Raw genomic sequence first — 72,089 nt, 5'->3', positions numbered from 1 at the left:
GCACTCGCTGTAAGCCCTGTTCCTGTCCAGGTGTAAAAGGCATTTCCATGCAGTTTGGTTCAGGTATAACATACATGCATAACAATTATTTCCAAGGCACTAAACATACAGGAGTGTAATGAAATATAAAGTAATACATTGCTCAGTTTGATTGAGTGAAAAAAAACAAAAAAAGGACATGGTACCTCATTGACCCTAACTGTTCCTACTGACATGAGGATGTGAGCCTAACCTACAGTAATATCACAACCACAGAGGACGACTCCTCCCATCCTGCACATCTGCTACCTCTGACACAGCTTCCCTATCACACACACACACACGTTATGTTTTCTATCCTCGTGGGGACCTAAAATTAGTTTCCATTCAAAATCCTATTTTCCCTAACCATAACCCTTAACCCATAACCCTAAACCTAACCACTAACCCCTTACCCAAACCTAACTCCTAACCCTAACCACTAACCCCTTACCCAAACCTAACTCCTAAACCTAACCACTAACCCCTTACCCAAACCTAACTCCTAAACCTAACCACTAACCCCTTACCCAAACCCTAAACCTAACTCCTAAGCTTAAAATAGCCTTTGTCCTCATGGGGACATGGGAAATGTCCCCATAAGGGAGACTTTTCCTTGTTTTACTGTCCTTGTGGGGGATTTTAGATCCCCATAAGAAGAACCAACACACACACACACACCTTTTGACCCCGCCCTCCAGCGTCATAGTTATCGTGCTCTCGGGTGTGTTTTACAGCTGGTACAGGGAGGCGTTGTACACCTTATTAGTTCATTGTTCTGTTATCACCAATGTGCTCTTTGCTGTCTGTCACACACTAGGACTAGGTAGTTGTATTCTCTTTTAGCCCACAACAGGGCTAATCTTCCAAGAATCCAGTGTGACAAGTCACCAAGCAACACTTTAACTTGTGTTATTTTATATAGTAGTATGTGGTGGGATGATAATGTATGCTGTTGTGTTATACATTGTAGTGTTCTGTTGTGTTGTAAAGTGTTGTGTTGTGTAACCCACCACTCTTAGGGCTAATCCATGAACCAGAGGGTGTGGTCATGGGGATCCTTGGGGTGTGGTCATGGGATTGCCTATTGTCCCTTATGGAAACTTTCCAGGCCCTCCCCACTTCCATTAGGAAAATAATGCAGTGTTTCCATACATAGAGTTCCACCAGTGCAGTCCTGAGAAATCTGTCCCTCCCAGCTCCCAGAGTATCAATAGATGGTCATGTCAGAAAGAAGCACATGAGCAATTTGATTGTTATCTAAGGTTATGGACGGGTCATGAAATCCTGTTTGTTGTTATACACTGCTAGCCATACTCTCCAGCATGGCTAGATAGAGACATCCTGGTCTCATGTGTAGTTTTGTTTTTCTTACCATGTGACCTGACCAGGAACAATTCCTATTGCCTGAATGTAGGCCCCAGTTTCTCTAGGTCAGAAATATCTCTGGGCTTACAAGGAGGTTGTAGTTGGAGTCAGGCAGTGGTAGGGCAGCTGTAGGGTCCTGCAGCCTGCATGGAGGTGAGGCTAAAACCACAGAAGAGTGTCAGAATCACAGCCAGACAGGCTGGAATGTCGCCAAACCCCGGAATGAACAGTCCGCCCTCTCCCCCTCCTGTTTTCTCTCTCTCTTCCCTTCTTTTTCTCATACTCGTTCTTTCCTTCTCCCTCTCTCATTCAATTATTACTTCTTTTCCCGAATCTCTATATTCTACCACTTAGTTTCTTTCTTTCTTCCTCCTTCAATCACTCCTTCTCTCTTCCCCACCTTCTCTCTCCCTCTACCTCTCTCTCTGCTCCTCCCTCTCTCCCTCCCTCTGTTACAGTGAGTCATTACCTGTTCCTATCTTGGTGCAGAGTTAATATCCTGATCCTGCTCTGCATCCAGGGCTGATTCATGAGGTGATGAAAGAGGCACACACACACACACACACACACACACTGAATTGAGTGAGGGAGCCAAAATTCTATATTACTCAAACACTGTATTTCTACCTCCCTGGCACAAACACAGACCATCCCAAATTTACCATAAGTCTACAAAGCCATTTCTACACAATGTTCACTGAACTCTCTGTGATTTCAAAACATCTATAGTATATGCACTACCATTCTAAAGTTTGGGGTCACTTAGAAATGTCCTTGTTTTTGAAATAAAGGCACATTTTTTGGTCCATTAAATAGCATCAAATTGATCAGAAATACAGTGTAGACATTGTTAATGTTGTAAATGACTATTGCAAACTAGACACTCTAATGTACTTGTCCTCTTGCTCAGTTGTGCACCGGGGCCTCCCACTCCTCTTTCTATTCTGGTTAGAGCCAGTTTGTGCTGTTGTGTGAAGGGAGTAGTACACAGCGTTGTACGAGATCTTCAGTTTCTAGAGAGGGAGGGAGAGAGAATGTAGGGTAAGAGCAGAGAGGGAGAATGTAGGGTAAGAGTAGAGGGAGAGAATGTAGGGTAAGAGTAGAGGGAGAGAGATAATGAGGGTAAGAGTAGAGAGGGAGAGATAGAATGAGGGTAAGAGTAAAGAGAGAGAGAATAAGGGTAAGAGTAGAGAGGGAGAGAGAATGAGGGTAAGAGTAAAGAGAGAGAGATAATGAGGGTAAGAGTAGAGAGGGAGAGATAGAATGAGGGTAAGAGTAAAGAGAGAGAGAGAATGAGGATAAGAGTAGAGAGAGAGAGATGAGGGTAAGAGTAAAGAGAGAGCGAATAAGGGTAAGAGTAGAGAGTGAGAGAGAGAATGAGGGTAAGTGTAGAGGGAGAGAGATAATGGGGGTAAGAGTAGAGAGGGAGAGATAGAATGAGGGTAAGAGTAAAGAGAGAGAGAGAATGAGGATAAGAGTAGAGAGAGAGAGAGATGAGGGTAAGAGTAAAGAGAGAGAGAATAAGGGTAAGAGTAGAGAGAGAGAGAATAAGGGTAAGAGTAGAGAGGGAGAGATAGAATGAGGGTAAGAGTAGAGAGAGAGAAATGAGGGTAAGAGTAGAGAGTGAGAGAGAGAATGAGGATAAGAGTAGAGAGAGAGAGATGAGGGTAAGAGTAGAGGGAGAGAGATAATGAGGGTAAGAGTAGAGAGGGAGAGATAGAATGAGGGTAAGAGTAAAGAGAGAGAGAGAATGAGGATAAGAGTAGAGAGAGAGAGATGAGGGTAAGAGTAGAGAGTGAGAGAGAGAATGAGGGTAAGTGTAGAGAGTGAGAGAGAGAATGAGGGTAAGAGTAGAAGGAGAGAGAGAGAGAGAGAATAAGGATAAGAGTAGAGAGTGAGAGAGAGAATGAGGGTAAGTGTAGAGAGTGAGAGAGATGAGGGTAAGAGTAAAGGGAGAGAGAGAATGAGGGTAAGAGTAGAAGGAGAGAGAGATGAGGGTAAGAGTAAAGAAGGAGAGAGATGAGGGTAAGAGTAGAGAGAGAGAGAATGAGGGTAAGAGTAGAGAGAGAGAGAGATGAGGGTAAGAGTAGAGAGAGAGAGAATGAGGGTAAGAGTAGAGAGAGAGAGATGAGGGTAAGAGTAAAGAGGGAGAGAGAGAGAGAATAATACTGAATTATAGAAGAGAACTGGGATCTCCTAACACACACACACAGTGCACAAACACACACAGAGACCTTGAGACTTACTCACGTGACATGAGTTATGTGTGCTTTCCGCCCACTGCCATTTGTGCTGTCTATTACAGCTGTCTGGTGTGGGCCAGCCTGTTAAATATCTCTCCCCGAAGATCTTTACACACATCACACATACTGCATGCCCACATTGACATTTACATGAATCACAATCATCACACTCAAACATTGCACATTTACGAGGTGAAAACCAACCTCAAATATTACACATACCAGTACATGATAGAAATTCTAGAAACATGACATAGATTACATTGCACCCAGACTCATACAATCATATTTCCATTAGCATGGCCAGGCAAAACAGAACAGCTTATCAGACATAAACGGCCTCTTTCCCCAATAACACAACAACTTCCCCTCTTTCTCTCGCTGTCCTCCTTCCTCTCTCTCACCTTCCCCTCTGCCCCTACTACAAGTTCTCCTTCCCCTCCCATCTTCCTTTCTCCCTCCCACGGGCTGTTTTCATCCTTCTTTTCCCTCTCCAAATGGTGGTGTGAGGTTAAATCCAGAGGAGGCTGGTGGGAGGAGCTTTAGAGTGATGGGCTCATTGTATTGGCTGTAATGGAATCGATGGAGCGGTATCAAACACACCAAACATTTAGAAACCACACGTCTGACTTGGTTCCATTTATTCCTTTCCAGCCATTACAACGAGCCCATCCTCCTATAGTTCCTCCCACCAGCCTCCTCTGGCTACATCAGTGCCTAACAACAGACCTCCCTCCTCCCAGCACCACATCTCTATCACCATACCTTACTCTCTCTATCACCATCCCTTACTCTCTCTATCACCATCCCTTACTCTCTCTATCACCATCCCTTACTCTCTCTCTATCACCATCCCTTACTCTCTCTATCACCATACCTTACTCTCTCTCTATCACCATCCCTTACTCTCTCTATCACCATCCCTTACTCTCTCTCTATCACCATCCCTTACTCTCTCTATCACCATCCCTTACTCTCTCTCTATCACCATACCTTACTCTCTCTCTATCACCATCCCTTACTCTCTCTATCACCATCCCTTACTCTCTCTCTATCACCATCCCTTACTCTCTCTATCACCATCCCTTACACTCTCTATCACCATCCCTTACTCTCTCTATCACCATCCCTTACTCTCTCTATCACCATCCCTTACTCTCTCTATCACCATACCTTACTCTCTCTATCACCATCCCTTACTCTCTCTATCACCATCCCTTACTTTCTCTATCACCATCCCTTACTCTCTCTATCACCATCCCTTACTCTCTCTCTATCACCATCCCTTACTCTCTCTATCACCATCCCTTACTCTCTCTATCACCATCCCTTACTCTCTCTATCACCATCCCTTACTCTCTCTATCACCATCCCTTACTCTCTCTATCACCATACCTTACTCTCTCTATCACCATCCCTTACTCTCTCTATCACCATCCCTTACTCTCTCTATCACCATCCCTTACTCTCTCTCTATCACCATCCCTTACTCTCTCTCTATCACCATACCTTACTCTCTCTATCACCATCCCTTACTCTCTCTATCACCATCCCTTACTCTCTCTCTATCACCATACCTTACTCTCTCTATCACCATCCCTTACTCTCTCTATCACCATCCCTTACTCTCTCTCTATCACCATCCCTTACTCTCTCTATCACCATCCCTTACTCTCTCTCTATCACCATCCCTTACACTCTCTATCACCATCCCTTACTCTCTCTATCACCATCCCTTACTCTCTCTATCACCATCCCTTACTCTCTCTATCACCATCCCTTACTCTCTCTATCACTATCCCTTACTCTCTCTATCACCGTCCCTTACTCTCTCTATCACCATCCCTTACTCTCTCTATCACCATCCCTTACTCTCTCTATCACCATCCCTTACTCTCTCTATCACTATCCCTTACTCTCTCTATCACCGTCCCTTACTCTCTCTATCACCATCCCTTACACTCTCTATCACCATCCCTTACACTCTCTATCACCATCCCTTACTCTCTCTCTATCACCATCCCTTACACTCTCTATCACCATCCCTTACTCTCTCTATCAACATCCCTTACTCTCTCTATCACCATCCCTTACACTCTCTATCACCATCCCTTACTCTCTATCACCATCCCTTACTCTCTCTATCACCATCCCTTACTCTCTCTATCACCATCCCTTACACTCTCTCTATCACCATCCCTTCCTCTCTCTATCACCATCCCTTACTCTCTCTCTATCACCATCCCTTACTCTCTCTATCACCATCCCTTACTCTCTCTCTATCACCATCCCTTACTCTCTCTATCACCATCCCTTACTCTCTCTATCACCATCCCTTACTCTCTCTATCACCATCCCTTACTCTCTCTATCACCATCCCTTCCTCTCTCTATCACCATCCCTTACACTCTCTATCACCATCCCTTACTCTCTCTCTATCACCATCCCTTACTCTCTCTATCACCATCCCTTACTCTCTCTATCACCATCCCTTACTCTCTCTATCACCATCCCTTACACTCTCTCTATCACCATCCCTTCCTCTCTCTATCACCATCCCTTACTCTCTCTCTATCACCATCCCTTACTCTCTCTATCACCATCCCTTACTCTCTCTATCACCATCCCTTACTCTCTCTCTATCACCATCCCTTACTCTCTCTCTATCACCATCCCTTACTCTCTCTATCACCATCCCTTACTCTCTCTATCACCATCCCTTACTCTCTCTATCACCATCCCTTACTCTCTCTCTATCCATCCATCCCTTACTCTCTCTCTATCACCATCCCTTACTCTCTCTATCACCATCCCTTACTCTCTCTCTATCACCATCCCTTACTCTCTCTATCACCATCCCTTACTCTCTCTATCACCATCCCTTACTCTCTCTATCACCATCCCTTACTCTCTCTCTATCACCATCCCTTACTCTCTCTATCACCATCCCTTACTCTCTCTATCACCATCCCTTACTCTCTCTATCACCATCCCTTACTCTCTCTATCACCATCCCTTACTCTCTCTATCACCATCCCTTACTCTCTCTATCACCATCCCTTACTCTCTCTATCACCATCCCTTACTCTCTCTATCACCATCCCTTACTCTCTCTATCACCATCCCTTACTCTCTCTATCACCATCCCTTACTCTCTCTATCACCATCCCTTACTCTCTCTATCACCATCCCTTACTCTCTCTATCACCATCCCTTACTCTCTCTCTATCACCATCCCTTACTCTCTCTACCATCCTTTTACACTCTCTCTATCACCATCCCTTACTCTCTCTATCACCATCCCTTACACTCTCTCTATCACCATCCTACACTCTCTATCACCATCCCTTACCATCTCTCTATCACCATCCCTTACTCTCTCTATCACCATCCCTTACTCTCTCTATCACCATCCCTTACTCTCTCTATCACCATCCCTTACTCTCTCTATCACCATCCCTTACCCCTCTATCACCATCCCTTACTCTCTCTATCACCATCCCTTACTCTTTCTATCACCGTCCCTTACTCTCTCTCTATCACCATCCCTTACTCTCTCTATCACCATCCCTTACTCTCTCTATCACCATCCCTTACTCTCTCTATCACCATCCCTTACACTCTCTCTATCACCATCCCTTACTCTCTCTATCACCATCCCTTACTCTCTCTATCACCATCCCTTACTCTCTCTATCACCATCCCTTACTCTCTCTATCACCATCCCTTACTCTCTCTCTATCACCATCCCTTACTCTCTCTATCACCATCCCTTACTCTCTCTATCACCATCCCTTACTCTCTCTATCACCATCCCTTACACTCTCTATCACCATCCCTTACTCTCTCTATCACCATCCCTTACTCTCTCTATCACCATCCCTTACTCTCTCTATCACCATCCCTTACTCTCTCTCTATCACCATCCCTTACACTCTCTCTATCACCATCCCTTACACTCTCTCTATCACCATCCCTTACACTCTCTATCACACCATCCCTTACTCTCTCTATCACCATCCCTTACTCTCTCTATCACCATCCCTTACACTCTCTCTATCACCATCCCTTACACTCTCTATCACCATCCCTTACTCTCTCTATCACCATCCCTTACTCTCTCTATCACCATCCCTTACTCTCTCTATCACCATCCCTTACTCTCTCTCTATCACCATCCCTTACTCTCTCTATCACCATCCCTTACTCTCTCTATCACCATCTCTCTCTATCACCATCCCTTACTCTCTCTATCACCATCCCTTACTCTCTCTCTATCACCATCCCTTACTCTCTCTCTATCACCATCCCTTCCACTCTCTATCACCATCCCTTACTCTCTCTATCACCATCCCTTACTCTCTCTCTATCACCATCCCTTACTCTCTCTATCACCATCCCTTACTCTCTCTCTATCACCATACCTTACTCTCTCTCTATCACCATCCCTTACTCTCTCTATCACCATCCCTTACTCTCTCTATCACCATCCCTTACTCTCTCTATCACCATCCCTTACTCTCTCTATCACCATCCCTTACTCTCTCTATCACCATCCCTTACTCTCTCTATCACCATCCCTTACTCTCTCTATCACCATCCCTTACTCTCTCTATCACCATCCCTTACACTCTCTCTATCACCATCCCTTACACTCTCTATCACCATCCCTTACTCTCTCTATCACCATCCCTTACTCTCTCTATCACCATCCCTTACTATCTCTATCACCATCCCTTACTCTCTCTATCACCATCCCTTACTCTCTCTATCACCATCCCTTACTCTCTCTCTATCACCATACCTTACTCTCTCTCTATCACCATCCCTTACTCTCTCTATCACCATCCCTTACTCTCTCTATCACCATCCCTTACTCTCTCTATCACCATCCCTTACTCTCTCTCTATCACCATCCCTTACTCTCTCTATCACCATCCCTTACTCTCTATATCACCATCCCTTACTCTCTCTATCACCATCCCTTACTCTCTCTATCACCATACCTTACTCTCTCTATCACCATACCTTACTCTCTCTCTATCACCATCCCTTACTCTCTCTATCACCATCCCTTACTCTCTCTATCACCATCCCTTACTCTCTCTATCACCATACCTTACTCTCTCTCTATCACCATCCCTTACTCTCTCTATCACCATCCCTTACTCTCTATATCACCATCCCTTACTATCTCTATCACCATCCCTTACTCTCTCTATCACCATCCCTTACACTCTCTATCACCATCCCTTACTCTCTCTTTCACCATCCCTTACTCTCTCTATCACCATCCCTTACTCTCTCTATCACCATCCCTTACTCTCTCTATCACCATCCCTTACTCTCTCTATCACCATCCCTTACTCTCTCTATCACCATCCCTTACTCTCTCTATCACCATCCCTTACTCTCTCTATCAACATCCCTTACTCTCTCTATCACCATCCCTTACACTCTCTATCACCATCCCTTACTCTCTCTATCACCATCCCTTACTCTCTCTATCACCATCCCTTACTCTCTCTATCACCATCCCTTACTCTCTATCTATCACCATCCCTTACTCTCTCTATCACCATCCCTTACTCTCTCTATCACCATCCCTTACTCTCTCTATCACCATCCCTTACTCTCTCTATCACCATCCCTTACTCTCTCTATCACCATCCCTTACCTCTCTCTATCACCATCCCTTACTCTCTCTCTATCACCATCTCTCTCTCTATCACCATCCCTTACTCTCTCTATCACCATCCCTTACTCTCTCTCTATCACCATCCCTTACTCTCTCTCTATCACCATCCCTTACTCTCTCTCTATCACCATCCCTTACTCTCTCTATCACCATCCCTTACTCTCTCTATCACCATCCCTTACTCTCTCTATCACCATCCCTTACACTCTCTCTATCACCATCCCTTACTCTCTCTATCACCATCCCTTACTCTCTCTCTATCACCATCCCTTACTCTCTCTATCACCATCCCTTACTCTCTCTCTATCACCATCCCTTACTCTCTCTCTATCACCATCCCTTACTCTCTCTATCACCATCCCTTACACTCTCTCTATCACCATCCCTTACTCTCTCTATCACCATCCCTTACACTCTCTCTATCACCATCCCTTACTCTCTCTCTATCACCATCCCTTACTCTCTCTATCACCATCCCTTACACTCTCTATCACCATCCCTTACACTCTCTCTATCACCATCCTTACTCTCTCTATCACCATCCCTTACACTCTCTCTATCACCATCCCTTACTCTCTCTCTATCACCATCCCTTACTCTCTCTATCACCATCCCTTACTCTCTCTATCACCATCCCTTACTCTCTCTCTATCACCATCCCTTACTCTCTCTATCACCATCCCTTACTCTCTCTATCACCATCCCTTACTCTCTCTATCAACATCCCTTACTCTCTCTATCACCATCCCTTACTCTCTCTCTATCACCATCCCTTACTCTCTCTATCACCATCCCTTACTCTCTCTATCACCATCCCTTTCCTCTCTCTATCACCATCCCTTACTCTCTCTATCACCATCCCTTACTCTCTCTATCACCATCCCTTACTCTCTCTATCACCATCCCTTACTCTCTCTATCACCATCCCTTACTCTCTCTATCACCATCCCTTACTCTCTCTATCACCATCCCTTCACTCTCTCTATCACCATCCCTTACACTCTCTCTATCACCATCCCTTACTCTCTCTATCACCATCTCCCTCACTCTCTCTATCACCATCCCTTACTCTCTCTATCACCATCCCTTACCTCTCTATCACCATCCCGTACTCTTCCTCTATCACCATCCCTTACACTCTCTACTCTATCACCATCCCTTACTCTCTCTATCACCATCCCTACTCTCTCTATAACCATCCCTTACTACTCTCTCTATCACCATCCCCGTACCTCTCCTATCACCATCCCCTTACTCTCTCTATCACCATCCCTTACACTCTCCTATCACCATCCCTTACTCTCTCTATCACCATCCCTTACCTCTCTCTATCAACATCCCTTACTCTCTCCTCTATCACCCCATCCCTTCTCCTCTCTATCACCATCCCTTACTCTCTCTATCACCATCCCTTACTCTCTCTATCACCATCCCTTACTCTCTCTATCCACCATCCCCTTACTACTCCTCTATCACCATCCCTTCACTCCTCTATCACCATCCCTGTATCCTCTCTATCACCTCCCTTACTCTCTCTCTATCACCATCCCGTACTCTCTCTATCACCATCCCCTTACTCTCTTCATCAACCATCCCTTACTCTCTCTATCACCATCCCTTACTTCCCTCTCTATCACCATCCCTTACTCTCTCTATCACCATCCCTTACTCTCTCTATCACCATCCCTTACTCTCTCTATCACCATCCCTACTCTCTCTATCCTCTCTCTATCACCATCCCTTACTCTCTCTATCACCATCCCTTACTCTCTCTATCACCATCCCTTACTCTCTCTATCACCATCCCTTACTCTCTCTATCACCATCCCTTACTCTCTCTATCACCCTCCCTTACCTCTCTATCACCATCCCTTACTCTCTCTATCACCATCCCTTACACTCTCTCTATCACCATCCCTTACTCTCTCTATCACCATCCCTTACTCTCTCTATCACCATCCCTTACATCTCCTATCACCATCCCTACTCTCCTATCACCATCCCTTACTCTCTCTGTCACCATCCTTACTCTCTCTATCACCATCCCTTACACTCTCTATCACCATCCCTTACTCTCTCTATCACCATCCCTTACATCTCTCTATCACCATCCCTTACTCTCTCTCTATCACCATCCCTTACTCTCTCTATCACCATCCCTTACACTCTCTATCACCATCCCTTACTCTCTCTCTATCACCATCCCTTACTCTCTCTATCACCATCCCTTACACTCTCTCTATCACCATCCCTTACACTCTCTATCACCATCCCTTACTCTCTCTATCACCATCCCTTACTCTCTCTATCACCATCCCTTACTCTCTCTATCCCTTACTCTCTCTATCACCATCCCTTACTCTCTCTATCACCATCCCTTACTCTCTCTATCACCATCCCTTACTCTCTCTATCACCATCCCTTACTCTCTCTCTATCACCATCCCTTACTCTCTCTATCAACATCCCTTACTCTCTCTATCACCATCCCTTACTCTCTCTCTATCACCATCCCTTACTCTCTCTCTATCACCATCCCTACTCTCTCTATCACCATCCCTTACTCTCTCTATCACCATCCCTTACCTCTCTCTATCACCATCCCTTACTCTCTCTATCACCATCCCTTACTCTCTCTATCACCATCCCTTACTCTCTCTATCACCATCCCTTACTCTCTCTATCACCATCCCTTACTCTCTCTATCACCATCCCTTAACTCTCTCTATCACCATCCCTTACTCTCTCTATCACCATCCCTTACTCTCTCTATCACCATCCCTTACTCTCTCTATCACCATCCCTTACTCTCTCTATCACCATCCCTTACTCTCTCTATCACCATCCCTTACTCTCTCTATCACCATCCCTTACTCTCTCTATCACCATCCCTTACTCTCTCTATCACCATCCCTTACACTCTCTATACCATCCCTTACTCTCTCTATCACCATCCCTTACACTCTCTATCACCATCCCTTACACTCTCTCTATCACCATCCCTTACACTCTCTCTCTATCACCATCCCTTACTCTCTCTATCACCATCCCTTACTCTCTCTATCACCATCCCTTACTCTCTCTATCACCATCCCTTACTCTCTCTCTATCACCATCCCTTACACTCTCTATCACCATCCCTTACTCTCTCTATCACCATCCCTTACTCTCTCTATCACCATCCCTTACACTCTCTATCACCATCCCTTACTCTCTCTATCACCATCCCTTACTCTCTCTATCACCATCCCTTACACTCTCTCTATCACCATCCCTTACACTCTCTCTATCACCATCCCTTACTCTCTCTCTATCACCATCCCTTACTCTCTCTATCACCATCCCTTACTCTCTCTCTATCACCATCCCTTACTCTCTCTATCACCATATCTTACTCTCTCTATCACCATCCCTTACTCTCTCTATCACCATCCCTTACACTCTCTATCACCATCCCTTACTCTCTCTATCACCATACCTTACTCTCTCTATCACCATCCCTTACTCTCTCTATCACCATCCCTTACACTCTCTATCACCATCCCTTACTCTCTCTCTATCACCATCCCTTACTCTCTCTATCACCATCCCTTACTCTCTCTATCACCATCCCTTACACTCTATCACCATCCCTTATTCTCTCTATCACCATCCCTTACTCTCTCTATCACCATCCCTTACTCTCTCTATCACCATCCCTTACTCTCTCTCTATCACCATCCCTTACTCTCTCTATCACCATCCCTTACTCTCTCTATCACCATCCCTTACTCTCTCTATCACCATCCCTTACTCTCTCTATCACCATCCCTTACTCTCTCTATCACCATCCCTTACTCTCTCTATCACCATCCCTTACTCTCTCTATCACCATCCCTTACTCTCTCTATCACCATCCCTTACTCTCTCTATCACCATCCCTTACACTCTCTCTATCACCATCCCTTACTCTCTCTCTATCACCATACCTTACTCTCTCTATCACCATCCCTTACTCTCTCTATCACCATCCCTTACTCTCTCTATCACCATCCTTACTCTCTCTATCACCATCCCTTACTCTCTCTATCACCATCCCTTACTCTCTCTATCACCATCCCTTACTCTCTCTATCACCATCCCTTACTCTCTCTATCACCATCCCTTACACTCTCTATCACCATCCCTTACTCTCTCTATCACCATCCCTTACTCTCTCTATCACCATCCCTTACTCTCTCTCTATCACCATCCCTTACTCTCTCTATCACCATCCCTTACTCTCTCTATCACCATCCCTTACTCTCTCTCTATCACCATCCCTTACTCTCTCTATCACCATCCCTTACTCTCTCTATCACCATACCTTACTCTCTCTCTATCACCATCCCTTACTCTCTCTATCACCATCCCTTACACTCTCTCTATCACCATCCCTTACTCTCTCTATCACCATCCCTTACTCTCTCTATCACCATCCCTTACTCTCTCTATCACCATCCCTTCCACTCTCTCTATCACCATCCCTTCCACTCTCTCTATCACCATCCCTTACTCTCTCTCTATCACCATCCCTTACTCTCTCTCTCCTTCCCTCTATCACCATCCCTTACTCTCTCTATCACCATCCCTTCCACTCTCTCTATCACCATCCCTTACTCTCTCTATCACCATCCCTTACTTTTCTCTCCATCTTATCTCCCTTTTCTCGCTCACTGTGTGTGTGTGTGTGTGTGTCTGCGTGCGTGCGTGCGTGTGTGTGATGGCCCTTTTTGCGTGGGCAAATGCGTCACAGGTGAGATTAGTGTCAAGTCTTTGTTCCCTCTGTGGCTGACCTTGCCTCACAATGACAGCAGCCATGCCATACTGTAGATCACAGCACTGTCACAGCAATGTTTGTGTGCATGTTCCGCCACCTGCAGGGTTAACACATGATATATCCTACATTCAGAGAGAACAAGATGGAGGGATAAAGGAGGAGGAAAAGAGTCACACGCACTCATCGACAAGGAGAGACAGACTGATGGAGAGATAGCGGGAGATTAAGAGAGGAGAAAGAGAGGATGAAGGTCTCAGAGGTGTGGCCTGGAGGGAAAAGGAAAGAGACTGACAGAGAGGAAGAATCAGAAACACTATCTTACAAACAAAGAGAGACAGAGTGATGGACAGACACAGACAGAGAGAGAGAGAGAGAGACAAACACTATGGTAAAACATTAAAACAATCGAGATATACACTAAGAAAAAGAAGGAACAGCAGTTCAGAAAACAGCTCATTGAAAAATCCATGGAATCAAATCACTTCTGGAAAAATTGGAACACACTAAACAAATAACAACATGAAGAGCTATCTATCCAAAATGGAGATGTATGGATAAACCACTTCTCCAACCTTTTCAGTCGTTTAAAACTTCTTTGGGCTAGGGGGCAGTATTTTGAGGTTTGGATGACAAACGTGTCCAAAGTAAACTGCCTGTTACTCAGGCCCAGAAGCTAATGATATGTATATATGATATATGGTAGATTTGGATAGAAAACACTGAAATTTCTAAAACTGTTAAAATAATGTCTGTGAGTGTAACAGAACTGATATGGCAGGCAAAAACCCAAGGAAAATCCATCCAGGAAATTAGATTTTTTTGATGTGAGTGGTTTTCCATTGAAAGCCTATTGACTATGTAAGTGGTTAGGGCCCAGATTGCAGTTCCTATGGCTTCCACTAGATGTCAACAGTCTTTAGACATGGTTTCAGGCTTGTTTTCTGAAAAATGAAGGAGAATGAGACCTTTTGGTCGGGGGACTATGGAATCATGCAGTACTCGTTTACGAGAGTGACTGTGTGCGCGCTCTTCGTTGTTTTTCCTTTCTATTGAATACGTTATTGATTATTTAGATAATTGACAACCTGAGGATTAATTCTAAACATCGTTTGACATGTTTTGACGAACTTTACCGGTACTATTAGAATGTATTCGTCTGCATGTTTTGACCGCTTTTGAGCCAGTGGATTACTGAACAAAATGCGCCAACAAAACAGAATTTTTGGGATATAAAGAGGGACTTTATATGTAGCTGGGACCCTTGTGATTGCAACCAGATGGAGATCTTCAAAGGTAAGTGATTTATTTTATCGCTATTTCTGACTTTCGTGACTCCTTTACTTGGTTGGAAAATGTTTGTATGCTTTTGTAAGCGGGGCGCTGTCCTCAGATAATCGCATGGTATGCTTTCGCCGTAAAGTCTTTTTGAAATATGACAAAGCAGCTGGATTAACAAGAAGTTAATCTTTTAACCGATGTATAACACTTGTATTTTCATGAATGTTTATTATTACTATTTCTGTAATTTGAATTTGGCACTCTGCAATTTCACCAGATGTTGTCGAGGTGGGTCCCCTCCTTGGCCAAAGAGGATAACAAAGAACCAAGAGCAAAAACATATACATGATAATTTACTAAACTTAGAATCAGCTATTAAAGACTACCAGAACCCACTGGATTCCAACATTTCCTCAGTGACAACAATGTCCTGAGCAAATGTCTAATTGGCTTCTACTGTCCACTGTTTGCAGATGATCTGGTGCTTCTGTCCACAACCAAGGAGGGCCTACAGCAGCACCTAGATCTTCTGCACAGATTCTGTCAGACTTGGGCCCTGAAAGTGAGTCTCAGTAAGGCTAAAATAATGGTGTTCCAAAAAAGGTGCAGAAGCCATGACAACAAATACAAATTCTATCTAGATAGTGTTGCCCTAGAGCACACAAAGAGCTATACCTACCTCGGCCTAAACATCAGCACCATAGCTAACTACCACAAGGCTGTGAACAATCTGAGAAACAAGGCAAGAAGGACCTTCTACCCCATCAAAAAGAACATAAACCTTGACATCCCAATCAGTTATCGAACCCATTGCCCTCTATGGTTGTGAGGTCTGGGGTCCACTCACCAACCAAGAATTCACAAAACGTGACGAACACCCAATTGATATTCTGCATGCAGAATTCTGAAAGAATATACTTTGTGTACAACGCAAAACACCAAACAATGTATACAGAGCAGAATGAGGACTATACCCACTAGTTATCAAAGTGCAGAAAAGAGCTGTTAAATTCTACAAACACCTAAAAGGAAACGATGCCCACACATTCCACCACAGAGTCATCACCTACAGAGAGATGAACTTAGAGAAGAGTCCCCTCAGCCATCTGGTTCTGGGTCTCTGTTCACAAACACACCCCACAGAGTCATCACCTACAGAGAGATGAACTTAGAGAAGAGTCCCCTCAGCCATCTGGTTCTGGGGCTCTGTTCACAAACACACCCCACAGAGTCATCACCTACAGAGAGATGAACTTAGAGAAGAGTCCCCTCAGCCATCTGGTTCTGGGGCTCTGTTCACAAACACACCCCACAGAGTCATCACCTACAGAGAGATGAACTTAGAGAAGAGTCCCCTCAGCCATCTGGTTCTGGGTCTCTGTTCACAAACACACCCCACAGAGTCATCACCTACAGAGAGATGAACTTAGAGAAGAGTCCCCTCAGCCATCTGGTTCTGGGTCTCTATTCACAAACACAAACCGACCTCGCAGAGCTCAAGGACAGAAACACATTTAGACCCAATAATTATGAGAAAGCAAAAAGAAATAAAAAATAATCAACCAAAAAATGAGAAAATTGGAATGCTATCTGGCCCTAAACAGAGAGTACACTGGCAGAATACCTGACCACTGTGACTGATCCCCTTGACTATGTACAGATTCAGTGAGCATAGCCTTGCTATTGAGAGAGGCCGCCATAGGCAGACCTGACTTTCAAGAGAAGACAGGCTATGTGCCCATGACCCACAAAATGAGGTGCTTACTGAGCTACACTTCCTAACCTCATGCCAAATGTATGACCACATTAGAGACACATATTTCCCACAGATCAAACAGACCCGTAAAGAATTTGAAAACAAATCAAACATTAATAAACTCCCATATGTTAGGTGAAATACCACAGTGTGCCATCACAGCAGCAAGATTTGTGGCCCGTTGCCATAAGAAAGGGGCAACCAGAGGATCACAAACACCTTTTGGAAATACAACCTATATTTATCTGTTTAATTGTTTATTTCACTTTTGTTTATTATTTATTTCACTTGCTTTGGCAATGTAAGCATATGTTTCCCATGCCAATGAAACCCTTTGAATTGAATTAAATTGAATTGAGGACGAGAGAGACATCACGTCTAACTCCTACCTTATTCAGATGTGATGTCACAAGGTGACCACTAGGGGGTGAATAAGGTAGTGGTTAAATGTGATGTCACATCTAACCCCAAACTTCCTCCATCTAGCAGCTCACATTACCCTCTTCTGTAAATTGGTTTTGTCCTCACTGTACACAAACACTCTTAACAAAATAAATGTCTCCATTATACACTGAGTGTACAAAACATTAGACATAATGTCTTTCCATGACATGGACTGACCAGGTGAATCTTCCATATTTAACTATGATCCCTATTGATGTCACCTGTTAAATCCACTTCAATCAGTGTAGATGAAGGGGAGAAGACAGGATAAAGAAGGGTTTTTAAGACTTGAGACATGGACTGTGTATGTGTGTCATTCAGAGGGTGAATGACAAGACAAAATATCTAAGTGCCTTTCAATGGGTATGGTAGTAGGTGCCAGGCGGACCGGTTTGAGTTTGTCAAGAACTGCAATGCTAGTGGGTTTTTCACACTCAACAGTTTCCCGTATGTATCAAGAATGGTCAACCACCCAAAGGACATCCAGCCAACTTGACACAACTGTGGGAAACATTGGAGTCAGCATGGGCCAGCATCCCTGTCGAATGCTTTCGACACCTTGTATAGTCCATGCCTCGACGAATTTAGGCTGTTCTGAGGGCAAAAGGGGGTGCAACTCAATATTAGGAAGGTGTTCCTAATGTTTTGTACACTCAGTGTATATGCACACTCACAGATATACACACACACACACACACACACACACATAACGTGCTGAGAGGGGGAGCCAATGGTCTATATATAGCAACAATACCAGGATTGGACAGAGTATAACTGAAGTGAAATGTCTGGCCAGTTATTGTATACAGATTTAACTACCCCCCTCCATCTCTCTCTCCTCCTCTAAAATCTCTCCCTTCCAATTCCCTGTCCTCTCTTCCTCCATCTTTCTTTCTCTTTCCCTCCCTCACCCGTTCCTTCCCTCTCTCCGTCCCTCCTGGAATACTAATTTGAGCATCTCGTCGTCACCTCTGCTCAGCCTTCCATGATTCAAAGCATCCCCCGCTCTTTTTCACTACCTCCCCCATCTGCCTCCCTCATGCTCTCTGTCTCCATCTGTCCCTCCCACTCTCTCTCCCCCCTCTGTCTTCCTTCCCCAGTTTGTGTGAACTCAAGGAAACATGATTGACCATGCCTGCTGCTTGTGCCAGCCCTGCATCATTTGGCAGACAAACTCTTATAGAAACAGAAACAGCCCATCAGAAATATATAATCCCTCTAGAGAGGGACAGGAGGTTAGCCTGGGTAGATAGAAATAAAGAGAGAGAGGGAGGGATGGAGAGATGGAGAGGGAGAGGTGAGAGGGAGAGAGAGAGGGAAAGGGAGAGAGAGGTGGAGGGTGGGAGAGAAAGAAATGGCGGGAGGGAGAGAGTAGGTACACCTATAGCTCATCTCTTGTCAGTAGTACTGTAGACTACTTTATTACTGACCTCAACCCAGAGTCTCTCAGAGCGTTCACAGTCAGCCTACTGACACCCCTATCAGATCACAGCAAAATCACAGTCTACTTGAACAGAGAAATACTCAAGCATGAGGCAACAAAGCCAAAGGAACTGAATAATATTAAGAAATGCTATAGATGGAAGGAATGTAGTGTGGAAACATACCAAAAAACAATTAGGCAACAACAAATTAAATTCCTTATAGACAATTTCCTGGACAAAGCATTCCACTGTAATAGTGAAGGTATAAACTTGGCAGTAGAAAACCTAAGCAGTATATTTGACTTTTCAGTTTCCCTATCACATCTAAAAATGTCAAACATAAAACCAGAAGAAAATGAACAACAATGCCAAATGGTTTGATGAAGAATGCAAAAACCTTAGAAAGAAATTGAGAAACCTATCCAACCAAAAACATAGAGACCCAGAAAACCTGAGTCTACGCCTTCACTATGGTGAATCACTAAAACAATGTATTTTTTATATTTTATTTCACCTTTATTTAACCAGGTAGGCTAGTTGAGAACAAGTTCTCATTTACAACTGCGACCTGGCCAAGATAAAGCAAAGCAGTGCGACACAAGAGATAAGGCGGAGCTTTACCTAGCATAGACTTATAGATGACCTGGAGTCAGTGGGTCTGGCAATGAATATGTAGCGAGGGCCAGCCGACTAGAGCATACAGGTTGCAGTGGTGGGTGGTATAAGGTGCTTTGGTAACAAAACGGATGGCACTGTGATAGACTACATCCAATTTGCTGAGTAGAGTATTGGAAGCTATTTTGTAGATGACATCGCCAAAGTCGAGGATTGGTAGGATAGTCAGTTTTACTACTTTAGCGGCGTGAGTGAAGGAGGCTTTGTTGCGAAATAGAAAGCCGATTCTAGATTTGATTTTGGATTGGAGATGTTTGATGTGAGTCTGGAAGGAGAGTTTACAGTCTAGCCAGACACCTAGGTATTTGTAGTTGTCCACGTATTCTAGGTCAGAACCGTCCAGAGTAGTGATGCTAGTCGGGCGGGCGGGTGCGGGCAGCGAACGGTTGAAAAGCATACATTTGGTTTTGCTAGTGTTTAAGAGCAATTGGAGGCCACGGAAGGAGTGTTGTATGGCATTGAAGCTCGTTTGGAGGTTAGTTAACACAGTGTCCAAAGAAGTGCCAGATGTATACAGAATGGTGTCGTCTGCGTACAGGTGGATCAGGGAATCACCCGCAGCAAGAACGACATCGTTGATATATACAGAGAAAAGAGTCGGTCCAAGAATTTAACCCTGTGGCACCCCCATAGAGACTGCCAGAGGTCCGGACAACAGGCCCTCCGATTTGACACACTGAACTCTGTCTGCAAAGTAGTTGGTGAACCAGGCGAGGCAGTCATTTGAGAATCCAAGGCTATTGAGTCTGTCGATAAGAATACGGTGATTGACAGAGTCGAAAGCCTTGGCCAGGTCGATGAAGACGGCTGCACAGTACTGTCTTTTCTCGATGGCGGTTATGATATCGTTTAGTACCTTGAGCGTGGCTGAGGTGCACCCATGACCAGCTCGGAAACCGGATTGCACATCGGAGAAGGTACGGTGGGATTCGAAATGGTCAGTGATCTGTTTATTAACTTGGCTTACAAAGACTTTAGAAAGGCAGGGCAGGATGGATATAGGTCTGTAACAGTTTGGGTCTAGAGTGTCACCCCCTTTGAAGAGGGGGATGACCGCGGCAGCTTTCCAATCTTTAGGGATCTTGGACGATACGAAAGAGAGGTTGAACAGACTGGTAATAGGGGTTGCAACAATGGCGGCGGATCATTTTAGAAAGAGAGGGTCCAGATTGTCTAGCCCAGCTGATTTGTACGGGTCCAGGTTTTACAGCTCTTTCAGAACATCTGCGATCTGGATTTGGGTGAAGGAGAAGCTGGGGAGGCTCGGGTAAGTAGCTGCGGGGGGTGCAGAGCTGTTGGGGTAGCCAGGAGGAAAGCATGGCCAGCCGTAGAGAACTGCTTATTGAAATTTTCGATTATCATGGATTTATCGGTGGTGACCGTGTCGCCTAGCCTCAGTGAAGTAGGCAGCTGGGAGGAGGTGCTCTTGTTCTCCATGGACTTTACAGTGTCCCAAAACTTTTTGGAGTTAGAGATACAGGATGCAAATTTCTGTTTGAAAAAGCTAGCCTTTGCTTTCCTGACTGACTGTGTGTATTGGTTCCTGACTTCCCTGAACAGTTGCATATCGCGGGGACTATTCGATGCTATTGCAGTCCGCCACAGGATGTTTTTGTGCTGCTCAAGGGCAGTCAGGTCTGGAGTGAACCAAGGGCTATATCTGTTCTTAGTTCTACATTTTTTGAAAGGGGCATGCTCATTTAAGATGGTGAGGAAATTACTTTTAAAGAACGACCAGGCATCCTCGACTGACGGGATGAGGTCAATATCCTTCCAGGATACCCGGGCCAGGTCGATTAGAAAGGCCTGCTCGCAGAAGTGTTTTAGGGAGCGTTTGACAGGGATGAGGGGTGGTCGTTTGACCACGGACCCATAGCGGATGCAGGCAATGAGGCAGTGATCGCTGAGATCCTGATTGAAAACAGCAGAGGTGTATTTGGAGGGCAAGTTGGTCAGGATAATATCTATGAGGGTGCCCATGTTACGGATTTAGGGTTGTACCTGGTGGTTTCCTTGATAATTTGTGTGAGATTGAGGGCTTCTAGTTTAGATTGTAGGACTGCTGGGGTGTTAAGCATATCCCAGTTTAGGTCACCTAACAGAACGAACTCTGAAGATAGATGGGGGGCAATCAAATCACATATGGTGTCTAGGGCACAGCTGGGAGCTGAGGGGGGTCTATAACAGGCGGAAACAGTGAGAGACTTATTTCCGGAGAGATTAATTCTAAAAATTAGAAGCTCGAACTGTTTGGGTATAGACCTGGAAAGTATGACAGAAAGTAGGACAGTCAATAATACAATAGAAAAAAGTCTATATGAGGTAAGATAAGGTAGGTTAGGCAATAAATAGGCCATAGTGGCGAAATAATTACAATTTAGCAATTAAACACTGGAGTGATAGATGTGCAGAAGATGAATGTGCAAGTAGAGATACTGGGGTGCAAAGGAGCAAAAAATAATAATAACTGTGGGGATGAGGTAGTTAGATGGGCAACTTACAGATGACCTATGTACAGGTGCAGTGATCTGTAAGCTGCTCTGACAGCTGGTGCTTAAAGTTAGTGAGGGAGATATGAGTCTCCAGCTTCAGTGATTTTTGCAATTCGTTCCAGTCATTGGCAGCAGAGAACTGGAAGGAAAGGCGGCTAAAGGAGGAACAACATGTCAGTGCAAGAGGTGACACTATAGTACCTGGTTTGAATCCAGGCTGAATCACATGATTGGGAGTCCCATAGGGCGACGCAAAATTGGCCCAGCGTCGTCCGGGTTTGGCCGGCGTAGGCCATCATTGTAAATAAGAATTTGTTCTTAACTGACTTGCCTAGTTAAATAAAGGTTAAATAAAAACAAAAACAAAGGCAAAGTCTTCTCATGCTTTGTTGATTTCAAAAAAGCCTTTCACTTAATTTGGCATGAGGGTCTGCTTTACAAATTGATGGAAATTGGTGTTGAGGGAAAAACATACAACTTTATAAAATCCATTTACACAAACAACAAGTGTTCGGTTAAAATTGGCAAAAAACACAAATTTCTTGCCACAGGGCTGTGGGGTGAGACAGGGATGCAGCTTAAGCCACACCCTCTTTAACATATATATCAACAAATTGGCAGGGCACTCGAACAGTCTGCAGCACCCGGCCTCACCCTACTAGAATCTGAACTCAAATGTCTACTGTTTGCTGATGATCTGGTGCTTCTGTCACCAACCAAGGAGGGCCTACAGCAGCACCTAGATCTTCTGCATAGATTCTGTCAGACCTGGGCCCCGACAGTATTTTATTTTATTTAACTAGGCAAGTCAGTTAAGAACAAATTCTTATTTACAATGACGGCCTACCCCGGCCAAACCCTAACCAGGACGACCCTGGGCCAATTGTGTGCAGGCCCTACTGCCAATCACAGCCAGTTGTGATACAGCCGGGAATTGAACCAGGTCTGTAGTGATGCCTCTAGCACTGAGATGCAGTGCCTTATACCGCTGCACCACTCAGGAGCACAGTAAATCTCAGTAAGACAAAAATAATGGTGTTCAAAAAAGGTCAATTTGCCAGGACCACAAACACAAATTCCATCTAGACACTGTTGCCCTAGAGCACACAAAAAACGATACATACCTCTGCCTAAACATCAGCGCCACAGCTAACTTCCACAAAGCTGTGAACGAGCTGAGAGACAAGGCAAGAAGGACCTTCTGTGCCATCAAAAATAATGCATGCAGAGCAGAATTAGGCCGATACCCGCTAATTATCAAAATCCAGAAAAGAGACGTTAAATTCTACAACCACCAAAAAGGAAGTGATTCCCAAACCTTCCGTATCAAAGCCATCAGCTACAGAGAGATGAACCTGGAGAAGAGTCCCCTAAGCAAGCTGGTCCTGGGGCTCTGTTCACGAACTGTCACATCTGCTCCTGCCACGCCAACTAGTGCTCATCCGGTGTCTCCTTGACCTGCCGCCACTGCCCCAGTGCTCTCTCCCTCTCCCTCTCTCTCTCTCTCTCTCTGTGTGTGGGCGGAGACAGGTGGGCTGGAGTCAGAGCAAATTCCCACCAGCTGCAACCTGTTCCATAATCAAGACCTCTACAAATACTCAGTCCTGCCACTTCCACACTGCCAGATCGTAATCTCTGCCCAGTCAGTCCATGTTTCTAGCCGTTTGTTCCTGGTTTCCCTTGCCTGACACTGTTTTCCTCTCCACTACAGTTCTGCCCACTCTGACTCTGGTCCCTGTCTCCAGTCCGACTTCTCGTCAGTCCTGCTACTCTGTCCTGGATTCCCCTCCGGACCTGCTTACTCTGTCCCCACACCTCTCGCTCTAGCCTCAGCAACCCGAACAAGCTTCCCCTGGCCTGCACTCGATCTTCCCCCTGTTTCAATAAATACCTTGGTTACCTCATCCCAGTCTCCTCGTCTGAGTCTGCTCTTGGGTTCACCTGTTCCGCTCCGCATGACACAAACCGTAACAGAACCCACAGAGCCCCAGGACAGCAACACAATTAGACCCAACCAAATCATGAGAAAACAAAAATATAATTACTTGACAAATTGGAAAGAATTAACAAAACAGAGCGAACTAGAATGCTATTTGGCCCTAAGCAGAATACCTGACCACTGTGACTGACCCAAACTTAAGGAAAACTTTGACTATGTACAGACTCAGTGAGCATAGCCTTGCTATTGAGAGAGGCCACCGTAGGCAGACCTGGCTCCCAAGAGAAGACCGGCTATGTGCACACTGACCACAAAATGAGGTGGAAACTGAGCTGCACTTCCTAACCTCCTGCCAAATACATGACCATACTAGAGACACGCATTTCCCTCAGACTACACAGATCCACAAAGAATTAGAAAACAAACCCAATTTTGATAAACTCCCATATCTACTGGGTGAAATACCACAGTGTGCCATCACAGCAGTAAGATTTGTGACCTGTTGCCACAAGAAAAGGGCAACCAGTGAAGAACAAACACCATTGTAAATACAACCCATATTTATGTTTATTTATTTTCCATTCTGTACTTTAACTATTCACACATCGTTACAACACTGTATGTAGACATATGACATTTGAAATGTCTTTTGGAACTTCTGTGAGTTACTGTTACTGTTCATTTGTATTGTTTATTTCACTTTTGTTTATTATCTACTTCACTTGCTTTGGCAATGTTAACATACAGTTGAAGTCGGAAGTTTACATACACCTTAGCCAAATACATTTAAACTCAGCTTTTCACAACTCCTGAAATTTAATCCTAGTAAAAATTCCCTGTCCTAGGTCAGTTAGGATCACCACTTTATTTTAAGAATGTGTAATGTCAGAATAATAGTAGAGAGAATGATTTATTTCAGCTTTTATTTCTTTCATCACATTCCCAGTGGGTCAGAAGTTCACATACACTCAATTAGTATTTTGTAGCATTGCCTTTAAATTGTTGAACTTGGGTCAAACATTTCGGGTAGCCTTCCACAAGCTTCCCACAATAAGTTGGGTGAATTTTTGCCCATTCCTCCTGACAGAGCTGGTGTAAATGAGTCAGGTTTGTAGGCCTCCTTGCTCGTACACGCTTTTTCAGTTCTGCCCGCAAATTTTCTATAGGATTGAGGTCAGGGCTTTGTGATGGCCACTCCAATACCTTGACTTTGTTGTCCTTAAGCCATTTTGCCATAACTTTGGAAGTATGCTTAGGGTCATTGTCCATTTGGAAGATCCATTTGCCACCAAGCTTTAACTTCTTGACTGATGTCTTGAGATGTTGCTTCAATATATCCACATCATTTTCCATCCTCATGATGCCATCTATTTTGTGAAGTGCACCAGTCCCTCCTGCAGCAAAGCACTCCCACAACATGATGCTGCCACCCCTGTGCTTCATGGTTGGTATGGTGTTCTTCGGCTTGCAAGCCTCCTCCTTTTTCCTCCAAACATAACAATGGTCATTATGGCCAAACAGTTCTATTTTTGTTTCATCAGACCAGAGGACATTTCTCCAAAAAGTACGATCTTTGTCCCCATGTGCAGTTGCAAACCGTAGTCTGTCTTTTTTATGACGGTTTTGGAGCAGTGGCTTCTTCCTTGCTGAGCAACCTTTCAGGTTATGTCGATATAGGACTCGTTTTACTGAGGATATTGATACTTTTGTACCTGGTTCCTCCAGCAACTTCACAAGGTCCTTTGCTGTTGTTCTGGGATTGATTTGCACTTATCGCACCAAAGTACGTTCATCTCTAGGAGACAGAACGCGTCTCCTTCCTGAGTGTTATGATGGCTGCGTGGTCCCATGGTGTTTATACTTGCGTACTATTGTTTGTACAGATGAATGTGGTACCTTCAGGCATTTGGAAATTGCTCCCAAGAATGAACTTGGCTTGTGGAGGTCTACAATTTTTGTTCTGAGGTCTTGACTGATTTCTTTTGATTTTCCCATTTTGTCAAGGAAAGACGCACTGAGTTTGAAGGTAGGCCTTGAAATACATCCACAGGTAAACCTCCAATTGACTCAAATGATGTCAATTAGCCTATCAGAAGCTTCTAAAGCCATGACATAATTTTCTGGAATTTCCAAGCTGTTTAAAGGCACAGCCAACTTAGTGTATGTAAACTTCTGACCCACTGGAATTGTGATACAGTGAATTATAAGTGAAATAATCTGTCTGTAAACAATTGTTGGAAAAATTACTTGTGTCATGCACAAAGTAGATCTCCTAACTGACTTGCCACAACTATAGTTTGTTAACAACAAATTTGTGGAGTGGTTGAAAAACGAGTTTTAATTACTACAACATAAGTGTATGTAAACTTCCGACTTCAACTGTATGTTTCCCATGCCAATAAAGCCCTTAAATTGAAATTGAATTGATAGGGGCATTAGATTTGGTGGGAGGTGTATGCAGGTCAGATGAGATGAGAGAGATAGATGGGTGCAGATAATGAGGCCACTCCTCTCATTGTTTTTGTCACCAGGAAAGAGGGGGAGGGAGGGGAAGAGGGAGAGAGAGGGGTATGGTAAGAGGAGGAGAGGGAGTGAAAAAAAGAATGAGAGAGAGGGGGAGTGAGAGAGAATAAATGGAGAGAATACAGAGAGCGCTAAATCAAGAGAGAGAAGGAGGGAGATGAGAGAGAGAGATGACAGAGAATTGGATCGATGGAGAGAGGGATGACACAGAGCAAAGGCTTTGGAGATCTTTGATGCTCAAGGAATACCCTCCTGTGTTTTGTCATGATTCTTCAATATTGGGCCTGTGTGTGTGTGTGTGTGTGTGTGTGCTTGCATTATTTGAGAGCTCAGTGTGAGCGTGACAGAGAGAGGGGGAGAGAAGGATGGGTAGAGGGGCTGGGAAACCGCTGCAGTGCATTGCTAGGCAGCTCGCGCACAGGAGAGGGAGACAGAGAGAACCCCATTTTAGAGCTCCAATATTACAGCAGTGCAGTTATATCCACAACAATGACAACAATGGCAAAGCCCACCACTCAGTCCACTGCTGTTGAACCTCTAATGGTATGGCTACAAGCCACAGCATTCAACACACTGCCATTAACAGGCTAATGGACAAGAGTACTGCCTGTCAATAATATGATGCTTCCCTTTCCTATTAGCCTGATTTCCCAATCACCATATCTCTTGGATTTCACTACAGATATAATACAGATATATTACAATTATGGTAATAATAATAATGTTAACAATGTCAACACAGGTTGATGATGGTAACAGTAATAATACAAGTTATAGTTATAGCAATAATAATAATAATAATAATGATAATAATATCACTCTTCCATATTTAACTAAAAGCTGTCTCCCTCAGTCATACTAACTTATTAACTGGATCGTATAAGACTCTCACTGCACTGGTAAAGAGAGAGGGAGAGAGACTGAGCGAGCAAGCGCAGAAGAGAGAGAGAGACAGAGAGGGAGGGAGAGACAGTGTGCAGGAGAGCGAGTGAGAGCAAAGCGAGCAAGAGAGAGAAGCGTGAGAGAGAGAATGTATGGTGTCAGGGTAACGCTTCCTTGCTTGTATCCAGGGCCTTTGTGAATACACCATGGGATGCATCGGCTCACGGAGACTCAGTAAGACCTGCTATTCTTCCCTTATGGCTGGGGGCTGTGGGCTGGGGGCTGTGGCTGGGGGCTGGGGCTGTGGCTGGGGGCTGGGGCTGGGGCTGGGGTTGGGGCTGCGGCTTGGGTGGGAGAACAGGGGTCCTGCTTGCTGCTGTTCCGTACGGTGTGTATGTGTGTGTGTGTGTGTGCGTGTGTGTGTGTGTGTATGTGTGTGTGTGTGTGTGTGTGTGTGTGTGTGTGTGCGTGTGTGTTTGTGAATAGGCTGTGAGGACCGGGGGATGAAGAAGGGGTGGATGGTAACCACATCACTGTTTAGATGGGGCTTGACAATTCACGTTTGGCCAAGATGTCAGCGACAATATGTGTTAAAATGTGCTGCTGTGTGTGTACATTCCCCTTCCCTCCCTCCCTCCCTCCCTCCCTCCCTCCCTCTTCTCCTGCCTTGATTTAGGATGATGCCTGGCAGAGTGTATGTGTGTGTGGGAGGGAAAGAGAGAGAAGGATGGAGAGGAAGAGACGGGGGGAGGCAGATTGAAAATGCTATGATAGTTGCTGTTCACAGAGAGGGAGAGATAGATAAATGAAGAGAAGGAGAGGGAGAAAAGAGGGGAATATTCTATTGTGTAGTATAGTATTACATGTATAAATAGAGAGAGAGAGAAAGAGAGATGAGGTGGGCTGGAAGGAGAGAGGCAGGCAGAGAGAGGGAAGACATGCTGAATTGTATTGCAGGCAAAGAGGAGGGGAGAAGGAGGGAGGGGTTGAGATGGAGAGGGAGGAGAATACGTGAGGGAAAGAGTGTATGGGATTGCATGGAGGGCTATTCAGGTTGGGATTGTCCTGGACAATACCCATCAGTGACACTTTAGGTAAATCAACGTCAGGACTGCTGAGGAGTCCGGTTGGGGTGGGGTGGGGGGCGAGGTAGTAAACAATAATGCATACGATTAAAGGTAAACACACCTCAGAAATCATATAATGTATGTACAGAATGAGCATATGAAATTATTAATATATACAGTAGCGTCTTCATTAGGAAACATCAACAACAAGTGGATGTTACAGAAAAACAGAGGAGGACGTCCCAGTAGTCTATAGATGATGACTGCGTTGGTCTGTTCTGTGTGCAAAATGTGTACATTGGATTTACTTTGGATTTAAATATAGGCCTAAAGTACTTACGTAAAATGCATTGTGAAATATTTGTCATCCACTTTGTACAATCGCAAACGAACGTTCAATACATCATGATTCATGAACGCTCAATACATCATGATGATGTGGCCGGTGACACTTTGAAGTGATATTAGTACTGTAGTAGTCTTTCTCAGCACTGAGGTACAGTACCTAGTAGTTTTAAATGGCTGAAGGACACAGGTAGGTTAGAGGTGAACGAGGATGGGATCAATTCCATTTAAATTCAGCAGGAAATTACTTGAAATCCAGTTAACAAATTTAAAGCTGCCCATTATTATCATTATTTCAACTGCCTGAACTGAAATGGAATTGACCCCAGCCGTGGTATTGAGGTCAGCAGTGTGACATGGTGGTGAGTGAGTGAGTGAGGTGCCCCCCCCCCTTAGAAATAACTGCGAACTATAGATAACAACACATGAAGAATCCAAAGGATGAAAGACATTGTAGAATGACTTGATGTCTAGAATGTAAACCAGCTGGCAGCGGGTGTGAGGTGAATAGTGAAGCCATGATAACTGTGTTAAACTAGCACTATACACATAGAATTAGGAGTTAGAATGCTAGCTAGTAATTGAATAGGATCTCCATGGATATACAGGCCAGGGCACCTGTTTAGACACGAGTCACACACTGACTTCCAGTAAAATAATGGATGGTATTATTATTTATTATTGTGAAATGTCATGCAGACACAGGAAAAATAATTTAGGCATGGTGGTGAATATTGATGTGTTCCACAGCATAGCCTACAGAGCATTTTAATTGAAGTGAAGATAAAAAGGTTAGAAATAAATACTGGAGTGGTACACTTTCTGTGAGTAGTCAGTCCCTAGTGGTTTGTTTCTTAAAACGGAATTATTCTTAAAAGTCAAGCATGTTGTAACCATGGCAATGTTTCTGTCCTACGATTTTGACCGCCATGGTGACAGAATATAGGCTAGGGTTCTTCTAAGCTGTTGTTTAACACTTGATTTAGTGAAGAAGTGAGTGTGTGCTGCTGATACTGTAGTGTAACGAGCTGGGGAGAGCAGTGTGGTGTGTAGGTCTGCCTGCCTGGGTGGGGCAGCAGTGTTTGTCCTGGGTGAGAATGGGTTTAGTGTCCAGTATTGATCAGCCTCCTCAGCTGCAGTCCTCCCTGCCAACCACAGATCAACAGGAGTAGGCAGAGGAATACAATATCTACACACTGGACTAAGATGACAGTATCTACAAACTGGACAAAGACCAGAGCATCGACACACTGGACTAAGACCAGAATATCTACACACTGGAGTAAGACAGAGGTTCTACATCACTGGACTAACACCAGAGTATCTACACCCTGGAGTAAGACTAGAGTATCTACATACTGGACTAAGACCAGGGAATCTACACACTGGAGTAAGACTAGGGTATCTACACGCTGGACTAAGACCAGGGTATCTACACACTGTAGTTAGACAGAGGTTCTACACACTAAACTAACACCAAAGTATCTACACACTGGAGTAAGACTAGAGTATCTACATACTGGAGTAAGACCAGAGTATCTACATACTGGACCAAGACTAGAGTATCTACACACTGGACCAAGACTAGAGTATCTACACACTGGACCAAGGCTAGAGTATCTACACACTGGACCAAGACTAGAGTATCTACACACTGGAGTAAGACTAGGGTAGCTACACACTGGAGTAAGACCAGAGTATCTACATATTGGAGTAAGACTACGGTAACAACACACTGGAGACAGAGTATCTACACGCTGGACTAAGACCAGGGTATCTACACACTGTAGTTAGACAGAGGTTCTACACACTAAACTAACACCAAAGTATCTACACACTGGAGTAAGACTAGAGTATCTACATACTGGAGTAAGACTAGAGTATCTACACACTGGAGTTAGACAGAGGTTCTACACACTAAACTAACACCAACGTATCTACACACTGGAGTAAGACTAGGGTATCTACACACTGGACTAAGACCAGAGTATCTACATACTGGACCAAGACTAGAGTATCTACACACTGGACCAAGACTAGAGTATCTACACACTGGACCAAGGCTAGAGTATCTACACACTGGACCAAGACTAGAGTATCTACACACTGGAGTAAGACTAGGGTAGCTACACACTGGAGTAAGACCAGAGTATCTACATATTGGAGTAAGACTACGGTAACAACACACTGGAGACAGAGTATCTACACACTGGACTAAGACCAGAGTATCTACACACTGGACCAAGACTAGAGTATCTACACACTGGAGTAAGACTAGAGTATCTACACACTGGAGTAAGACTAGAGTATCTACACACTGGAGTAAGACTAGAGTATCTACACACTGGAGTAAGACTAGAGTATCTACACACTGGACTAAGACCAGAGTATCTACACACTGGAGTAAGACTAGGGTATCTACACGCTGGACTAAGACTAGAGTATCTACACACTGGAGTTAGACAGAGGTTCTACACACTAAACTAACACCAACGTATCTACACACTGGAGTAAGACTAGGGTAGCTGCACACTGGAGAAAGACTAGAGTATCTACACACTGGACTAAAACCAGAGTATCTACATGCTGGACTAAGACCGGAGTATCTACATACTGGACCAAGACTAGAGTATCTACACACTGGAGTAAGTCTAGAGTATCTACACACTGGAGTAAGACTAGAGGATCTACACACTGAACTAAGACTAGAGTATCTACACTGGACTAAGACTAAAGTATCTACACACTGGACTAAGACCAGGGTATCTACACACTGGAGTTAGACAGAGGTTCTACACACTAAACTAACACCAACGTATCTACACACTGGAGTAAGACTAGGGAGTCTACACACTGGACTAAGACCAGAGTATCTACACCCTGGAGTAAGACCAGAGTATCTACACCCTGGAGTAAGACTAGAGTATCTACATACTGGAGTAAGACTAGGGAATCTACACACTGGACCAAGACTAGAGTATCTACACACTGGAGTAAGTCTAGAGTATCTAACCACTGGAGTAAGACAAGGGTATCTACACACTGGAGTAAGACAAGGGTATCTACACACTGGAGTAAGACCAGAGTATCTACACACTGGAGTAAGTATAGAGTATCTACACACTGGACTAAGACTAGAGTATCTACACACTGGAGTTAGACTGGGGAATCTACATACTGGACTAAGACCAGAGTATCTACACACTGGAGTAAGACTGGGGAATCTACACACTGGACTAAGACCAGAGTATCTACACACTGGAGTAAGTCTAGAGTATCTACACACTGGAGTAAGACAAGGGTATCTACACACTGGAGTAAGACTAGAGTATCTACACACTGGAGTAAGACTAGAGTATCTACACACTGGAGTAAGACTAGAGTATCTACACGCTGGACTAAGACCAGAGTATCTACACACTGGAGTGAGATTAGAGTATCTATACACTGGAGTAAGACTAGGGTAGCTGCACACTGGAGTAAGACTAGGGTATGAACACACTGGAGTAAGACTAGAGTATGAACACACTGGAATCACACCAGAGAATCTACACCCTGGAGTAAGACTAGGGTAGCTACACACTGGAGTAAGACTAGGGTATGAACACACTGGAGTAAGACTAGAGTATGAACACACTGGAATCACACCAGAGAATCTACACCCTGGAGTAAGACTAGGGTAGCTGCACACTGGAGTAAGACTAGAGGATCTACACACTGGACTAAGACCATGGTATCTACATGCTGGACTAAGACCAGAGTATCTACACCCTGGAGTAAGACCAGAGTATCTACACACTGGACTAAGACTAGAGTATCTACACACTGGACTAAGACCAGGGTATCTACACACTGGACTAAGACTAGAGTATCTACACGCTGGACTAAGACTAGGGTAGCTACACACTGGACAAAGACCAGGGTTTCTACACATTGATGCCTACAGTTTATCACATCACTATACTGTACTACCAGTGGTGTTGATACCAATACCAAATCACTATACTCTACTACCAGTGGTGTTGATACCTACTGCAGTTCCACATAACTATTCTGTACCAACAGTGGTGTTGATACCTATACCACATCATTATACTGTACTACCAGTGGTGTTGATACCTATACCACATCACTATAATATACCACCAGTGGTGTTCATACCTATACCACATCACTATACTGTACCAACAGTGGTGTTGATACCTGTTCCACATCAATATAATGTACCACCAGTGGTGTTCATACCTATACCACATCACTATAATGTACCACCAGTGGTGTTGATACTTGTACCACATCAATATAATGTACCACCAGTGGTGTTGATACCTATACCACATCACTATAATGTACCACCAGTGGTGTTGATACTTGTACCACATCAATATAATGTACCACCAGTGGTGTTCATACCTATACCACATCACTATAATGTACCTCATGTGGTGTTTATACACATACCACATCATGATACTTTACAACTAGTGGTGTTGATACCTACAGTATATCACATCACTATTCTGTACCACCAGTGGTGTTGATACATATACCACATCACTTTTTCTGTACCACCAGTGGTGTTGATACCTACAGTATACCATTACACTATAATGTACTACCAGTGGTGTTGATACCTATACCACATAACTATACTGTACCACCAGTGGTGTAGATACCTATGCCACATTACTATACTGTACTACAAGTGGTGTTGATACCTACAGTTTACCACATCACTATACTGTACCACCAGTGGTGTTGATACCTATACCACATCACTATACTGTACTACCAGTGGTGTTGATACCTATAACACATCACTATACTGTACTACCAGTGGTGTTGATTCCAATACCACATCACTATACTGTACTACCAGTGGTGTTGATACCTATACCACATCACTATACTGTACTACCAGTGGTGTTGATACCTATACCACATCACTATACTGCACCACCAGTAGTTTTGATTCCAATATCACACTTCTATACTGTACCACCAGTGGTGCTGATACCAATACCACATCACTATAGAAACTCTCTTTACTGTTGTTGACTTAACCATTCCCGCTTTTTCCATCCTCTCCCACATCCTCCTTTCCCTCTCTCGCACTCCTCCTTTTTCATGTGTTCATCGGCTTTAAAAGGCTTAAGTGTCACATCAGTTTGTTTTTGTTTGCATTGTGATTGGACAAAAGCAATGACTGTACAGCCCATCCCTAGAACTTTTTTTTGTGTTTTTTTTTGTTGTCATTTGGTGTTGATACATACAGTATACCAAATCACTATTCTGTACCCCCAGTGGTGTTGTTACATATACCACATCACTATAACTGCACCACCAGTGGTGTTGATGCCTATACCACATCAATATGCCGTAAAACCAGTGGTGTTGATACCTACAGTATACCAAAACACTATTCTGTACCACCAGTTCTGTTGGTACCTGTACCTCATCACTATACTGTACCACCAGTGGTGATGATACTCTGGTATATCATATGACCATACTATACCAACAGTGGTGTTGATTCATCTAACACATCTCTATTCTGTAACATCAGTGGGGTGGATTCCTGTATCACATCACAATACTGTACCACCAGGTTTGTTGATACCTATACCACATCACTATACTGTACCACCAGTGGTGTTGATACCTATACCACATCACTATACTGTACAGCTGTTGGTGTTGATACCTATACCACATCACTATACTCCACCACCAGTGGTGTTGATATCTATACCACATCACTATTGTAACGGTTGTCGAAAGGAGTAGACCAAGGTGCTGCATGGTAAGTGTTCATCTTGATATTTATTTAAACTCAGAACACTTAAACAAAATAATAAACAATGGTAAACGACCGTCACGTCTTGCAGGCTTTACAGAGCAGCACAAAAATAAGATCCCACAACTCAAGGAGGGAAAAAGGGCTGCCTAAGTATGGTTCCCAATCAGAGACAACGATAGACAGCTGCCTCTGATTGGAAACCATACCTGGCCAAAACACAGAAATATAAATACATAGAATGCCCACCCCATATCACACCCTGACCTAACTAAACAGAGAAAAACGTCTCTCTCAGGTCAGGGCTTGACAGTACCCCCCTCCCCCCCCAAAGGTGCGGACTCCCGGCCGCAAACCTGAACCTATAGGGGAGGGTCCGGGTGAGCATCTATACTCGGCGGCGGCTCTGGTTCGGGGCGTAGCCCCCACTCCGCCTGCTGATCCCCCCGCTTCTGTGTCGCCGGAGGAACCAAACCGTGGATCATTGCCGGAGGCTCTGAACTGCCGACCGCCGCTGAAGACTCCGGGCTGCAGGCCGCCGCTGAAGACTCCGGGCTGCAGACCGCCGCTGAAGACTCCGGGCTGCGGACCGCCGCTGAAGACTCCGGGCTGTGGACCGTCGCTGAAGACTCGGGGCTGCGGACCGTCGCTGAAGACTCCGGGCTGCGGACCGCCGCTGAAGACTCCGGGCTGCGGACCGCCGCTGAAGACTCCGGGCTGTGGACCGTCGCTGAAGACTCCGGGCTGCGGACCGTCGCGGAAGACTACGGACTGGGGAGCGTCGCAAGAGGCTTTGGACTGGGGAGCGTCGCCGGAGGCTCCGGACTGGTGAGCGTCGCCGGAGGCTCCGGACTGGGGAGACAGTCCGGAGGCACAGGGTATACTGGCCCGTGGAGGCGCACTGGAGGTCTGGAGCTTAGGGCTGGCACACCCCGTCCTGGCTGGATGTTTACTTTAGCCCAGCAAGGGTGGAGCGCTGGCACAGGAGGAACTGGTTTGTGCTGGTGAACGGGGGGTACCGTGCGTAGAGCTGGCGCAGGATAACCTGGGCCGAAGAGACGCACTAGAGACCAGGAACGCTGAGCCGGCACAATTCTTCCTGGCTCACTGCCAACTCTAGCACGGCAACTGTGGGAAGCTTGCACCGAGCGCACTGGGCTGTAGCTGCGCACTGGCGACACAGTGCGCATCCCCGCATAACTCGGTGCTTGCTCGGTCACTCGCTCCCCACAGTAAGCATGGGGAGTTGGCTCAGGTTTCAACCCCGACTTCGCCAATCTCCCCGTGTGCCTTTTGGACTTCCGTCGTTGGGCTAGCTCCTCGTAATGTCGCTGTTCCGCTTTCGCTGCCTCTATCTCCTCTTGCGGATGGCGACACCCCCCAGCCTGCCTCCAGGGTCCCTTCCCGTCCAGGATCTCCTCCCAAGTCCAGTCCTCCTGACCACCCTGCTTGGTCCGTTGGTTGTGGGATCTTCTGTAACGGTTGTCCAAAGGAGTAGACCAAGGTGCAGCGTGGTAAGTGTTGATCTTGATATTTATTTAAACTCAGAACACTTAAACAAAATAATAAACAATGGTAAACGACCGTCACGTCTTGCAGGCCTGTTCAACATCACCATACTGTACCACCAGGGGTGTTGATACCAATACCACATCACTGTGCCTTACCACCAGGGTTGTTGATACCAATACCACATCACTATACTGTACCACCAGTGGTTTTGATTCCTATATCACATTTCTATACTGTACCACCAGTGGTGTATGTTGATACCTATACTACATCACTATTCTGCACAACCAGTGGTGTCGATACCGATACCACATCACTACACTGTTCCACCGGTGGTGTTAAAACTTATACCACATCATTCTCTGTACCCCCAGTGGTGTTGAAACCTATACCTCATCACTTTACTGTACCACCAGTTGTGTTGATACCTGCACAACATCACTATACCGTACAACAAGTGGTGTTGATACCTACTGTATACCATATAACTATTCTGTACCACCAGTGGTGTTGATACCTATACCACATCACTATACTGTACTACCAGTGGTGTTGATACCTATACCACATCACTATACCGTACAACAAGTGGTGTTGATACCTACTGTATACCATATAACTATTCTGTACCACCAGTGGTGTTGATACCTATACCACATCACTATACTGTACTACCAGTGGTGTTGATACCTATACCACATCACTATACCGTACAACAAGTGGTGTTGATACCTACTGTATACCATATAACTATTCTGTACCACCAGTGGTGTTGATACCTATACCACATCACTATACTGTACTACCAGTGGTGTTGATACCTATACCACATCACTATACTTTACCACCAGTGGTGTTGATACCTATACCACATCACTATAATGTACCACCAGTGGTGTTGATACCTATACCACATCACTATACTTTACCACCAGTGGTGTTGATACCTATACCACATCACTATAATGTACCACCAGGGGTGTTGATACCTATACCACATCACTATAATGTACCACCAGTGGTGTTGATACCTATAACACATCACTATACTGTACCACCAGTGGTGTTGATACCTATAACACATCACTATACTGTACCACCAGGGGTGTTGATACCTATACCACATCACTATACTGTACTACCTCCTCATATAAAACCATGGTGATAACACATACACATAATATTTAGTGATCATATACACTGAGTATTCAACACATTATGAACATGTTCATTTGCACCCTTTTTTGCCCTCAGAACAGCCTCAATTCGTCGGGGCATGGACTCTACAAGGTGTCGAACGCATTCCACAGGGATTCTGGCCCATGTTGACTCCAATACCTCCCACAGTTGTGTCAAGTTGGCTGAATGTCCTTTGGGTTGTGGACCATTCTTGATACACATGGGAAACTGTTGAGTGTGAAAAACCCAGTGTAACAGTATTGCTTCTGTCCCTCTCCTCGCCCCTACCTGGGCTCGAACCAGGGACCCTCTGTGTGCGTGTGTTATGTATTCGAGGTTCTCCTCGCTCTTTTGTTTGGGTTTCAACCCTGTGTTTTGTTATGTGTTTGTTTGGTCTTCGTCCCCGTGCCTTTACACGGCATGCCGTAAATTGGGATGAATAAAACCCCTATTACACATTCCCCGGCCTGTTTCCCGACTCATTCAGACCAACGTGACAGAATAATGGACCATTAAGGGAGACAGTGGGAATGACCCGTCCGACGACGCTGCGACTGGTCCGTCTGGCGATAATGATAAAAAAATATGTCAAAAAAGGTTATGTCTTACGGTAAACATTGCTTACTGAATAAATTGTAATAATTACATTTTAAATATGTATATTGTCAGTGTTATGTTTAACTCAGGTCTTTTCATTAGGGGAGCAGTGGAAAAAAAAGTAGATTTGTTTAGAACTTTTTTGGACTGTTGCTGTAATGAGAAGTTTTGTGTTGATCGTTGTGGAAATTGTGGTAAAATACATAATATCTAATAGAAAAAGCATAGATAAGTACAGATCCTAATCTCAGTGATCCAAGAGAAATCGGCAAGAAAAATGACACTTGAGAATTTTTGCGTCAAATGTCAGTTCCGTGAGAATGACCGGTGTGTGTGTGAGCATCCTCTCTCCTCTTTATTGGAGTGTTTGCAGTAGTGTGTGTGTGTGTGTGAGCATCCTCTCTCCTCTTTATTGGAGTGTTTGCAGTAGTGTGTGTGTGTGTGTGAGCATCCTCTCTCCTCTTTATTGGAGTGTTTGCTGTAGTGTGTGTGTGTGTGTGTGTGTGTGTGTGTGTGTGTGAGCATCCTCTCTCCTCTTTATTGGAGTGTTTGCTGTAGTGTGTGTGTTGTATGTGTACGTATACAGTGTGTATTTATAAAGTGTGTGTGTGTGTGTGTGTGTGTGTGTGTGTGTGTATGCTCGACTGCCCGCAAGCTTACTCCATTACACTGCTTTGTTTATGATATTTCGTTACTGAAAGGGATTCCCCGACATTGATTTGATTAAAAGTGCTGACAGACAGACAGACAGACAGACAGACAGACAGACAGACAGACAGACAGACAGATACGATTCACTCCACACTCTTAGAAAAAAAGGTGCTATCTAGTACTTTAAAGGGTTCTTTGACTGTTCCCATAGGAGAACCCTTTGAAGAGCCCTTTTTGGTTTCAGGTAGAACCCCTTTGGTTCCAGTTAGAACCCTTTTGGTTCCTTGTAGAACTCTTTCCACAGAGGGTTCTACATGGAACACAAAAGGGTTCTACCTGGAACCAAAAAGGGTTATCCTATGGGGACAGTCGAAGAACCCTTTTGGAACCCTTTTTTCACAAGCACTGTGATTGGAGCATTGATTGGCTGAGGACTGAATCGACTGACACATAAACACAGTCAAGGTGAATGACTGAGTGAAGAACTACTTCAGTGAAAGTGTGTGTGACTGTGTGTGTGTGTGTGTGTGTCATCTGGCCTTGCCAGTGTGTCATCATTCTGTTGCTCAATTATGTGAGTATCTTGGTGACGGTGTAGGGTGACAACCCTTGATCAGGGTGTTTGGGAGAAATAGACAGTGATTATAAGAGTGCCTGCGTGTGTGTGTGCGCGTGTGTATGAGAGTGCCCGTACGCGCTTGTGTGTGTGACTGTGTGTTTATTAGACTGGCCGTGTGTGTGTGTGTGACTGTGTGTTTATTAGAGTGGCCGTGTGTGTGTGTGTGACTGTGTGTTTATTAGAGTGGCCGTGTGTGTGTGACTGTGTGTTTATTAGAGTGGCCGTGTGTGTGTGACTGTGTGTTTATTAGAGTGGCCGTGTGTGTGTCTGTGTGTTTATTAGAGTGGCCGTGTGTGTGTGTGTGACTGTGTGTTTATTAGAGTGGCCGTGTGTGTGTGTGTGTGACTGTGTGTTTATTAGAGTGGCCGTGTGTGTGTGTGTGTGACTGTGTGTTTATTAGAGTGGCCGTGTGTGTGTGTGTGACTGTGTGTTTATTAGAGTGGCCGTGTGTGTGTGTGTGACTGTGTGTTTATTAGAGTGGCCGTGTGTGTGTGTGTGACTGTGTGTTTATTAGAGTGGCCGTGTGTGTGTGTGACTGTGTGTTTATTAGAGTGGCCGTGTGTGTGTGTGTGTGACTGTGTGTTTATTAGAGTGGCCGTGTGTGTGTGTGTGGTCGCAGGGTGGCAGTCCTTGCTGGTGAACACAGTGACTCAGTCTGAGAGTGAGTTATGAAACTGACACGCCATCTTGCCTTTAATGCTGACAGGAGAATATTATTATCAGATTACTGTGTGTGTGTGTGTGTGTGTGTGTGTGTGTGTGTGCGTGTGCGTGTGCGTGTGCGCGTGCGCGTGCGCGTGTGTGTGTGTGCGTGTGCGCGTGCGCGTGTGTGTGTGTGTGTTGGTATGTGCACAACACTGCTACTGACTATATAATTACCACTAACGACAGATAGAAGAAATAAAGCACAGTGATCTATTACAGAGCACCATGCTTTACATTTGCTTTGAAGAATCAATTGGATTTACTAACTGATATTGAGGGGGAACAAATAAAGTGGGACTTGAACCAGCAACCCTTTGGTAGAGCGAAGGCACTACCACCTGTGACATAAAGCTCCAGACAGATGACACCTTTCCCCACTTATCACCCGATCGTACAGGCCTTTATTCGTTGAATCAGATGAATCAGATGAATCAGGTTAGTGTAGGGCTGGAGAAAAAACTTGCACCCCTTGTGGGTTGGTGACCACTGCTTAGTTCTTAGCCCAGGCTGTCAGTCATGGTAACCCATGCAGGGTCCTACAGGTGGTGGGGTTAATGACTAAGCTGGAGTAATGAGGCATGGCCTACCCTCTCATGACAGGTGCATGTACCATTGGAGGGTGGAGCAGAGGGAAGAAATGTTTTCAGGAACAGGCCATCCACCCGTATCTTTGTCTGACAGACTGGCTTTTACGCTTTTAGCCTTTTACCCTTTTACCCTTTCACCCGCAGCCTCCCCATACGCTCTCTCTGTACCATCTGGAGCTCTGGTGCTCAGCTGTTTCCCGGCCCAACTCTCTCACACACCAGCCCGCTACAAGTTCAGCCTGCCTCCCACCGTGTCAACTAGCCTCACCACAGCTGTCACCACCAGCACCAGCCAACCAGAACAGAGACTCCCCGTTCATATCCAGCTCTGCATCGCTCGTTTGCAGCAGGGCCTCTGAAATAAAAAGACAGATGACGCTCAAGCGCTTCTTCCCATGTCAGCGGGAGTTGTCAGGTCGCCGCCGGAGTCTGAGCTGACAGGGCAGCCTATGCAGATCTATGGTTGTTCGTTTGCCACGGCCGCTCTGTCACCCCTCCTCTCTTTCTCCTTTCTTGCTCCTCTCTTTCTTCTCTCTTCCTCCTCATCTCTTCCTCATCTCTTCCTCCTCTCTTCCTCATCCCCTTCACTGCCTCTCCCTCTCTCTCTACAGATTGGCTGGGTCTCGACTGGACCCGTCTCCTCCAATGCCGCAGGGGGATATCTGGGGATGAGGGAGAGACCAGGGCTGGGGATGGGGGAGAGAGCTGGGCTGGGTATAGGGGAGAGAGCTGCACTGGGTATAGGGGAGAGAGCTGGGCTGGGGATGAGGGAGAGAGCTGGGCTGGGGATGGGGGAGAGAGCTGGGCTGGGGATGGGGGAGAGAGCTGGGCTGGGGATGGGGGAGAGAGCTGGGCTGGGGATGGGGGTGAGAGCTGGGCTGGGGATGGTGGAGAGAGCTGGGCTGGGGATGAGGGAGAGAGCTGGGCTGGGGATGGGGGAGAGAGCTGGGCTGGGGATGGGGGAGAGAGCTGGGCTGGGGATGGGGGAGAGAGCTGGGCTGGGGATGGGGGAGAGAGCTGAGCTGGGGATGAGGGAGAGAGCTGGGCTGGGGATGAGGGAGAGAGCTGGGCTGGGGATGGGGGAGAGAGCTGGGCTGGGGATGAGGGAGAGAGCTGGGCTGGGGATGGGGGTGAGAGCTGGGCTGGGTATAGGGGAGAGAGCTGCACTGGGTATAGGGGAGAGAGCTGGGCTGGGGATGAGGGAGAGAGCTGGGCTGGGGATGAGGGAGAGAGCTGGGCTGGGGATGAGGGAGAGAGCTGGGCTGGGGATGGGGGAGAGAGCTGGGCTGGGGATGAGGGAGAGAGCTGGGCTGGGGATGGGGGAGAGAGCTGGGCTGGGGATGGGGGAGAGAGCTGGGCTGGGGATGGGGGAGAGAGCTGGCTCATCGCTCTGCTCTGGTCATGTGCTCCCTTGTTATTGCTGTTGAGGCTCCTATAGCTGCAGCAGTTACTCTTCATCAGAAAAGATTATGTATGTCGAGTAGCTGTTGTGTTGGTCTGCTTTCCTTGCATCTTGCAGCTGACTAAAAATAGCTTTCAAATCCAGTTGTTCAAGGAATATTGCGCTAATTTGAAATATATGACCTCAGAATAAGACACTTATCTGATCTGATGTTTGTGTGTGTATGTGTGATGCCGTATTCATATGAGGTGTGTGTTTATGTGTGCGTGTATTAGTGCATGTTTATGTGGGCATGTCTATGTGTGTTTGTGTCTTTTAGCCACACAGAGGAAACCTGGGACACACTCTGTGCCCCCTAGAGAGAAAGAGACGGAGAGATCCAGTCTGGATGGCTGACTAACTGTGTGTCTCACCTCAGCTGTGTCAGCCCCACAAGGTCAGCCTGGAAGACACTCAGACTGGCTGGAGGCCAGGGGGTCAAAGTTCACACTACAGGAAACACTAACAGGGTCATTATGGGGTCAGACAGCCCTGACTACATCGGTCAGTTTTAATCTCTGAAACTCGTTATTTATCCAGATGGAATAGGTGTAAATGGTGTGGCGGCAATCAGGTGGAAGTAGGTGCTAACAGCTACTCAGTCAGCTGAGAGCCCTGTAGAGGAGTCAGGCAGGGCAGGCAGACAGACAGGAGGAGGCAGCGTGTTGGAATGTCTCTGTAAAGCTAACACTACTCTACCGGTGGGTCACTGGACATCGAGGAGCTCAGTGTATTAATGCCTCAGTGAGACAGATAACTGACTGGTTTGATTCAATACTCCTACAGTCTACAGATACAGCACTACACACACTGTACACACTGTACACACACACTCAGTGTACACACACAGAGAAGCAAACCCCCCAGAGAGAGAGAAAAGGGGGGAGACAAGGCCACAGACTCTGATAAAGAGAGCGAGCGCCCAGAGACCGCTGCTGTATTTAAACTCCATTACCACCAATGTCTCACTAATTAAACCTGTGTTTTAATTAGGATTTGGACAGCCAGGAAAAGAGGACGGATAATACAATGCATTAATCCAACAGAATGTTGGGAATGTACTTCAGGTTCCTTCTGTCCCTTTGTCACCCCCAGGAAGGATTCACAGTGTATGTGTGTGTGTGTGTGTGTGTGTGTATGTACAGTTGAAGTCGGAAGTTTACATACACCTTAGCCAAATACATTTAAACTCAGTTTTTCACAATTCCTGACATTTAATCCTAGTAAATATTCCCTGTCCTAGGTCAGTTAGGATCACCACTTTATTTTAAGAATGTGAAATGTCAGAATAATAGTATAGATGTTTATTTCAGCTTTTATTTCTTTCATTACATTCCCAGTGGGTCAGAAGTTTACATTCACTCAATTAGTGTTTGGTAGCATTGCCTTTAAATTGTTTAACTTGGGTCAAACGTATTGAGTAGCCTTCCACAAGCTTCCCACAATAAGTTGGGTGAATTTTAGCCCATTCCTCCTAACAGAGTTGGTGTAACTGAGTCAGGTTTTTAAGCCTCCTTGCTCGCACACACCTTTTCAGTTTTGCCCACAAATTTTCTGTAGAATTGAGGTCAGGGCTTTGTGATGGCCACTCCAATACCTTGACTTGGTTGTCCTTAAGCCATTTTGCCACAACTTTGGAAGTATGCTTGGGGTCATTGTCCATTTGGAAGACCCATTTGCGACCAAGCTTTAACTTCCTGACTGATGTCTTGAGATGTTGCTTCAATATATCCACATAATTTCCCTGCCTCATGATGCCATCTAGTTTGTGAAGTGCACCAGTCCCTCCTGCAGAAAAGCACTTCCACAACATGCTGCTGCCACCCCCGTGCTTCACGGTTGGGACGGTGTTCTTCGGCTTGCAAGCCTCCCCCTTTTTCCTCCAAACATAACGATGGTCATTATGGCCAAACAGTTCTATTTTTGTTTCATCAGACCAGAGGACATTTCTCCAAAAAGTACAATCTTTGTCCACATGTGCAGTTGCAAACCGTAGTCTGGCTTTTTTATGGCGGTTTTGGAGCAGTGGCTTCTTCCTTGCTGAGCAACCTTTCAGGTTATGCCGATATAGGACTCGTTTTACTGTGGATATAGATACTTTTGTACATGTTTCCTCCAGCATCTTCACAAGGTCCTTTGCTGTTGTTCTGGGTTTGATTTGCGCTTTTTGCACCAAAGTACGTTCATCTCTAGGAGACAGAACGCGTCTCCTTCCTGAGCGGTATGACGGCTGCGCGGTCCCATGGTGTTTATACTTGCGTACTATTGTTTATACAGATGAATGTGGTACCTTCAGGCGTTTGGAAATTGCTCCCAAGGATGAACCAGACTTGAGAAGGTCTACAATTTTTCTGAGGTCTTGGCTAATTTCTTTTGATTTTCCCATGATGCCAAGCAAAGAGGCACTGAGTTTGAAGGTAGGCCTTGAAATACATCCACAGGTACACATCCAATTGACTCAAATTATGTCAATTAGCCTATCAGAAGCTTCTAAAGCCATGAAATCATTTTCTGGAATTTTTCAAGCTGTTTAAAGGCACAGTCAACTTAGTGTTTGTAACCTTCTGACCCACTGGAATGATACAGTGAATTATAAGTGAAATAATCTGTCTGTAAACAATTGTTGGAAAAATTGCTTGTGTCATGCACAAAGTAGATCTCCTAACCGACTTGCCAAAACTATAGTTTGTTAACAAGACATTTGTGGAGTGGTTGAAAAACTAGTTTTAATGACTCCAACCTAAGTGTATGTAAACTTCTGACTTCAACTGTAAGTGTGATTCTATTTGCGGGTGCATGTTGAGTAGCACTGTTCTGTGGTCAGTCAGTGAAGTGATGCTCTTCTCTCTAACACAGTTAGACAGTAATGATTAGCCTACTGTTTTATGACTGTTTAGTGTTACAGCCAAAGTCACACCTTATCCCCCTGACCATGCTTCTCCCTCTCTCTCTATTGGCAGTGTGAAGGAACTTGCATGTATTTACATTGCCAAAACATATTCTAACGATTTATCTCTCTTCTCTTCTTCTTCTTGTTCTTCTTGTTCTTGTTCTTCTTGTTCTTGTTCTTCTTCTCTCTCTCTCCTCGTTTTTTCTTCTTTCTCTCTCTTTCTCTTACCTTTTTTCTCTGTTTTAGCGGCAGATGGAGTGCCAGTAAAGGATGGGGAACAGGTAAGCCTGACATTCAGGACTTTAACTATCACTCTTAATTCATACAGCTCAGCCACCCTGTTAAACCCAATGGCTCCAGCAGTGGGTCGCTCACTATTCCACGAATGGGCATCTTGATCCAAGATGGTGACCAACATCAACTTTAGCTCTCTACTACTGAAGCCATGGGTGCTCCTGCATCTGCTTGTAGAGTAGCTAGCTAGCGCACATGTTGCTGTTGGTTTGCTAACTTCCTCTACACTCAAAATGGCGGCTGTAGCTGGAAGGAGGACCAACCTCTGTGGTTGGCTCGTTGCTGTTGCTACGACGTCTGCTGCTTCTCTATCACGCCTCAGTGCTGGCTCACTGTAGAACAGTAGGAGCATCACCGACCTCTCCTCCTCACACTCCATCCCTCACTCCTCTCCTCTCAGATCCTTTCCACTCCACTTCTCCTTTCAAGTCCTCTCTCCCATCCTTCCTTTTGAGATACTGTTACTAAAATGATCTTCAGCACTTCTTGGATGATTTTGTGGAGAAAGAGGACCATTTAAATTGAAACCGAATGTACTGTACTGTGGATCGATGATGTGTTTCTCTTGACAAACTTGCCCTTCAAAAATGTAATAAAAAAAAGAGTGAGAGAGAAGACAGACAGACAGACAGACAGACAGACAGACAGACAGACAGACAGACAGACAGACAGACAGACAGACAGACAGACAGACAGACAGACAGACAGACAGACAGACAGACAGACAGACAGACAGACAGACAGACAGACAGAAGAGAAAGAGAAAGAGAAAGAGACAGAGACAGAGACAGAGACAGAGACAGAGACAGAGACAGAGACAGAAAGAGAAAGAGAAAGAGAAAGAGAAAGAGAAAGAGACAGAGACAGAGACAGAGACAGAGAAAGAGAAAGAGAAAGAGACAGAGAAAGAGAAAGAGACAGAGACAGAGACAGAGACAGAGACAGAGACAGAAAGAGAAAGAGAAAGAGACAGAGACAGAGACAGTGTAACAACAAGAGAGAGAACATGAGAGCTAGGTTCTCTGGAGACTGAACACATCTGTAAGGGGACATGACACCCATAGCGTCCTGCTGGTTCTAAGGCCCCGGCTCTGGTATTGTCAGGAACAATCCAGCTGATACAGGACTCAGAGGTGGTGTGACAGACGCTGGTGCTTATCTAGACTGTCACCATCCCCCTTCTGTTAGCCTGCTCCTCAGCCCCCTGTCTGTCTGTCTGTCTGTCTGTCTGTCTGTCTGTCTGTCTGTCTGTCTGTCTGTCTGTCTGTCTGTCTGTCTGTCTGTCTGTCTGTCTGTCTGTCTGTCTGTCTGTCTGCAGACACAGATCTCACCAGAGAGGACACTGACACCGCTACCATCAGCCAGCTTACATCAGTTATAACACACGCACACACACGCACCCACACACAGATGGATTGCACACACGCGCACACATAAACACATGCGCACGCATTCACACACACACATACACACACACACGCCTACATGCTTGCACGCAGACACTTCAGTATCAGCCCCCCCACTGGCTTGGATGTGTGTTTGGCTCAGTGTTTGGTGTGGCAGACGTAACCAGAGGAGGAAACGAGAGGAGAGAGAGAATCATTCAGTCATAACATAATCACTCTGCTGTACTATGGAACTGATCAGCCTTTCAACCCCTCCCTTCTCTCTGTCGCTCTGGTCCTTGAATCTTCTCCTCCTCTGTCTTTCTGGTCTTTGACTCCTCTCCTCCTCTGTCTTTCTGGTCTTTGTCTTTCCTCTCCTCCTTTATCTTTCTGGTCTTTGACTCTTCTCCTCCTCTATCTTTCTGGTCTTTGTCTCTCCTCTATCTTTCTGGTCTTTGTCTTTCCTCTTCTCCTCTCTCTTCCTGGTCTTTGACTCTTCTCCTCCTCTATCTTTCTGGTCTTTGTCTCTCCTCTATCTTTCTGGTCTTTGTCTTTCCTCTCCTCCTCTCTCTTCCTGGTCTTTGACTCTTCTCCTCCTCTATCTTTCTGGTCTTTGACTCCTCTCCTCTGTCTTTCTGGTCTTTGTCTCTCCTCCTCTGTCTTTCTGGTCTTTGACTCCTCTCCTCCTCTATCTTTCTGGTCGTTGTCTCTCATCCTCTATCTTTCTGGTCATTTAAAAAAAAAAATATATATTTTACCTTTATTTAACCAGGTAGGCTAGTTGAGAACAAGTTCTCATTTGCAACTGCGACCTGACCAAGATAAACACATAGCAGTTAGACACATACAACACAGAGTTACACATGGAATGAACAAAACATACAGTCAATAACACAGTAGAAAAAAATAAAACAAAAAGTCTATTTACAGTGAGTGCAAATTAGGTAAAATAAGGGAATTAAGGCAATAAATAGGCCATGGTGGCAAAGTAATTACAATATGGCAATTAAACACTGGAATGGTATATGTGCAAAAGATGGATGTGCAAGTAGACATACTGGGGTGCAAAAGGAGCAGAATAAATAAATACAGTATGGGGATGAGGTAGATAGATGGGCTGTATACAGATGGGCTATGAACAGGTGCAGTGATCTGTGAGCTGCTCAGATAGCTGGTGCTTAAAGCTAGTGAGGGAGATGGGAATCTCCAGCTTCAGAGATTTGTGCAGTTCGTTCCAGTCATTGGCAGCAGAGAACTGGAAGGAAAGGCGACCAAAGGAGGAATTGGCTTTGGGGGTGATCAGTGAGATATACCTGCTGGAGCGCATGCTACGAGTGGGTGCTGATATGGTGACCAGCGAGCTAAGATAAGGCGGGGCTTTACCCAGAGACTTGTAGATAACCTGTAGCCAGTGGGTTTGGTAACGAGTATGAAGTGTGGGCCAGCCAATGAGAGCGTATAGGTCACAATGGTGGGTAGTGTATGGGGCTTTGGTGACAAAACGGATGGCACTGTGATAGACTGCATCCAGTTTGTTGAGTAGAGTGTTAGAGGCTATTTTATAGATGACATCGCCAAAGTCGAGGATCGGTAGGATGGTCAGTTTTACGAGGGTATGTTTGGCAGCATGAGTGAAGGATGCTTTGTTGCGAATTAGGAAGCCGATTCTAGATTTAATTTTGGATTGGAGATGCTTAATATGAGTCTGGAAGGAGAGTTTACAGTCTAGCCAGACACCCAGGTATTTGTAGTTATCCACGTATTCTAAGTCAGAGCCGTCCAGAGTAGTGATGCTGGATGGGCGGGCAGGTGCGGGCAATGATCGGTTGAAAAGCATGCATTTAGTTTTATTTGCTTTTAAGAGCAGTTGGAGGCCACAGAAGGAGAGTTGTATGGCATTGAAGCTCGTCTGGAGGTTAGTTAACACAGTGTCCAAAGAAGGGCCAGAAGTATACCGAATGGTGTTGTCTGCGTAGAGGTGGATCAGAGAATCACCAGCAGCAAGAGCGACATCATTGATGTATACAGAGAAGAGAGTTGGCCCAATAATTGAACCCTGTGGCACCCCCATAGAGACTGCCAGAGGTCTGGACAACAGGCCCTCCGATTTGACACACTGAACTCTATCAGAGAAGTAGTTGGTGAACCAGGCGAGGCAATCATTTGAGAAACCAAGGCTGTTGAGTCTGCCAGTAAGAATGTGGTGATTGACAGAGTCGAAAGTCTTGGCCAGGTCGATGAATACAGCTGCACAGTAATGTCTCTTATCGATGGCGGTTATGATATCGTTAAGGACCTTGAGCGTGGCTGAGGTGCACCCATGACCGGCTCTGAAACCAGATTGCATAGCGGAGAAGGTACGGTGTGATTGAAAATGGTCGGTAATCTGTTTGTTAACTTGGCTTTCGAAGACCTTAGAGATGCAGGGTAGGATAGATATAGGTCTGTAGCAGTTTGGGTCTAGAGTGTCTCCCCCTTTGAAGAGGGGGATGACCGCGGCAGCTTTCCAATCTTTGGGAATCTCAGACGTTCCGAAAGAGAGGTTGAACAGGCTAGTAATAGGGGTTGCAACAATTTCGGCAGATAATTTTAGAAAGAGAGGGTCCAGATTGTCTAGCCTGGCTGATTTGTAGGGGTCCAGATTTTGCAGCTCTTTCAGAACATCTGCTATCTGGATATGGGTGAAGGAGAAACGGTGGGGGCTTGGGCGGGTTGCTGTGGAGCATGCCGGGCAGTTGACCGGGGTAGGGGTAGCCAGGTGGAAAGCATGGCCATCCGTAGAGAAATGCTTATTGAAATTCTCAATTATAGTGGATTTATCGGTTCTAACAGTGTTTCCTAGCCTCAGAGCAGTGGGTAGCTGGGAGGAGGTGCTCTTATTCTCCATGGACTTTACAGTGTCCCAGAACGTTTTGGAGTTTGGACTGCAGGATGCAAATTTCTGTTTAAAAAAGCTAGCCTTAGCTTTCCTAACTGCCTGTGTATATTGGTTCCTAACTTCCCTGAAAAGTTGCATATCACGGGGGCTATTTGATGCTAATGCAGAACGCCACAGGATGTTTTTGTGCTGGTCAAGGGCAAACAGGTCTGGAGTGAACCAAGGGCTATATCTATTCCTGGTTCTAAATTTTTTGAATGGGGCATGCTTATTTAAGATGGCGAGGAAGGCACTTTTAAAGAACGACCAGGCATCCTCTACTGTCGGGATGAGGTCGATGTCATTCCAGGATACCCGGGCCAGGTCGATTAGAAAGGCCTGCTCGCAGAAGTGTTTTAGGGAGCGTTTGACAGTGATGAGGGGTGGTCGTTTGATCGCAGACCCATTACAGATGCAGGCAATGAGGCAGTGATCGCTGAGATCGTGGTTGAAAACAGCAGAGGTGTATTTGGAGGGCGAGTTAGTTAGGATGATATCTATGAGGGTGCCCGTGTTTATGGATTTGGGGTTATATGTGGTAGGTTCATTGATAAGTTGTGAGAAGTTGAGGGCATCAAGCTTAGATTATAGGATGGCCGGGGTGTTAAGCATGTCACAGTTTAGGTCACCTAGCAGCACGAGCTCAGAAGATAGATGGGGGGCAATCAAATTACATATGGTGTCGAGGGCACAGCTGGGGGCAGAGGGTGGTGTATAGCAAGCGGCAACGGTGAGAGACTTGTTTCTGGAAAGGTTCATTTTTAGAAGTAGGAGCTCGAATTGTTTGGGTACAGACCTGGATAGGAAGCCAGAACTCTGCAGGTTATCTTTGCAGTAGATTGCAACACCGACCCCTTTGGCAGTTCTATCTTGTCAGAAAATGTTATAGTTAGGGATGGAAATTTCAAGGTTTTTGGTTGTCTTCCTAAACCAGGATTCAGACACGGCTTGGACATCTGGATTGGTGGAGAGTGCTAGGGCAGTAAATAAAACAAACTTAGGGAGGAGGCTTCTAATGTTAACATGCATGAAACCAAGGCTTTTACGGTTGTAGAAGTCAACAAATGAGAGAGCCTGGGGGATGGGAGTGGAGCTAGACACTGCAGGGCCTGGATTAACCTCTACATCACCAGAGGAACAGAGGAGGAGTAGGATTAGGGTATGGCTAAAGTCTAACAGAACTGGACGTCTAGCACGTTCAGAACAGAGAGTAAAAGGAGCAGATTTCTGGGCACGGTAGAATATATCCAAGGCATAATGTACAGACAAAGGTATAGTAGGATGTGAATACAGTGGGGGTAAACCTGTACATATAGTGATAATGAAAGAGATATTGTCTCTAGAAATAGCATTTAAACCAGGTGCTGTCACTGCGTGTGTGGGAGGTGGAACTAAATTGTTAGCCGAGCAGTGCTAGAGGCTCTACAGTGAAATAAAACAATAGTTACAAACCAAAACAGCAATGGACAAGGCATGGTGACGTTAGGGAGAGGCATGCGTAGCCGGGTGATCATAAGAGTCCAGTGCATGGCTTCAGGCAGCTAGCGGCGGGCTAGCAGGCTAACAGAAAGGCCTTAGAGGGGCGACGCAATGGAGGAAAGTCTGTTGTGGCCTCCTCATGCAGTTACATCAGCGGACGGATCAGCAGGGCTCCGTGTGGTAAACCAGGCCAATTGGCAAAATATGTATAGTGGCCAAAGAAATATGTCCGAAGGGCCTCTTAAGCCAGCAGTCCAATGTGCTTTAGATAGCTAGCAGGCCGCGGATTAGCGGCTGTGCGTTCAGGGGACGTTAGCTGCTATAATTCTAGGTGGAAATATAATAAAAAATAACAAAATATGTTCAGAGCTTGCAGTATGAATCCTGAGATATGGAGAAGAATAAGTCCGACTAGCTCTGGTTTGAGTCTCGCTGTACAGACTGGCGAGAGTTGTCCGGGATAAAGGTAGCTGATGACCGCTAGCAAAGGATAACTGACTGCTAGCTAGTAGCTTCGGAATGTATTCGATGGGCCTCGTAAGCTAACAGTCCGTTGTGCTCTAGACAGCTAGCATTCAGGGGACGTTAGCTGCGAAGGTCGGAAGATGAGAAGGTTCAGAGCTTGCTGTAGGAATCCGGGGATATGGAGAGAAAAATAGGTTCGGTATGCTCTGGTTGAATCGCGTTGTACAAACTGGCGAGAGCTTTCCGAGCTAACAGTTAGCTGATGACTGTTAGCTGGCTAGCTTATGTTGGAGATTTCAGTAATAGAGGTAGAGAAAAATACTTTAGAGAAAAAGCAGGTCCACACCACATTGGGTGAGGCGGGTTGCAGGAGAGTATTTTGAAGTAATCTCCACCCGGCACAGCCAGAAGAGGACTGGCCACCCCTCATAGCCTGGTTCCTCTCTAGGTTTCTTCCTAGGTTTTGGCCTTTCTAGGGAGTTTTTCCTAGCCACCGTGCTTCTACACCTGCATTGCTTGCTGTTTGGGGTTTTAGGCTGGGTTTCTGTACAGCACTTTGTGATATCAGCTGATGTAAGAAGGGCTATATAAATACATTTGATTTGATTTGATATACATGGGACAAGACAGGACGAAGGACAAAGACGTCTGACTGCTACGCCATCTTGGATTCCTCTCCTCCTCTCTCTTTCTGGTCTTTGACTCTTCTCCTCCTCTATCTTTCTGGTCTTTGACTCTTTTCCTCCTCTATCTTTCTGGTCTTTGACTCTTTTCCTCCTCTATCTTTCTGGTCTTTGACTCCTCTCCTCTATATTTCTAGTCTTTGACTTCTCTTCTCCTCTATCTTTCTGGTATTTGACTCCTCTCCTCCTCTATCTTTCTGGTCTTTGACTCTTCTCATCCTCTATCTTTCTGGTTTTTGACTCCTCTCCTCCTCTATCTTTCTGGTCTTTGACTCCTCTCCTCCTCTATCTTTCTGGTCTTTGACTCTTCTCATCCTCTATCTTTCTGGTTTTTGACTCCTCTCCTCTGTCTTTCTGGTCTTTGTCTCTCCTCCTCTATCTTTCTGGTCTTTGACTCCTCTCCTCTAAAACCCTTATTTGTCTCTCTGCGTTCTTCTCCCTCTTTCCCTCTCCTATCTTTCTTTCTATTTCTGCATGTTGGTTATACTACTCTACCCCTGTCACTATCACTTCTCTCCTCCTCCTCTTTGTATCCTCACATTTCTTCCATGCATGTGTACGTCTTTCTCTCCTTCTCTCTTGTTCCTACTCTCTTACTCTTTCCTGCTCCTTCTTTCCCCATCCCTCTCTCCTCCTATTTCTCTCCTTCAGCATGGATGTTCAGACTTTTCATGGGAAGGAATCAATGTAAGTGTTGTGACATCATTCCTTCATCTACCTTTATTTCTCAATCTATTTGTTTTGATTTATTTGATTTAACTCACTTTAGGTAACCTACTACTTTGTCCCCTCACTTCCCCTCCCATCTAACTCTCTCTATACCGTATCGTTAACTCTTGCAACACTTCCCATAATGCACTTCAGCACTGTCAGCACTGTCAGCAGGAAGTTGTTCGAACAACGACCTTGGGAAATGTTGATTTTTTTTGTCAAATTATGACATTGTTTCTTTTTGACACTGTATTAACCCAATATCTACCTAATTCTCCTCTCACCTAACCTCTGAACTCTGTGTGTTTCTCTGGCACACATCTCTTTCTCCATCTCTCTATCATCCTCTTCTCTCGCTCCTCTAGCTGTCTATGGAAGACACCACGTCCATCCTGCCTCGTCTGAAGAGGAACAACTCCAATAACTATGGGATCGGTGCTCTGGCTAAGTCCTCACTGACAGGTGTGTCAGGTGTGTGTCTGTCCTGTAACTGGTAAACTGACCCCATGTCAGCTCCCGCCTGGACAGGCGCTGGAGCCGACATGGCCCCAGAGTGGGTTCCCCTGATTCACTTCCTCTCTCCATAATGATAATACTCATCAATGGCTGACCCCCCAGTCATTGGTGGAATAGCACTTAAACCTAACAACAACCCTATAAAAAAATACACTACCCACAATACATTGTTATGTGGCTTGTTGAGTTAACAAGAGGTGAGTGGGAGGTGTAGTTGTTTGTCTGTTAAGTGGTTGAGAAGCAGCATTGAACTACTCTAGTGTCACGCCCTGACCTTAGAGAGCCTTTTTTAGTTCTCTATTTTGTTAGGTCAGGGTGTGACTTGGGTGGGCATATCTATGTTTCAATTTCTTTGTTGGCCTAGTACGGTTCCCAATCAGAGGCAGCTATTTATCGTTGTCTCTGATTGGGGATCATACTTAGGCAGCCCTTTTTCCCACCTGTGATTGTGGGATCTTGTTTGTGTGTAGTTGCTTTCTGCACTGCATGTAGCTTTACGTTCGCTTTCGTATTTTGTTGTTTTTCCCGGTGTCATTGTTAATAAAAGAAAATGTACGCCTACCACGCTGCACCTTGGTCCAGTTCTTCAGACGAGCGTAACATCTGCTGTCTGTGTAATGTGTTTACTGTCTCTGAGTGTAGTCTGAGTTTGTGTCTGTGTGTTACAGTGTGTATAACTGTGTAATGTGCATTGTGCACTGCACAGTGTAGTTTTGTACAGTTGTAATGTAAAGTGTATTGGAATGTAGTGAACTGCTAACTCATCATATATTAACTTGGACACATTAATTACTGAGCAAAGCCATAATGTAACCAGCAGACAGAATACAGACCGTCATGGTGGAACATGATTTCTAAAGTAGAGTGTCTTCCGCAGTGCACTGTATGCATCAGCTGAGGATGTCTTAACAGACACTGCAGGGGGGAGTGGGGTTTCTGCTTAGCCAGCGCAGGCAGCTTAGCAGAGGTGTGAAAGCTATCATGTCAACAAGCCAACCTCTCATTACTCACACCCCTCTGGCCATCTCACCCCAATTAACCTCCTCTGTTCCATGATGCACCTCTCCCAGAGCAGACGTATCCATTTGCTCCTCCATGTGCCCCATCATCCTCCTCGGTTCCACGCGTCATCTCATCTACATTATAAGCATCTCCTCCCTATTCATTTAGCCATGAATCTAAAGCATGTTCATTAAGCCGCTCATTTAACCGCTCATCCAGAGGCCTTATCAGCACCACCTAAATGCTGATAGGATCAGACAGACCTAAATGTGGAATAATAACATAATATCTCATCTGTTTCCTTCCCCCTCTCTCTCCAACCTGATGCCTGTCTCCTAACTCCCCCAAACTCCACATTCACCCCTTCTCTAAACCCCTTAATATCCCTCCAACCCTCCCTTAATCCACTTTCACCCTTCTAACCCTCCCCAATACCCGCATCAATCCCTACATCCCTCTTCACTTCTCCCCCCACCCTCCCCAGGTGTGAATCGCTCCATGAAGGACAAGGTGACCAAGCCTACATCCATGGCCCAAGGCCGGATGGCACACATGATCGAGTGGCAGAACTGGGACATGTCTGTGGTGGGCCCGGGGGGCGTCTCCGTCCCACGCAAGTCCACGGCAGAGCAGGAGATGGAGAGACGGTTGGAGAGCGACGCCTACAGCGACCTCAGCGACGGGGAGAAGGAGGCTCGCTTCGCCGCAGGTCAGAGGGGGAGGGGAATTTGTCACTGTGAGAGGAGACAGAAGCAATAGGAGTGGTTGATGCTGATTTATGCAACCAGGGTGGTGTTCAGAGGAAACCCTCACAAAATGAAGCCTTTGGGAAAAAGGTATTGAACCCCACATCCTAACCAGACTGTTTATAGGTCAGCTAATCGGCATGGCATAACACCAGCCAAATATATCAACATTGGCCTAGGCAAAGCATAACCATAAATATTAAATAGACTACATATTAAATCTTTATTTAAATTAGCCATATATATTAAATCATTAAGGCGCTGAGGGAAGGCAGCAGCCAACTGGGCCCGTTACAATGACCCTGACTTATCCTCTGCACTCCAGGTATCCTGCAGCAGTTTGCCATCTCCCAGGCAACGCTCATGGCCTGGACCTCCATGGATGGAGAGAGCCTGAGGTCAGGGTCCAACCAGGGCAGTGTGGCCCACCTCAGCGAGGTTAACCAGGAGAGCATCACCAGCCGAGGTAAGGGACTACAAATATGCCCTCTAAACCAGCATGTATCAGCTGAGATAAGGGACTACAAATATGACCTCTAAACAACCATATGTCAGTTGAGGTAAAGGACTATAAATATGGCCTCTAAACGAGGATGTCAGTCGATGTAAGGGACTACAAATATGCTTAACAAACTACAGTAGCACCAATCAACTAGGGCAACAAAGTTTAAGCGATAGTTTAAGGACCTAAATAGGAACCTGCATTGCGGAACCTTGTCTAAAATTTGCAGCCAAACACGTTTATACATAGGCTTGAGATCAGGCAAAGCTGGAGTGTAGTGTGGGCTACATTATGCGTCATTTTGCTCAGTAACAAAGGCATCTTATTCCGTCTCAGCCTGGAGGGTTAACTCTGTGCTAATGTCAGATTCACGAACACAGCCTGGGGGAATGCAAGACCAGGGATTTCAACTGTATAAATAGTCCACTTGGTCATTATTATTCCACATCGCTGTGCTGTCCGTTACAGGGCTCCTGTATTTCTCCTACTCATGCAAAGAGGCGTTCGGACATGGAGACATGTTGAAATCATAATGTGGTTTTCTCCCTGTGGTTTGTTATCGAGAGAAAACAAATGGCCTTGATGCTGTGTGATGATCATTAGTTTAATCACAACTTCAGGCTAGTTATTTAATGTAATTATATTGCCTGAAGTAAAATAACCATAGAATGTTAGTATTAAACATGATTTGGCTGTCTCTGGATGTATTTTGACAGTTTTGAGTCATCATTAAAGTGATTTAATGTGAGGTTGTGAGATCCGGGCTCTTTGCTGGCCATGGCAGAACACTGACATTCCTGTCTTGCAGGAAATCACACACAGAACGAGCAGTATGGCTGGTGGCATTGTCATGCTGGAGGGTCAGGAAGGGTACAGCATGGAGGAGGAGGATGTCTTCCCTGTAATGCACAGCGTTTAGATTGCCTGCAATGACAACAAGCTCAGTCCGATGATGCTGTGACACACCGCCCCAGACCATGACGGACCCTCCACCTCCAAATTGATCCCGCTCCAGAGTACAGGCCTCGGTGTAACGCTCATTCCTTCAACAATAAGCGTGAATCCGACCATCACCCCTGGTGAGACAAACCGCGACTCGTCAGTGAAGAGCACTTTTTGCCAGTCCTGTCTGGTCCAGCGACGGTGGGTTTGTGCCCATAGGTGACATTGTTGCCAGTGATGTCTGGTGAGGACCTGCCTTACAACAGGCCTACAAGCCCTCAGTCCAGCCTATTGCAGACAGTCTGAGCACTGATGGAGGGATTGTGCGTTCCTGATGTAACTCGGGCAGTTGTTGTTGCCATCCTGTAACTGTCCCACAGGTGTGATGTTTGGATGTACCAACCCTGTACAGGTGTTGTTACACATGGTCTGCCACTGCGAGGACGATCAGCTGTCCATCCTGTCTCCCTATAGTGCTGTCTTAGGCGTCTCACAGTACGGACATTGCAATTTATTACCCTGGCCACATTTGCAGTCCTCATGCCTCTTTGCAACATGCCTAAGGCACGTTCACGCAGATGAGCAGGGACCCTGGGCATCTTTCTTTTGGTGTTTTTCAGAGACAGTAGAAAGGCCTCTTAAGTGTCCTAAGTTTTCATAACTGTGACCTTAATTGCCTACCATCTGTAAGCTGTTAGTGTCTTAACGACCGTTCCACAGGTGCATGTTCATTAATTGTTCATGGTTCATTGAACAAGCATGGGGAAACAGTGTTTAAGCCCTTTACAATGAAGATCTGTCAAGTTATTTGGATTTTTACGAATTATCTTTGAAAAACAGGGTCCTGAAAAAGGGACGTTTCTTTTTTTGCTGAGTTTATATACACCATTCCTCTATCAGAAACTTGTTTGGCCAATTTCCCAAAGACATTTCTGCGAATAAATGTGATTTACCTCATTCTTTTGTGTTTGACAGCCTTTTTGTACATAATGGCATTGGCGACACACAAACTGATATATTCTTTCATTTATATTCCTCCTTCGCACAAAATGGCTACCATACTTCAAAGTTTTAATGTTGTTATCAGTCAGTGGGGGATATTAGTCGCCTTGTTCATCCGTAACAAAACCAGATTGGAGTATGAGATGGCAAAAACTACCATGACGTTCCCTTATTCATATCAGCCGTGCTATTGGCTGAATTATATGTCATTTTAATGCAGGGCAGACAGACTCCCCAATGGCTATACAGAGTCATAATGTTGATGTATTGGACTACTCGGTGTAGCTACACTTGGGGTCTGTCTGGGGATTGTTCAAGTAAAGTAATTTTCTCAAGGATATATTTGGGTCTGAGAGGGTTGGGGTGTCCCCCAGGGATATCACATGATTCCACTCGAGGTTTCTTCTTTCGGAAAAAAGGCTGATGTCAGCATTGTAGATTTGCAGTTTGATGTCCATGAGGTCCAGTGTAGTGCATCTGTCAAGGACAATCAACCGCTTATCCCACCTCTTCACTCTTCTTTTTTCTCCTTCTTTTCATCCTCTCAGACCAGATATTGCACCACTCCTCTGCGGACATGTGGCCTAACACCTATGTTGCCCAGGGCCTCTACTGCCTCTCCTCCTCTGACGCCTGGGAGCCAATCAGCAACGAGCCCTCCGGAGTGGCCTCTCCCGCTGCTGGCTCCTACGTGATGCAGCAGGGCGGGACTTCCTGTGATGGGTATGATGGGAACGCGTTGCTGCAGCAGCAGCAGCAGCAGCAGTTCAACCTACAGCAGCAGAGTCAGCTCCAGCAGCTGCAGCAGCTACAACAGATACAGCACTACCAGCAACAGCAGCTCCTGTATCAGCAACAACAGGTGAGGAAAAACAACAGTCTAATATAAGAGGAAAGTAATAACAATCTATTTCCATGGATAGACAATATTCATTCATGGCGTAGTCCGGTGGCTGACATTTTGTTTTTTAGTGGGTTTTTCTCTTTTTTCTCTGGTGTATTTTGATCGCGACAAGAATACTGAATTCGGCCTTTGATATGGTAATATCGTCAGAGATTCATCAATATATTATTGTATCTCCCTTCTTAGAGAACACAATTACCCCCTCCCTTTCAATCCAACATTACGCTTAAAGGAAGAAACATCCTTATCCACAGATTTAGGATCATATTTCCAGATTCTTTACCATTAGGGGGATAAACAAATGTCTAATCCTGTATCAGTGGTGAAGGGGAACCTCTACCTACCTACGTCTCCTCATTGTCTCGTCCTTCTCTCAACAGTCTCTGGAGCAAAGGCTGCACAGCGCCAACCACTCGTTGCAAGCCACGCCCAACAGCACCATCCACAGCCTGGCCCCTGCTACCCACGCCCCATTGGTGGACCTGTGGGGGGCGGGTCAGACAGAGTCCTATCACGCAGATATTGGAGGGTACAACATAGGCGTGGCAGCGGTGGTGGAGGCGGCTTTGAATGTTCCGTCTGGGGAAGAGGGGGCGGGGACAGACCATTCCCCTCTGCTGGAGCAGCAGGAGGAGGAGGATGAACTGAAGGTGAGGTCATATCAGGTCACAAGGTCATCATGGCCCAGTTTTTCAAAAGTTATCTATCTGGATTTCGCCTATCGGATAGGATTAAATGCTTCGTGCTCCGTGCTTCTACACCTGCATTGCTTGCTGTTTGCGGTTTTAGGCTGGGTTTCTGTACAGCACTTTGATATATCAGCTGATGTAAGAAGGGCTATATAAATAAATTTGATTTGATTAAATGCATAGAAATAAAATTAATAGAATGGGAGTCCTCATTCAAGACAATGATTCGTACATTCTATTCATTATATTTCTATGCATTTAATCCAGAGATATTAATTTTTTTTAAACTGGGCCCTGAGGTTTTAAACTGGGCCCTGAGGTCCCGTGTGGCTCAGTTGGTAGAGCATGGTGTTTGCAACGCCAGGGTTATGGGTTCGATTCCCACGGGGGACCAGTACGGAGAAAAAATGTATGAAATGTATGCATTCACTACTGTAAGTCGCTCTGGATAAGAGCGTCTGCTAAATGACTAAAATGTAAAAATGTCATATCAGTGCAGATAGGTACATCCTTGATGCTTCAATATACAGTACCTGTCAAAAGTTTGGACACACCTACTCATTCAAGGGTTTTTCTTTATTTTTACTATTTTCTACATTGTAGAATAATAGTGAGGGCATCAAAATCATGAAATTACACATATAGAATCATGTAGTTACCAAGAAAGTGTTGAACAAATCAAAATATATTTTATATTTCAGATTATTCAACGTAGCCACCCTTTGCCTTGATGACAGCTTTGCACACTCTTGACATTCTCTCAACTAGCTTCATGAGGAAGTCACCTGGAATGCATTTCAATTAACAGGTGTGCCTTGTTGAAAGTTAATTTGTGGAAATTCTTTCCTTCTTAATGCATTTGAGCCAATCAGTTGTGTTGTGACAAGGTAGGGTGGGTATACAGAAGATAGCCCTATTTGGTAAAAGACCAAGTCCATATTATGGCAAGAACTGCTCAAATAAGCAAAAAGAAACAACAGTCCATCATTACTTTAAGATATGAAGGTCAGTCAATCTGGAAAATTTCAAGATCTTTGAAAGTTTCTTCAATTGCAGTCGCAAAAACCATCAAATGCTGTGATGAAACTGGCTGTCATGAGGACCACCACAGGAAAGGAAGACCCAGAGTTACCTCTGCTGCAGAGGATTAGAGTTACCAGCATCAGAAATTGCAGCCCAAATAAATGCTTCACAGAGTTCAAGTAACAGACACATCTCAACATCAACTGTTCAGAGGAGACTGCGTGAATCAGGCCTTCAGTAGAAACACTAGTAAAGGACATCAATAAGAAGAAGAGACTTGCTTGGGCCAAGAAACATGAGCAATGGACATTAGACTGGTGGAAATCTGTCCTTTGGTCTGATGAGTCCAAATTTGAGATTTTGTGAGACGTAGAGTAGTTGAACGGATGATCTCTGCATTCCCACCATGAAGCATGGAGGAGGAGGTGTGATGGTGTGCTTTGCTGGTGACACTGTCAGTGATTTACTTATAATTCAAGGCACACTTAACCAGCAATGGCTACCACAGCATTCTGCAGCGATATGCCATCCCATCTGGTTTGCGTTTAGTGGGAATATCATTTGTTTTTCAACAGGACAATGACCCAACACACCTACAGGCTGTGTAAAGGCTATTTGACCAAGGAGAGTGATGGAGTGCTGCATCAGATGACCTGACCTCCACAATCACCAGACCTCAACCCAGTTGAGATGGTTTGGGATGAGTTGGACAGCAGAGTGAAGGAAAAGCAGCCAACAAGTACTCAGCATACGTGGGAGCTCCTTCAAGTCAGTTGGAAAAGCATTCCAGGTGAAGCTGTTTGAGAGAATGCCAAGAGTGTGCAAAGCTGTCATACTACATGATTCCATATGTGTTATTTCATAGTTTTAATGTCTTCACTATTATTCTACAATGTAGAAAATAGTGAAAATTAAGAAAAACCCTTGAATGAGTAGGTGTGTCCAAACTTTTGACTGGTACTGTACGACAGGGAGACATTTCCATCTGAACTCATGAATAAACCTTTGCTTTCTCCTCTCCGTGGTCAGAGAATCATGCGGTATCTGTTATATTCTAAACATTTCTATCTGAATGTTCTGTAAGTGTCGCCCCCTGACCAAGCCCCTGCTCTGTCCCCTGAACAGGACGAGGAGCTAACACTCTGCATGGAGCCGGAGTCTGCCACTCTAACACAGAGAGATGAAGCCATCACCTCCGGGGGCAGTAGTCCTGGGCAACGTAGTCCGGGACGCAGTAGTCCGGGGCAACCACCAGCACAGCAAATTACAGAGCGGAAGGCCTCTGATGTCAGCTGTGGAGGCATCCAGATGCTGGAGGAGAAGGAAGAGAAGCAGGGGTCCGCTGTTGCTGCCATGGCAACCAACTGATTGACAGATCGTCCTGAGAGATGTGACAGACTGACCCTCGGCGTCAGGAATGACTGATCCTAATAATGAAATATTTATCAATAAATCTGTTCCTTTTCAGGTATCAAACACATTTTTGATGGGATATAAACTCTTGTGACCACTGAAGAGCAGAGGAGGAAGATTTGGAAACGGACTCACACAGTGACAACAGCTGGTCCAACAGACAACTTTTTTTTGGAAGCCTTACATTCCCAGAGAGAAGGAGGCGGGAGGGATGAATAGAGGTGGGAAAAAAGAGTGAGCGAGAAAAAGGAGGTATGAGGGGATGATAAAAAGAAGATGAGCAGCTGAGATAGAGACATTTGTATCAGGAAAAGGAAACGGAGGAGGAGGGAATTGAAACATGCATGCTTTTTAAACAAATGACTTTATCCGGTCCAGCGTCAAATATGATAATGATGATAAAATCTATAGTAATAAAACATTATCATGACAACAATGATTTTCTAACAAAGAAAACAATCATGACAACACAAAAATCTATGTATAAGTGTATGATAAAAGAATATATATCAAAATCACTGTTTTTACAACACTATCTCTCCATTGGAGAACTACTCTGTTTACAGCTTACACTCAACACATCAAATAGAATAATATCAACCCCATAACTTGAAGAACAGAAACACTCACATATTATACCGTCTCCTCTTATGTCATTCACATCTAGCATCCACGACACTTATAGAACTAACTGCACGAATACAGAGCAACTTTAGTAGGTTGGGTTCATCATAACCCCCTAAAAATTACACCTATTCAATTATCCCCAAAAACTAATTAAATCCAAATTGGCTCTCTGCAACCTAACCCCTGCAGTGAAATCTACTTGAACCCTCCTAACACAGTTAGAAAGACAACAACGTTACTATGTTGCTGTGTTCTCCAGATGTCCAAGGCACATAAAGGCTGCATGGCGGTCCTGTTGGCCACAAAGACTGCACTGCACAGTTAAAGGAATGTACTGTACAGTAAGACAGTGTGCTTCCTACTCTGTCTTTCCGTATGTTTCTTCAGAGTACTATGGAGTACCTGTCCTATATTGAACTGTATAGACTTTGCACTGAACCTAGGACACGGCTGGTGCTGGGCCAGAGAAGACTCAGGGCATGGAGCTCCTTGTAGTCTGCTTGACTGTGCATCTTGACTGACAGGTCCGTGTCATGGAGTGAATGGTGAAGAGACAGAGCTGTAGTAGTGAATCCCTTTTCACTGATGCAATCCAACAGATCAGAGGCTGCCTTTGGACTCTGTCACACGTCAATGTCCTTGATTATTGTTCAGAAAGAGCTCTTAGCATCACCAGGAACCAAAACAGAACCACTAGACGAGATGGATTCTGAGCTGTTGTTCCAGGTTCCAAACTAGAGATGGCTGGAGGAAGAGGAAGTGCTCTGGAGTGTTTAGGTACCAACAGAAAGAGGATTTAGATTAAGATGTGCTTCTGTTTTAACACAGATTGTTGTTTTGATGTCAGCTCTTGGGGACAATACCAAGCTTTTCTTTGTGGAGAAAAGATGAGCAAATGTTTCTCTCAAAGGTGTAGGTTAGAGCTGTTTGAATTGGGTACTGATTCTTAGAAGGGCAAAAACTGTAACTAATTAGTGAAGAGCCAAACACAGGTCTCCTAAACGGCTTGTGGCCACTACTGTCATATAAATGTAAATACTAATGAGAGAGGATATAAACCACATCTCTCACAGTCCCCACTGCAACAGTTTCTTTATTTTTCTACAAGTCTCAGTCCCAGCTCTTTCCTTTGGGAATCTTCCTGAGCTCCCAAATTAAGCTTATTGCATTTACATTTGTTTCTATCACCACACAAGTAAAAGGAAAAGGATAGTGGAATGTCAACATTGTAAATAGTGTGATCATTAAAATATTGGATATCGGAATATTGTTGTAAAATAATGCAAAGAACCTAATTTGACTGGGTTTAAGGAGAACATTGAAGTCAATCAGGGAATAGAACTGAATACTAGAACCAAACACTAGAACCGAACAGAACCGGTATCTTCCTGCTCATGGTGACTACAGTGATGGAGCAAAACTCTGCCTGAGCCGAGTGTGACGTTTGAGTTAGCGTGTGTATTTCCTGAAGAGGAAAGTGTGTATCCCAATGGAGGAATGGTAGTGAAGTTCAGAGACATGATAGAATAGTGGAATGTTGGAGATACTGGTCTGGAATATCTGTGCATGTGTCACTAATAAAAACAACAACAATAGCAGTTATTATTAGTATTCTTATTAATATTATTATTATTAATATTATTATTATTAATATTATTATTGACGGAGAACAACCTTCTTTCACTCTGATGATTGTGTGAAAAAAACTTTTAAGATAGAAAAAAGGTTTATTGACTTGAATTCATTAACTTATTGATTGATTATTTATGCAATGTTGGGACAATGTTTATTTTTCTACTGAATTATTGACACCCCCCCAGTATAAGACAGAATATGTGTGGTTGATGTAGAGCAGTTTTGTGTTGGTTGGGGCTCTCTCTGATCGGACAAACAGACAGTGATAATAATACCCTAGGCCAGGGGTGGAAACTTCTGGAGGGCTACATTGTGGCCACAATTAATTGTAATCAGTTGTGTTAAAGCTGGGCTGGAACAAAACCCTGCACACACTGACTGCATCCCTCCAGGACAAGGGTTAGGGTTAAGGTTACCCACCACTTCCCTGGAGCTGTCCATCATGAAACACACAATGATGTCATTTACATAGCCATAACCCGTCATGAAGATTCATGTCCCAGCTGCCATGATCACCCAGGCAATGACAACACAATCTCAACCATGCAACTTCCTTTAGGCTACTAGTCATAAGTGTCCATCAGCTGTCACGACACGTATGACACGTCTGCAAGACAAGATGCATATTTGTGTTAGAACTAACCAAGGCTAGGAGTCTATCCTGACCACGTGACCTGACCAGGATAGACTCAGCGCCCCTACATCTAACAGATGGTTCTGCTGAGCTGCTACCTTGTGGTGTTTTTCAGTTTGTGTTGTGCATTAGCCTTCACCTGTCTGTCTCAGACTGGCTCTGAGAGCTACAACCTACAGGATGTCTTTACCCAACCACTCTTATTCATTGATTTATTTCATGATTATTTGGGGGGAGGAATAACATGACAGCCTGTACATAGTTTATTATTTATTGTAGGTTAAGTCTTTTTGAAGCAGTATTGTTCTGTGTGTTGTCCTTGGGACTTTCTGTAGTGATAGACCTTTGACCCCAGAGAGATTGTTCTGCTTCATTGAAAGCACAAACATGGACCCAGAGAATGATACTACTTCAACGAAGATATTTTATTGATTTTTGGACAATTAAGAACTTAATAATTGAATAAACTAATAACAAGAAGCCAAATGTATTTCCTTGATGTTCCTGTTTATTGATTGTCTTTGTTGATTGATTGACTGATTGATTTCCAGTTGATTCCTTATTATGTATGATTCTACTGCCATCTTTCAATACGGAACTTGTCTACAGGCAGTCTTTCTGCCTTTCTACCCCTTGCTTTCTCTCTTTGTACCTGTTCTGTATATTTGTGTCTCTGTCTGTCCGAGTCTGTCTGTCCATGTAGTTGTCTGTTTTATAGTTGGAAGAATCACTGCCAGAAAAAATTGCTTAAAAAAATCGGACAGATTGACCGAAGGTGGATTTGAGGCAAACAGACATTTAAAAAAAAATGATGTAGTCAGTTGGAACTGTGTGGCACAGAACCATGAGGTAAATACACTTGTATACAATTGGCTTGATTGAATGTTTTAATTTGAGATGATCAATGTAAACTGGCAATACCAGTGTATTAAAGCGCATACCTATGCATGCTTATGGGAAGGTTGTGACGGGATGGTTCTTCCACGTGGTCTCCCCTCCCTTCCTCCCCCTCTCTCTTTCCCCTGCACGAGCGAACACCCTCTTCCATCCCTTTCTCCTCTACTCCATTCTCTTTCTTCTCCCCCTCCTCCCCTCCTCCCCTCTATCAAAATAAAAGAAAAACCGTGGAGAAAGAGCAAATAAACACACAAAGAGAATCCTGATGTGTATGTGTGTGGACGTCTTTGAACAGTAAGACCGGACATTGTTTTTTATGTTGTGAGGATGTGGAACGTCACCGGAAGCGTGCTTTTCTTTATGATCAGTGAATACGGAGATGCAAAGCCTGCTGGGGCTTTGTGACGCAGTTCCTCTATCATGTTTCCATTCCCTTCCTGTCAACCCCAAACACACATTCTAGGTGTCTTTCATCCTGAATACATGACCATGTATCCATCCTTCCTGCCTTCCTTCATGTATGGTAGTGTAGAAAACTCAGGGATTACTTAAAGGAAGGATAGATGTTTTAAGTACTCATATAGGGCCCCAGCCTGGTAGCCAGTTCTGTTTCTTGTTCAACTTCTTTGTCAAAGCCATGCCAAAGATGACAACCACAGAAACAGCAGAAAGCGTCCTGCAGGGGACTGGCAACTATGGTTGAAGCCTACAGTTAAACCTCCCTGTCTGTCTGCCGTTGTCAGCCATTATGATGTCAGGAGAATGTTAATGTCAAACAAATTCCCAGAGACATGTTTCTCCTGGACCCTCTCTGCTACGTGTGTGTGTGTGTGTGTGTGTGTGTGTGTGTGTGTGTGTGTGTGTGTGTGTGTGTGTGTGTGTGTGTGTGTGTGTGTGTGTGTGTGTGTGTGTGTGTGTGTGTGTGTGTGTGTGTGTGTGTGTGTGTGTGTGTGTGTACGTGTACGTGTGGGAGACTAAAATACACTGTTGACCTTCTCAGCTGGAAGTGTTTATACGTCCACAGCCTTTCTATAGACAAACTTTTACGAGACTGGAGTGAACAGTGCATCTCTGGTATTATGCTGGAGCTGATTATTGCCATGCTCCATTGCTGCTTATTTTAGAGCAAGTGCAATGAAATGTTACTGAAAACATTCAAATATTTATTGTATTCCATAAGAATAGTAGATAGGCAACGGTATGAACCATTTCAATATTTACTTTACAGTGGTTACAGTAATAATTTAAAGCCTGTATATTCATTAATCAGTAAACACTTAATCGCTCAGATCAAATATAAATCAGTCCATTGACAGACATGGAGTCATGATTAATGATGTGATTTCATTATCAAACATTTCATTGCTGTCATATACAGTGTCATAAAGATACATGGAATTCACAGACAAAGATTCAGACGTACAGTACCATGTAGCTACAAACACATTCACACATTCAACAATACCAGGACAAGGAGACAAACCATGATAGGCACAGATGAAGAACATCTGTCCATTTTTGTAGTTTGAAAGACACGGAAAGAAACCTGAGAAACTGAAATAATGAAAAGGAATAGGCTGTCTGTTTTGAGTAGAAAAAAATCATTAAAAAACTGCTGAGATCCACAGAAAAATAAGGAAAGAGGCTACCATCGTACAAAAAGTATTATTAGCTACCAGAAATTCCAAAACTACAAGTCCTAGAAGCACTGTGTATACCTGTTCTTCCTGCTCCCTGTATGCTGAACATCTGCAAAGCCTCGAATGAGCCTGCACAGAACTCCATTACCCAGGATGCTCCTTGATACCCTCTCACTGAATGAGGTAAGTGGAGTGAGGCCAGAGAGGAGAAAGTCTTCATTTAAGAAACAGAATCCACAGAATTCCCTCAGTCGCCATCTAAATCGGCTCTTCAGAATCTTTGCTCTCCCTCTCTCCATCCGTCTCCGGTACGGTAGGAAGGGATGACACAATGAAGATACGAGTGGAGGAGGAGGGTGGTGAGGTGGGTGGTGAGGTGGGGGAGACGGGGGAGGAAGACTCCTGAGGGGGACAGTCTGTCCCTTCGCTGATGGGGGTGGAGGTATCACACTCTGCACCTGCACTGGAGCCACCTGCTCCTCCTGCGTTCCCCCTGGGTTCCTCCTGAGCCTCATCCATGTCACCCTTTCCCTCTGTCCTAACCATCTCATCCTTCCACCTTACCATCTCTCCCTCCCTCTTTCCTCCATCTCCCTCCCCCTTTTCTTTCTTAACCTCCCACCTAAACCCCTCGCCCCCATCCTTCCAACTACCCCCTCCCTCCCTCTCCCCCCCCTCACCCCACAGCTCCCTCTCCCTGGTGGGGGAGGAGGGGGTGGTGGGAGGAGCCTCGTGCTTCTTGGCTTTACGGTTGGCATCTCTGAAACTGGCCAGGGGGGGGCGCAATCTCACCCCACTACGGGTGGAGCCCTCGATGGCCTTCTGCAACTGTGAGAGGTAAGAGAGAGGGAGAGATAGAGGGAGAGATTAAAGGGGTGAGATAAATATAGAGGGGGAGAAGAGAAAAGGGATGGAGAAGGGAAAAGGGGAGAGAGAGAGATAAAGAAAGAGGGGAGAGAAATAGAGATCGAGATGGAGAGTGAGAGAGGAAGGGAAAGAGAAAGAGAGGGAATAGAAGTGGTTAACATAGCATGTCATAACACAAGCAAAGCATGTTAATACAGGTTTACTGTGACGCTGTGATAAGTCAGAGACGAACACCGTTGATGGTGTAATAGTGTGACTCACTATTCGAGTACAACAGAACAGCAAAGCAACAGCCAACTGAACAGGCTCCATGTATTTTTATGTGTATATATTATGGATTCTCATTTGTTCCTGCCAAGGCAGCAGCTACTCTTCCTGAGGTTCAAACAAGATTAAGGTGATTACATCACCCAAAAAATGTAACAGTACATCATACAACACATTACTACACCCCTACTCTACCACTACATATCTACAATACAACATGTATAATTTTACAATGCACATGTGTGTAAACTGTGTATGTTAGTGTGTGTGTGCGTATGCGTATGTCTCTTCACAGTCCACGTTGTTCCTTATGTAGTATTGCGCGCGTCTGTTCTGGACTTGGGGACTGTGAAGAGACCCCTGGTGGCATGGCGTGTGGGGCATGCATGGATGTCTGAGCTATGTGCTAATTGTTTAAACAGACAGCTCAGTGATTTCAACACGTCAATACCTCTCACAAAGACATGTAGTGATGCAGTCAATCTCTCCTCTACTTTCAGCCAGTAGATTGACATGCATGTTATTGATGTTAGCTCTCCGTGTACATATGTTCTTCTATGTGGCACTTGACCATATGACTGGGCAGTAGTCCAGGTGTGACACAACTAGGGCCTGTAGGACTTGTTTTGTTGATAGCGATGTTAAGAAAGCCGATCTTAGCTACCGTTGCATCAATATGTCTTGACCATTACAGTTTACAATCCAGGGTTACTCCAAGCAGTTTAGTCTCTTCAACTTGCTCAATTTCCCCATTATTCATTACAAAATTTAGTTGAGGTTTAGGGTTTAGGGTTTAGTGAATGATTTGTACCAAATACAATGCTTTTCATTTTTGAAATATTTACGACTAGTTTATTACTTGCCACCCATTTTAAAACTGACTGCTGCTCTTTGTTAAGAGTTGCAGTGAGTTCACTTGCTGTGGTAGTTGACGTGTTTAATGTTGAGTCATCAGCATACATAGACACACAGGCTTTACTCAGAGCCAGTGGCAGGTCATTAGTAAAGATGGAAAAAAGTAAGGAGCCTAGACAGCTGCCTTGGGGAATGCCCGACTATACCTGGATTATCATGGAGAGGCTTCCATTAAAGAACACCCTCTGTTTTCTCTTAGACAGGTACAGTGCCATGAAAAAGTATTTGCCCCCTTTTCTCTACTTTTGTATATTTTTGATACTGAATGTTATCAGATCTTCAACCAAAACCTGATATTAGATCAAAGGAACCCGAGTGAACAAATAACACAACAATTACATAACTATTTCATTTATTTTATAAGCAAAGTTATGCAACACCCAATGCCCCTGTGTGAAAAAGTAAATTCCCCCTTACACTCAATAACTAGTTGTGCCACCTTTAGCTGTTGGCCCACTCTTCCATGCATCTCAATTGGGATTAGGTCTGGACTTTGACTGGGCCATTTCAAAACTTCAAATGTGTTGCTTTTAAGCCATTGTCATGTAGACTTGATTGTGTGTTTTGGATCATTGTCTTGCTGCATGACCCAGCTGCGCTTCAGCTCAAAGACGGATGGCCTGACATTCTCCTGTAGAATTCTCTGATACAGAGCAGAATTCATGGTTCCTTCTATTAAGTCGTTCAGGTCCTGAGGCAGCAAAGCATCATCAAACCATCACACTACCACCACCATACTTGACCGTTGGTATAAGGTTCTTACTGTGGAATGCAGTTTTTGGTTTTCGCCAGGCATAATAAGAAGTATACATTTTTTTGTTATTTGTAAACAGGTTCCCTTGATCTAATATTAGGTTTTGGTTGAAGGTCTGATAACATTCAGTTTAAAAAATATGCAAAATATTGAAAATCAAAAAGGGGGCAAATACTTTTTCACGTCAATGTAACTCTCGACCCATGATATAGTAGACGATGTAAAGTCATAACACATACGTTGTTTTCAGCAGCAGATTATGATCAATAATGTCAAAGCTGCACGGAAGTCTAACAAAACAGCCCCCACAATCAAATCAAATCAAATTTTATTGATCACATACACATGGTTAGCAGATGTTAATGCGAGTGTAGCGAAATGCTTGTGCTTCTAGTTCCAACAATGCAGTAATATCTAACAAATAATCTAACAATTCTCAACAACTACCTAATACACACAAATCTAAAGGGGTGAATGAGAATATGTACATATAAATATATTAATGAGCAATGGCCGAGCGGCATTGGCAAGGTGCAGTAGATGGTATAAAATACAGTATATACATGTGATATGAGTAATGTAAGATTACTAAAGTGCCATTATTTAAAGTGGCATTGTTTAAAGTGACTAGTGATCCATTTATTAAAGTGGCCAGTGATTGGGTCTCAATGTAGGCAGCAGCCTCTCTGAGTTAGTGATTGCTGTTTAACAGTCTGATGGCCTTGAGATAGAAGCTGTTTTTCAGTCTCTCATTCCCAGCTTTGATGCACCTGTACTGACCTCGCCTTCTGGATGATAGCGGTGTGAACATGCAGTGGCTCGGGTGGTTGTTGATGTTGATCTTTTTGGCCTTCCTGTGACATCGGGCGCTGTAGGTGTCATGGAGGGCAGGTAGTTTGGCCCCGGTGATGCGTTGTGCAGACCGCACCCCCCTCTGGAGAGCCTTGCGGTTGAGGGCGGTGCAGTTGCCGTGCTGTGATACAGGCTGTGATACAGCCCGACAGGATGCTCTCGATTGTGCATCTGTAAAAGTTTGTCAGGGTTTTGGGTGACAAGCCAAATTTCTTCAGCCTCCTGAGGTTGAAGAGGTGCTAGTGTGCTTCACCACACTGTCTGTGTGGGTGGACCATTTCAGTTTGTCCGTGATGTGTACACCCAGGAACTTAAAACTTTCCACCTTCTCCACTGCTGACCCTTCGATGTGGATAGGGGGGTGCTCCCTCTGCTGTTTCCTGAAGTCCACGATCATCTCCTTTTTTTTGTTGACGTTGAGTGAGAGGTTGTTTTCCTGACACCACACTCTGAGCGCCCTCACCTCCTCCCTGTAGGCTGTCTCGTCGTTGCTGGTGATCAAGCCCACTACTGTTGTGTCATCTGCAAACTTGACGATTGAGTTGGAGGCGTGCATGGCCACGCAGTTGTGGGTGAACAGGGAGTACAGGAGAGGGCTAGGCACACACCCTTGTGGGGCCCCAGTGTTGAGGGTCAGTGAAGTGGAGATGTTGTTTCATACCTTCACTACCTAGGGGCGGCCCGTCAGAATGTCCAGGACCCAGTTGCACAGGGCGGGGTTGAGACCCAGGGCCTCCAGCTTGATAATGAGCTTGGAGGGTACTATGGTGTTGAATGCTGAGCTGTAGTCAATGAAACAGCATTCTTACAAAGGTATTATTTTTGTCCAGATGGGATAGAGCAGTGTGCAGTGCGATGGCGATTGCGTCTGTGGTCCTGCTGGGGCGGTAAGCAAACTGAAGTGAGTCTAGGGTGGCCGGTAAGGTGGCAGTGATATGATCCTTGACTAGCCTCTCAAAGCACTTCATGATGACAGAAGTGAGTGCTACGGGGTGGTAGTCATTTAGTTCAGTTACCTTTGCCTTCTTGGGTACAGGAACGATGGTAGTCATCTTTAAGCATATGGGGACAGCAGACTGGGATAGGGAGAGATTGTAAATGTTCGTAAACACACCAGCCAGCTGGTCTGTGCATGCTCTGCAGATGCGGCTAGGGATGCCGTCTGGGTCAGCAGTCTTGCGAGGGTTAACATGTTTAAATGTTTTACTCACATCAGCCACTGAGAAGGAGGGGGGGAGGGCAGTCACTGTTAGCGAGACACGAGGGTGGCACTGTATTATCCTCAAAGCGGGCAAAGAAGGTGTTTTGTTTGTCTGGAAGTGTGACGTCGGTATCCGTGACGTGGCTGTTTTTGTTTTGTAGTCCGCGATTTCCTGTAGACCCTGCCACATATGTTTTGTG

The 72,089-nt window shown here is 44.9% G+C and overlaps 1 protein-coding gene and 1 pseudogene across 3 annotated transcripts; one reads left to right on the top strand and one right to left on the bottom strand.

The window, feature by feature from the left end:
* Window positions 1-27,640: 27,640 nt before the first annotated feature.
* fam131bb (family with sequence similarity 131 member Bb) lies at window positions 27,641-64,978 on the top strand. 3 transcript variants are annotated; one of them, XM_029737247.1, is made up of 9 exons: window positions 27,641-27,771; window positions 45,174-45,208; window positions 52,802-52,837; window positions 53,227-53,323; window positions 54,864-55,088; window positions 55,451-55,591; window positions 58,120-58,433; window positions 58,856-59,125; window positions 61,313-64,978. In XM_029737247.1, exons 1-9 carry the CDS (start codon window positions 27,744-27,746, stop codon window positions 61,553-61,555), a joined length of 1,389 nt encoding a protein of 462 aa, XP_029593107.1. In that variant the 5' UTR covers window positions 27,641-27,743; the 3' UTR covers window positions 61,556-64,978. The 3 variants fall into 3 exon arrangements, with proteins under 3 accessions (XP_029593107.1, XP_029593106.1, XP_029593108.1); XM_029737246.1 differs by having other exon boundaries at window positions 53,227-53,332; XM_029737248.1 differs by lacking the exon at window positions 52,802-52,837 and having other exon boundaries at window positions 53,227-53,332.
* A 2,313-nt stretch (window positions 64,979-67,291) lies between these two features.
* The window catches only part of LOC115176456 (chloride channel protein 1-like), a 50,606-nt pseudogene continuing 45,808 nt past the window's right edge, over window positions 67,292-72,089 (bottom strand).

This window comes from Salmo trutta, chromosome 37, assembly GCF_901001165.1.
Source record: "Salmo trutta chromosome 37, fSalTru1.1, whole genome shotgun sequence".
Lineage (NCBI taxonomy): Eukaryota > Metazoa > Chordata > Actinopteri > Salmoniformes > Salmonidae > Salmo > Salmo trutta.
This window is presented reverse-complemented; position numbering and strand designations above follow the sequence as displayed.

Bases quoted from the DNA above. Each gene is read 5' to 3' on its own strand.
- fam131bb (XM_029737246.1), top strand. From the start codon at position 27,744: ATGGGATGCATCGGCTCACGGAGACTCA. The intron at 52,838-53,226 runs GTAAGTGTTGTG...TCGCTCCTCTAG, and splicing joins TTTCATGGGAAGGAATCAAT to CTGTCTATGGAAGACACCAC. The intron at 59,126-61,312 runs GTGAGGTCATAT...TCCCCTGAACAG, and splicing joins AGGAGGAGGATGAACTGAAG to GACGAGGAGCTAACACTCTG.